This window comes from Oncorhynchus gorbuscha, linkage group LG14 (assembly GCF_021184085.1).
Source record: "Oncorhynchus gorbuscha isolate QuinsamMale2020 ecotype Even-year linkage group LG14, OgorEven_v1.0, whole genome shotgun sequence".
NCBI classification, from domain to species: Eukaryota; Metazoa; Chordata; class Actinopteri; order Salmoniformes; family Salmonidae; genus Oncorhynchus; species Oncorhynchus gorbuscha.
The window spans coordinates 73,934,437-74,006,525 of record NC_060186.1 but is presented as its reverse complement, the minus strand read 5'-3'; the positions used below and the strand labels follow the sequence as shown (position 1 = coordinate 74,006,525).

The 72,089-nt window shown below is 44.6% G+C and overlaps 2 protein-coding genes across 2 annotated transcripts in view; both read right to left on the bottom strand.

Moving 5' to 3' along the window:
* LOC123995393 (serine palmitoyltransferase 2-like) overlaps positions 1-4,732 on the bottom strand; it is a 47,978-nt gene extending 43,246 nt beyond the window's left edge. Inside the window, exon 1 of the mRNA XM_046298966.1 lies at positions 4,486-4,732. Coding sequence (XP_046154922.1) covers positions 4,486-4,644 — 159 coding nt within the window. The 5' untranslated portion in view covers positions 4,645-4,732. The remainder of the gene's footprint in view (positions 1-4,485) is intronic.
* A 17,022-nt stretch (positions 4,733-21,754) lies between these two features.
* LOC123995392 (SNW domain-containing protein 1) lies at positions 21,755-38,941 on the bottom strand. Its single transcript, XM_046298965.1, has 13 exons — positions 38,786-38,941; positions 38,166-38,319; positions 37,693-37,854; positions 37,155-37,357; positions 35,755-35,859; positions 35,311-35,380; positions 31,816-31,881; positions 31,570-31,686; positions 31,218-31,362; positions 29,408-29,510; positions 28,803-28,920; positions 26,060-26,223; positions 21,755-22,681 (listed from the first exon to the last, which is right to left on the bottom strand). The coding sequence occupies exons 1-13, from the start codon at positions 38,797-38,799 to the stop codon at positions 22,489-22,491; spliced, it is 1,614 nt and encodes a 537-aa protein (XP_046154921.1). The 5' UTR covers positions 38,800-38,941; the 3' UTR covers positions 21,755-22,488.
* Between the last annotated feature and the right edge of the window lie 33,148 nt (positions 38,942-72,089).

Below are 72,089 nucleotides of genomic sequence, written 5' to 3'. Positions count from 1 at the left end.
AGCTGTGAGGGGAACGGCACCTCAGTACCTCCAGGCTCTGATCAGGCCCTACACCCAAATAAGGGCACTGCGTTCATCCACCTCTGGCCTGCTCGCCTCCCTACCACTGAGGAAGTACAGTTCCCGCTCAGCTCAGTCAAAACTGTTCGCTGCTCTGGCTCCCCAATGGTGGAACAAACTCCCTCACGACGCCAGGACAGCGGAGTCAATCACCACCTTCCGGAGACACCTGAAACCCCACCTCTTTAAGGAATACCTAGGATAGGATAAAGTAATCCTTCTCACCCCCTCCCCCCTTAAAATATTTAGATGCACTATTGTAAAGTGGTTGTTCCACTGGATGTCATAAGGTGAATGCACCAATTTGTAAGTCGCTCTGGATAAGAGCGTCTGCTAAATGACTTAAATGTTAAATGTAAATAATTAGCAAATAAATTCATTAAAAATCCTACAAGGTGATTTTCTGGATTTTTTTCTCATTTTGTCTGTCATAGTTGAAGTGTACCTATGATGACAATTACAGGCCTCTCATCTTTTTAAGTGGGCGAACTTGCACAATTGGTGGCTGACTAAATACTTTTTTGCCCCACTGTATGTTATTACCATGTTGTTTGGTTTCTATACAACCCTTTCATATCTACATTGCCCGAGGGGTAAAGGAAAAATGGTTCAATTTAGAATTCCGCAGTAGCCTCGTGTGTCCAACCACCCCAAACTCCCAACATATCAAAGCCCAGCTGTCAGCGTCCCTTTTCCTCATCCTCTCTCCTTCTGTCCTCAGAGACATTCAACCCTCCCAAGGACACTTCCTATAGCCAGCAGCCATTATCCCCAGGGGGAGGCTTGTGTTGGGTCATGTGTGTGTTGCCTGGGAGACAAAGTACTCCTCTGCAGTTGTGTTGACCAACCAACTGCCCAGCCTCCCCGTTCTGACATGTACTCTGCATGGTAGTGTCAGTGTCAGAAGAACTTCTACAACACACAAACTACATGTTCACGTGTTTAAATGTTTAGTCTTTTAGGTTATGGTGTTAGACCCCAGTAAGACCATCTGTCATCATTGGCTTTGGCTAATTGGGGGGGGGGTCCTAAAAAATCTAATCGTCATGTTATGCAAACTGGAAACCACATATCCTGAGGCCGCATGTATTGTGGCTGAGGATTTGAACAAAGAAAATTTGAGAAAAAGGCTTCCGAAGTTCTCACACAGACTGTAGTACTCGCACTGCTAAAATACTCGACCACTGCTACTCCAACTTCCGGGATGCTTACAAGGCCCTCCCCCACCCCCCTTTCGGCAAATATGACCATGACTTAATTTTGCTCCTCCCTTCCTAAAAGCAGAAACTCAAACAGGAAGTACCTGTGCTAAGAACTGTTCACCACGGATATGACCAATCGGAATCCACGCTTCAAGTTTGTTTTGATCACGCGGACTGGGAAATTATCCTGGTAGCTTCAGCAAATAACATCGACGTATATACTGATACGGTAACTGAGTTTATCAGGAAGTGTATAGGAGATGTGGTACCCACTGTGACTATTAAAACCTGCCATAACCAGAAACCGTGGCTAGATGGCAGCATTTGTGCAAAACTGAAAGCACGAACCACCGCATTTAACCATGGCAAGGTGACTGGGAATATGGCCAAATACAAACAGTGTAGTTATTCCCTCCGTAAGGCAATCAAACAGGCAAAAGGTCAGTACAGAAATGAAGAGGAGACGCAATTCAACGGCTCAGACACAAGACGTATGTTCCACCTTCACTCCTCAACACTGGGGTTCCAAAGGCTTGATCACCAACAATGACAAGACAGCCTACAGCAAGGAGGTGAGGGATCTGGGAGTGTGGTGCCAGGAAATCAACAAAACAAAGGAGATGATTGTGGACTTCAGGAAACAGCAGAGGGAGCACCCCCCTATCCACATCAACAGGACCGCAGTGGAGAAGGTGGAAAGCTTCAAGTTCCTTGGCATACACATCACTGACAAACTGAAATGGTCCACCCACACAGACAGTGTGGTGAAGAAGAAGCAACAAGCTCAAATCTCAGGAGGCTGAAGAAAATGTGGCTTGTCACCTAAGACCCTCAAACTCTTACAGATGCACAATTGAGAGCATCCTGTCGGGCTGTATCACCGCCTGGTATGGCAACTGCACCACCCGAAACCGCAGGGCTCTCCAGAGGGTGGTGTGGTCTGCCCAACACATCACCGGGGGAAAACTACCTGCCCTCCAGGACAATAACAGCACCCGATGTCACAGGAAGGCCAAAAAGATCATCAAGGACAACAACCACCCGAGCCACTGCCTGTTCACCCCGCTATCATCCAGAAGGCGAGGTTAGTACAGGTGCATCAAAGCAGGGACCGAGATTGAAAAACAGCTTCTATCTCAAGGCCATCAGACTGTTAAATAGCCATCACTAGCACATTAGAGGCTGCTGCCTAGATACATATACTTGGAATCACTGGCCACTTCAATTTATGAAACACTAGTCACTTTAATAATGTTCACATATCTTACATTACTCATCTCATATGTAAATACTGTATTCTATTCTACTGAATCTTAGGCTATACCGTTCTGACATTGCTCATCCATATATTTATATATTCATCATTCCTTTACTTAGATTTGTGTGTATTGAGTATATGTGCAATTGTTAGATATGATTCATTAGAAATTACTGCACTGTCGGAGCTAGAAACACAAGCATTTCACTAAACCCGCAATAACATCTGCTAAACATACGACCAATAAAATGTTATTTGATCATTTAAAACCCGGATAGGAGTTTGGAGTTTATAAGAGTGACTTTATGTCGTAAATGATTCCTTTAAAAGTGTGTTTTGGGAAAACAATGGTGAAAATGAGTCTAGCATGTGGCTGATTGTTAATTAGTTAGTAAACTAAATAACCTACACAGTGAAAGCATAACAGCCTATGATTATGCTGTCTAACACCCATAGCCTATTCTTCAGTCTAATCGAGGGGTCCAGGATGACTACAGGACAGAAATAACACACTTCACAGAATGGTGCAAAGAAAACAGACGCATTCTTAATGTAAAAAAAACAAGGAAATGACAAACTTCAGAACCAATAGAAGATGACACCGGGCCAATCCACACAGCCTCAGAACCAATAGAAGATGACACCGGGCCAATCCACACAGCCTCAGAACCAATAGAAGATGACACCGGGCCAATCCACACAGACTCAGAACCAATAGAAGATGACACCGGGCCAATCCACACAGCCTCAGAACCAATAGAAGATGACACCGGGCCAATCCACACAGCCTCAGAACCAATAGAAGATGACACCGGGCCAATCCACACAGCCTCAGAACCAATAGAAGATGACACCGGGCCAATCCACACATACTCAGAACCAATAGAAGATGACACCGGGCCAATCCACACAGCCTCAGAACCAATAGAAGATGACACCGGGCCAATCCACACAGCCTCAGAACCAATAGAAGATGACACCGGGCCAATCCACACAGCCTCAGAACCAATAGAAGATGACACCGGGCCAATCCACACATACTCAGAACCAATAGAAGATGACACCGGGCCAATCCACACAGACTCAGAACCAATAGAATCAATGGGGCAATACAAATACTGTGGAAATATAAAATCGACTCAAAACTCTCGGATTGCAAACACAGAACAGACATACAAAAATGGACAACGACTGTATTTCATGAGGAGATCAAATAAATCCCCGGTCATTAAAATAATATCAGCCATATTCTAAACATACATTGTTCCGTGTTCTCACTGTCTGTTTCCAAGCCTGGTACAATCAGCTATCCATCTAAAAACAAAAACTACACAAAATAGTAACGCTGTCAAGCGGAATCAGTGGAGTTAAACTCAAGAACATAGAAGCGCTGTTCTTGGAGTTGTGAGGGCAGGAGCGAGACCTAACTGACACACCCACTCAACCAGGAGTACCTGCTAACATCACCCCGTCGACACAGAGTCCATCTTTACAGAACCACCCGAGCCCAGAAACCATTCAACCCCACCAGTATATGTCAATTGAATAAATAACAGATCCCTCCCCCATACGACCTGTGAAGTGTAACCACATGTGTTGCCGATGTAGTTGTTTGTAACTTATATATAATTGATGTACCTATGTGGTGATGCTTTGCTGTGTTGAGATGCAAGCCACATTTTCACAAAACGGACACGATAAATAATGATTATAATTCAGCACATAATTCAACACATTCTGAGGCTTAATCACTTCGTCACAAAGCATCCACCCTATCAAACTTGTTACAATGACTCAACTTCAATACTAGTTTTTTTTTAAAGCGACAGATCAACATAGTTGGAATAAGTCGCTACATTTTAATGGGCTGTGTTTATTCAATCTATATTTTAGGCGGATATCCTAATGGTCATTCCCTCTTCTCATCGAGCGGTAGTAGCAGTAGTGTTGACGGGTGGGCCTCACCTCACTCGGGCGCCGATTCTTCTGTTGCGGTTGTTGGAACAAGCAATTATTCTTCACGAATCCGTTCCTTCTCGATGATGTCTTACCGTTGGATGTCCGGTGGAAAACATCTCCATTTGTCAGTTTATTCGCCGAGCTCTTGGTCATACTTGGTGGCATTTATTCGCCTGAATATCCAGGTTTGTATAGTTACGTGCCCGGGACCTCTCTTCTCTTCTCTCTGTGTCTGGAGAAACTGCAAATACCCAATATGAGATTACCGGAAATACACGCCCCTGTTAACTTTCAGCGACCAATGAGGAGTTTATGACGTAATGTAAAACTGAATAAATACGGGACTAGCCATGTAAATTACCATCGAAAGAGCCTGTAGTAACCTTTTGAATGGGTTTACGATTTTTTTTACAGTGAAGTATCACCTCACTTGTGAGTAAAGGACTTTGGTCATGTGCCATGGCCTACAGGAAAACAGTCTAAAGAGACGATTTTCCTTACACCCACCCACTGAGCCAGATGTCCCTGAATAGCATGTTTGTGAAAATAGTATTTTTGTGACTAACGCCACCTGTTTAATGTTTACAGTTAATCGATTTACAATCCTCCAAGATGACAGAATATGTTTCCTCACCCATTCAGTCTACAAGATACCTAGTCTCAACCAATTAATTGTATCCCAAATAGCACCCCATTCCCTATGTAGGGCATTACTTTTGACCAGGACCCATAGGGCTCTGATGAAAAGTAGGTCACTATATAGGGACTAGGGTGCCATTTGGGACGTAATGTCAATTGCACATGACACCTTTTTTTGGTGAGTTACCCGAGTCATAGCCTACTGTTGAACACAAACATAGCAACATACTGCCACACAGCAACATACTGCCACACCGCAAAATACTGCCACATAGCAACATACTGCCACACAGCAAAATACTGCCACACAGCAACATACTGCCACACAGCAACATACTGCCACACCGCAACATACTGCCACACAGCAAAATACTGCCACACAGCAACATACTGCCACACAGCAACATACTGCCACACAGCAACATACTGCCACACCGCAACATACTGCCACACAGCAAAATACTGCCACACAGCAACATACTGCCACACAGCAACATACTGCCACACAGCAAAATACTGCCACACCGCAACATACTGCCACACAGCAAAATACTGCCACACAGCAACATACTGCCACACAGCAACATACTGCCACACAGCAACATACTGCCACACAGCAACATACTGCCACACAGCAACATACTGCCACACAGCAAAATACTGCCACACAGCAACATACTGCCACACAGCAAAATACTGCCACACAGCAACATACTGCCACACAGCAACATACTGCCACACAGCAAAATACTGCCACACAGCAACATACTGCCACACAGCAAAATACTGCCACACAGCAACATACTGCCGCAATGACTGGCACAGGGCCTGCAACAGTAACCCGATCCTTATCTGCTCCTCTTTCAGTGGGCCTTTCTTCAGCTATACAATATCCCGCTCGGTAAAGCTTTAAAACCTTTTTAAACAGCTATAATTTGTTGTTTAAAATTGTATGATAGTCATTCATAAACACTTCATAATATAGGTAACCTTAATAATAAAAGGTAACCTTATCGCATAATGCTATTTCATTTATCTACCAGTCATTTCCTCTTGTACCTCCCAGTACAGGAAGTGGAAGATAACGAACGTAGTAGTCATAGCCTGTGCTTTGGTTGGCAGCTGAAACATTCCTGAAGTAGAAGGACATAACACTCCTGATCTTGGAGTCAATGCCACGGAGAGAACATAAAACAATAGCCCTTGTTATCCTGAGGTCAAGTGCCCCCCCCCCCCCCCCGCAAAAATAACAACAACAAACAAGTGTATTTATATATTTATATTTGAAATAGAGCGCTGGAGGCGCTGCATGGTCAATCTGACATCTGCATTGGCCGTTCAGCGTTTATGGTGATATGTCCTCTGTAGAAGAAAGGGCATGAATTCTTATTTCGCTTCGCCGAGCAGTGCAGAGCTGTTGTCAGCGGCGTCATACTTGAGTAAAAATAAAGGTACCTTAATAGAAAATGGACAATTTACCTGTCCTGCTAACAATTCAAAATGTAACAAGTACTTTTGGGTGTCTGGGAAAATGTATAGAATTAAAAGTACATTATTTTCTTTAGGAATGAAAGTGAAGTAAAATAAAAAGTAAAACAAATATATAAAAAGTAAAGTACAGATACCTCCCAAAAACGACTTAAGTTGTACTTTAAAGTATTTTATTTACTGTGAGTACGATACACCACTGGCTGTTGTGAAGGAAGTTGTCAAGAAAGTGAGTTTGTGTGTATACAGGACCTCCCGCCCTTACCTACCGGTCAACCAATCAAGTCAATGCGGAGGTATACGGAGCCATCCAATTTGTAAGTCGCTCTGGATAAGAGCGTCTGCTAAATGACTTAAATGTAAATGTAAATCTACATTGTTACAAAATTTGAGAGGTGCACGGGGGAAGCCGTACAGAGGTCAATCTGGCCTCTGCTAGCCTCCCGAGGCTTCCATCCATATGATGTGACGCATATCTCCCTCACTAGCTTTAAGCACCAACTGTCAGAGCACTACACATATACACACTACACATATACACACTGTCAGAGCACTACACATATACACACTACACATATACACACTGTCAGAGCACTTTACAGATTACTGCACCTGTACATAGCCCACCTATAATTTACACCTATATACACACTACACATATACACACTACACATATACACACACACTACACATATACACACACACTACACATATACACACTACACATATACACACTACACATATACACACTACACATATACACACACACTACACATATACACACTACACATTTACACACACACTACACATATACACACTACACATATACACACTACACATATACACACACACTACACATATACACACTACACATATACACACTACACATATACACACTACACATATACACACACTACACATATACACACTACACATATACACACTACACATATACACACTACACATATACACACTACACATATACACACACACTACACATATACACACACACTACACATATACACAACACATATACACACACACTACACATATACACACTACACATATACACACACACTACACATATACACACTACACATATACACACTACACATATACACACTACACATATACACACTACACATATACACACTACACATATACACACTATACATATACACACTACACATATACACACACACTACACATATACACACTACACATATACACACTACACATATACACACACACTACACATATACACACTACACATATACACACTACACATATACACACTACACATGTACACACTACACATATACACACTACATATATACACACATACTACACATATACACACTACACATATACACACTACATATATACACACATACTACACATATACACACTACACATATACACACTACATATATACACACATACTACACATATACACACTACACATATACACACTACACATGTACACACTACACATATACACACTACACATGTACACACTACACATATACACACTACACATATACACACACACAACACATATACACACTACACATATACACACTACACATGTACACACTACACATATACACATATAAACACTACACATGTACACACTACACATATACACACTACACATATACACACTACACATATACACACTACACATATACACACTACACATGTACACACTACACATATACACACTACATATATACACACATACTACACATATACACACTACACATATACACACTACATATATACACACATACTACACATATACACACTACACATATACACACTACACATGTACACACTACACATGTACACACTACACATATACACACTACACATATACACACACACTACACATATACACACTACACATATACACACACACAACACATAGACACACTACACATATACACACTACACATGTACACACTACACATATACACACTACACATATACACACACACTACACATATACACACTACACATATACACACACACAACACATAGACACACTACACATATACACACTACACATGTACACACTACACATATACACACTACACACTACACATGTACACACTACACATATACACACTACACATGTACACACTACACATATACACACTTCACATATACACACTACACATATACACACACACTACACATATACACACTACACATATACACACACACAACACATATACACACTACACATATACACACTACACATGTACACACTACACATATACACACTACACATATACACACTAAACATGTACACACTACACATATACACACTACACATATACACACTACACATATACACACACACTACACATTTACAGACTACACATATACACACACACTACACATATACACACTACACATATACACACACACACTACACATATACACACTACACATATACACACTACACACTACACATATACACACACACTACACATATACACACACACTACACATATACACACACTACACATATACACACACACTACACATATACACACACACTACACATGTACACACACACTACACATATACACACACACTACACATATACACACACTACACATATACACACACACTACACATATACACACACTACACATATACACTCTACACACTACACATGTACACACTACACACTACACATATACACACTACACACTACACATATACACACACACTACACATATACACACTACACATATACATACACACTACACATATACACACTACACATATACACACACACTACACATATACACACTACACATATACACACTACACATATACACACTACACATATACACACTACACATATACACACTACACATATACACACACACTACACATATACACATATACACACACACTACACATATACACACACACTACACATATACACACACACTACACATATACACACACACTACACATATACACACACTACCCAATTGTGCAAGTTCTCCCACTTAAAAAGATGAGAGAGGCCTGTAATTTTCATCATAGGTACACTTCCACTATGACAGACAAAATTAGGGGGGGAAAATCCAGAAAATCACATTGTAGGATTTTTTATGAATTTATTTGCAAATTATGGTGGAAAATAAGTGTTTGGTCACCTACAAACAAGCAAGATTTCTGGCTCTCACAGACCTGTAACTTCTTCTTTAAGAGGCTCCTCTGTCCTCCACTCGTTACCTGTATTAATGGCTCCTGTTTGAACTTATCAGTATAAAAGAAACAGAAACAAACAAAACATTTGTCTTTTTATAATTTTTTGCGACAAAACTAGTGCGCTAGGCCTTTACCAGTCCTGTTTTAGCGGGCCCACATAGCCTTCTGTACAGTGGGTAAAACAACTTTTCAGCACCACCGCCTGCCCAACCCCCAAACTACTTCCCGCAGCTATGCTGTCTCCTGCCCTTCATCTACATTGATTGAAGCGGATTTCACAGGTGACATCAATAAGGGATCAGAACTTTCACCTGGTCAGTCTATGTCAATGGAAAGAGAAAGTGTTCTTAATGTTTTGTACACTCAGTGTAGAGCGACATGCAGTATTATTAAACGTTATAAACAAACACTTGCTTTCTTGGCACAGGATACTCTCTCAAGTGGACTATGAGGTTAGCCAGAGGCTAAATAGAACACAACACTAACCTGTGGGGGCAATAGAACTAGTAACTGGGTTTGGAGAATATCAATTCATACGGGGTTTGATTGAACAGGGTTGTGTATAGGTGTTTCACTACTCCTCTCACCCTCCTAGATGGCGCTGTGGGACCATAGAAACAGCAGAGAAGATCATATCACCAAACATTAAGCTCTTTGGTTCAATACCGCTGTTGGTTATACAGTATACCTCAATGTACAACAGCAATGTTCTGACCTAACTCAATGTGAACTCTGAGATCAAGACATTTATATCCTGACAACATCAAACCAATTGATTCTCTGTCCAATCGATTTTCAACGGGAGACTTCTGTACCCTATTCAAGGTTATATACCTTCACGGTGTTACAATGAATTATGTCCACTAGCTCTGCCAACGTGCATAGAGATTGTTAAGACGAATAATAGGCGTCTCAAAATGGTACTACTATTAACCAGAGCCCTATGAGCTGGCTCTGTATAAAGAAGGAGTGTACTATAAAGGGAATAGGGTGCCATTTTGGGCAACAGCCTGAGATCTATTCTTAATAGCAGATATGAGACTGTACAGCTTTAATAGGATCTAGGACAGGGTTAAGTGGGAGAAGGCAAGGGATCTAATGGATGACACACTGTATGTCACAAGGTTGTTTCACCAAATAGATTTAGACCTGACCTGATTGGTTATTGAATCAAATCTGATTGAATGGATATTTTGTTCCTGAACAATATTATCTTCTCCGGGCAGATTATTTATTGGAAGACAAAAATGACATATGAAATCACAACACATATCGTTCAATTACTTGTTACTTTTTTTTCCATAGAGGTATGCATTTGCTGTAAGAGTTTTTGTGATCAGATGTACTGCAGACACAGCCAAAACAACCAATACTGTAACAGCATAGATTGATTTTGCCTGTGGTAAAACCCTTTCATGTATCTGTTATCTCTATCCAATTGAATACAGAGATAAATAGATACAGGTAGCCAATGTCGTTGTTGCAGACGAGCCACTTAGGTAAGAACACCTGCCTAATATTGAGTTGTTCCGACACCCCTTATTGAGTTGTATCGACACCCCTTCTTGAGTTGTACCAACACCCCTTCTTGAGTTGTACCAACACCCCTTATTGAGTTGTACCGACACCCCTTATTGAGTTGTATCTACACCCCTTATTGAGTTGTACCTACACCCCTTATTGAGTTGTATCGACACCCCTTCTTGAGTTGTACCAACACCCCTTATTGAGTTGTACCGACACCCCTTATTGAGTTGTATCTACACCCCTTATTGAGTTGTACCTACACCCCTTATTGAGTAGTACCCCTTATTGAGTTGTACCGACACCCCTTATTGAGTTGTATCTACACCCCTTATTGAGTTGTACCTACACCCCTTATTGAGTTGTATCGACACCCCTTCTTGAGTTGTACCAACACCCCTTATTGAGTTGTACCGACACCCCTTATTGAGTTGTATCTACACCCCTTATTGAGTTGTACCTACACCCCTTATTGAGTAGTACTGACACCCCTTATTGAGTAGTATCTACACCCCTTATTGAGTAGTACCGACACCCCTTATTGAGTAGTACCGACACCCCTTTTTGAGTAGTACCGACACCACTTATTGAGTAGTATCGACACCCCTTTTTTCCCTCAATTCATCGGGGCATTGGCTCTACAAGGTGTCGAAAGCATTGCACAGGGATGCTGGCCCATGTTGACTCCAAAAGTTTCCACGGACGTGTCAAGTTGGCTGGATGTAAAAGTATAAATAATTTCAAATTCCTTATTTGAAACAAAGCAGATGGCACCATTGTCTTGTTTTTAAAATGTACCGACAGTCAGGGGAGCACTCCGACCCAAAGACATTATTCACAAAATATGTATTTGTGTTGAGTCCTCCAGACCAGAGGCAGTATGGATGTATTTGTGTTGAGTCCTCCAGACCAGAGGCAGTATGGATGTATTTGTGTTGAGTCCTCCAGACCAGAGGCAGTATGGATGTATTTGTGTTGAGTCCTCCAGACCAGAGGCAGTATTGATGTATTTGTGTTAAGTCCTCCAGACCCGAGGCAGTATGGATGTATTTGTGTTGAGTCCTCCAGACCAGAGGCAGTATGGATGTATTTGTGTTGAGTCCTCCAGACCCGAGGCAGTATGGATGTATTTGTGTTAAGTTCTCCAGACCCGAGGCAGTATGAATGTATTTGTGTTGAGTCCTCCAGACCAGAGGCAGTATGGATGTATTTGTGTTGAGTCCTCCAGACCAGAGGCAGTATGGATGTATTTGTGTTGAGTCCTCCAGACCAGAGGCAGTATGGATGTATTTGTGTTGAGTCCTCCAGACCAGAGGCAGTATGGATGTATTTGTGTTGAGTCCTCCAGACCAGAGGCAGTATGGATGTATTTGTGTTGAGTCCTCCAGACCAGAGGCAGTATGGATGTATTTGTGTTGAGTCCTCCAGACCAGAGGCAGTATGGATGTATTTGTGTTGAGTCCTCCAGACCAGAGGCAGTATGGATGTATTTGTGTTGAGTCCTCCAGACCAGAGGCAGTATGGATGTATTTGTGTTGAGTCCTCCAGACCAGAGGCAGTATGGATGTATTTGTGTTGAGTCCTCCAGACCAGAGGCAGTATGGATGACCACGTGTTCTTTTGATAATTGCGTGAACTTCACCATTTTCCTGTCATGCTAAGCATTTAAAATGTAATGAGTACTTTGGGTTGTCAGGGAAAATGTATGGAGTAAAAAGTACAATATTTTCTTCCTGAATGTAGTGAAGTAAAAGTTATCAAAAATATAAATAGTAAAGTACAGATGCCCCCAAAAACTACATAAGTAGTACTTGAAAGTATTTTTACATTCCAATGATAAAACTGGAGGGGGACAAAAATGCTATTTCATGTCCCCCGTCTCCTGATCCTAAGTAACACCAATCACCCTGATGGCCAAGGTGGCTCCCAATACGTTATAGTTTTAGAAGGTTGAGGTAAAAAAAAATCCAGAAGTCTCAGATCTTGGACAGAGGGCGACCTATTATTTAGATCTAGCACAATATGACATCACAATATGTGCGTGGTAAATGGTATAACGAAGACAGGACACTGACGAGTCGTAACCTATTATGATTGACCTCTCTGTGTGAACGTGTGTGTGAGAGAAAGTAAAAGAAAACAGAGGGAGGGAAAGCAAAAGGGAGAAAGAGCAGCGAGTGGAACATGGAAGAAATTATCAACCTTAGACATCACCACCAGAACAGCAACAGCAACAGGAAACTACTATGAACCATTTGGCCCCACAATAAGACACTTGGTCTTTTATTAAATTAAGAGTTAGTCCCAGCTGTCACTCAATCACACATCACAACACATTCCAGAGCTGTCAGTGTGCTAAACATTGAATTCCAGGAAGCCATGCCTCTCTCAGCAACTGTGTGTGTGTGTGTGTGTGTGTGTGTGTGTGTGTGTGTGTGTGTGTGTGTGTGTGTGTGTGTGTGTGTGTGTGTGTGTGTGTGTGTGTGTGTGTGTGTGTGTGTGTGTGTGTGTGTGTGTGTGTGTGTGTGTGTGTGTGTGTGTGTGTGTGTGTGTGTGTGTGTGTGTGACTGCTAGGCGGGGGCCGGTCTCTGACTGACACAACCATTAGAGAGTTTTTACGCCTGTCTAAACCTTCTCCTTATAATGGATTATACTCTGAGCTCTCTGTCATACTTGGGAAGGGGAGCCACGGCTGAGGAGAGGGAAAGAACAGGAGAACAGCTCTCCGGGATTCAGAGGCTAGCCTCAGTGCAACAGACGTGGTTTGGGAACCATACTTGGGAAGGGGAGCCATGGCTGAGGAGAGAGGAGAGGGAAAGAACAGGAGAACAGCTCTCCGGGATTCAGAGGCTAGCCTCAGTGCAACAGACGTGGTTTGGGAACCATACTTGCGTGATGAGTAAACTTGTCTTGCATAATGATTAGGCTTTTCCTCAGTGGAAAAACACAGTGGGCAGCTGCTGAGGAGAGGAGACTACTGTGTGTGTCTGCAGCTCTCCAGGATTCAGAGGCTAGCCTCAGCTACACACCCACTGACGGACTGCTCGGTCATCCAATGAGTATTCTCACGAGCCATAGACAAATCTCAAGCTATATGAATGTTGGTCTGGAATGACTACCAAATGAGTGTCAAGCCAAGAACCCCAGACTCCACCAGTCTGTTGTGATGAAGAAACGATGCGAGACAGGTAACCTGGAATAGTGAAAGGGTGAGGAATATTAGATTGGCATGATGGGGAGAATCTCAATTGCATGTTCCTCGTGTCCTCTCTCCTTGCCTCCTTCTCAAACCCCATTGGAGGAGAAGGTCAGAGGGGCCGTAATCTCTGGCTTTCTCATACACTGGGGTTTGAGGAGGCGGCAAGGAGAGAAAACAACGAGGAACATGCAATTGAGATTCTCACAGAGTATTTTGAACAGATGCCTAAATTAGGCTGCGTCACTCACATCAGAATCAAAATACTCAGACTGACTCATAAGAGTAGGCAGTTCTATAAAAAGAAAGAGTGACTCAGCATGACCTTATAAGTTCAGCACAACCTTATAAGCAGTGGAACAACAAGCCATCAGTCTGCTGGGATCTTTGTCCAGAACTTTCAACAGGTAGAAAAGGGGCACAGAGTACACCCATTCATCACTGAGACTCATTGCTTTGTCTTTCCTGACAGGGAAGGAAAATATCACAAAAACACATAGATAATAACAAATAACTAGAAAAACGCCCCATGAATTGAAAAGTGTGAAAGATAGATTTTCTGTACAACACAATATTGTTCCTGTCTGGGGGTTGTTCCATTCTGTAACGGAGATAAACACCTATCAATCGTGTTCCGTCTGCACGCTGAAGATTCCATTATGGAAGGACAAAATAGTGTTTAGCTGTTTGTGTTCAAAGCCACACAAAAGCTGGCCAAAGAACCAATTTCCTTTTCTTAAGAAACTCATTCATCTTCCACTGTTCCGCATTCACAGCCAGAACAACAGACTAGTGAAGAGCCATTATCAAGCTGTCCGAGAAAATTAAATACACCTCACGGTCTCAACAATAATGGTCAAAGCTCAACAGAGAACTGAAAGTATGTAGTAAACACACTACATACTACACACTACAGACTACACACTACAGATTACATGCCACACACTACACTGTGTAGCTCAGTTGGTAGAGCATGGCGCTTGTAACGCCAGGGTAGTGGGTTCAATCCCCGGGACCACCCATACGTAGAATGTATGCACAAGTCGCTTTGGATAAAAGCGTCGGCTAAATGGCATATATTATTATATTATATTATTATTATTATATTACATACTACTGACTAGACACTACACACTACATACCACACACTACACCCTAGACACTACAGATTACACACTGCATACTACACACTAGACACTACAGATTACACACTACAGATTACACACTACACACGACAGATTACACACTACACACGACAGATTACACACTAGACACTACAGATTACACACTACACACTATTTACTAAACACTACACACTACAGATTACACACTACACCCTACAGATTACACCCTACAGATTACACACTACAGATTACACACTACACACTATTTACTAAACACTACACACTACAGATTACACCCTACAGATTACACCCTACAGATTACACACTACACACGACAGATTACACCCTACAGATTACACACTACACACTACAGATTACACACTACACACTACAGATTACACCCTGCAGATTACACACTACAGATTACACACTACACACTATTTACTAAACACTACACACTACAGATTACACACTACATATTACACACTACATACTATACTACAGATTACACACTACATACAACACACTACAGACTACATAGTACACAATAGACACTACAGATAACACACTACATAGTACACACTACAGACTACATACTAGACACTACAGACTACACACTACAGACTAGACACTACAGAGTACACATAACAGATTACACAATAGACTACAGACTACAGAGACAACACTCTGAATGACTAAAAGATGCAGTCTTGCATCAGACCAGTAACAACAGATATTGATTAGTCATACTGTGGATTGATTCTCTCACGTCACTGCTCGTCTGACACCATTACAGCGAGTCTCCACCGTGGTCTGAAAAGCATCTCCTGCTGAGATGCTATTGGATTACAATCACCGGCTTCACTCCTCTCCACACGATTAAGGTCAATGCAAAATAAAACTGCATTTTCCTATGGAGCGAGTCAAGCTTTATTGTTCTCCAGCGCCCGAGGGGCTGTGTGGACAAGCTAATACACACACACGCACACACACACACGCGCACACACACGCGCACACACACGCGCACACACACGCGCACACCCACGCGCAAACACACACGCACACCCACGCGCACACACACGCGCACACCCACGCTCAAACACCCACGCGCACACCCACGCGCAAACACACACGCGCACACACACACCCACGGGCACACCCACGCGCACACCCACGCGCACACCCACGCGCAAACACACACGCACACACCCACGCGCAAACACACACGCGCACACCCACGCGCACACCCACGCGCACACACACGCGCACACCCACGCGCAAACACACACGCGCACACCCACACCCACGCGCAAACACACACACACACACACACACACGCACACGCACACACTCACACAGTTTGCTTGCAAGGCTTCATGGGTTTGACAGGGAGTGTGTGTGTGTATGTGCTTCCCATTTAGCCTGACCTCTCACTGTGGGAGGGAAATTAATTCTGATGGCAACATAACAGCTGTGACTAGAGACAGGCGGTGAAGCCTTGAAGAGGCACAGTGTGGAGTGAAAACTGTCTATCAGAGAATCGGCATGGGGCCCATAATAAAGTGACTCCAGAAAAGAATAGTCTACCACTGAGGCAAGGCCAGTATACCTGGCATCCTGTCACTATTACCTCTATCAGGTGTTTCACTCTGTCGGAGCAGGAGCTCTAGGGGCCAGATTGAAGTGTTTGTTTCTCGCTCTGTCGGAGCAGGAACTCCAGGGGCCCGATTGAAGTGTTTGTTTCTCTGTCGGAGTAGGAACTCCAGGGGCAAGATTGAAGTGTTTGTTTCTCTGTCGGAGTAGGAGCTCTAGGGGCCCGGTTGAAGTGTTTGTTTCTCTGTCGGAGTAGGAACTCCAGGGGCAAGATTGAAGTGTTTGTTTCTCTGTCGGAGTAGGAGCTCTAGGGGCAAGATTGAAGTGTTTGTTTCTCTCTCTGTCGGAGTAGGAACTCCAGGGGCAAGATTGAAGTGTTTGTTTCTCTGTCGGAGTAGGAACTCCAGGGGCAAGATTGAAGTGTTTGTTTCTCTCTCTGTCGGAGTAGGAACTCCAGGGGCAAGATTGAAGTGTTTGTTTCTCTGTCGGAGTAGGAGCTCTAGGGGCCCGATTGAAGTGTTGTTTCTCTCTCTGTCGGAGTAGGAACTCCAGGGGCCCGATTGAAGTGTTTGTTTCTCTCTCTGTCGGAGTAGGAACTCTAGGGGCCAGATTGAAGTGATGGAAGTTGAACTATGTGTGTTTTGTTCCTAAGAGATTGACATTGCAGGTAGAAAACAAAAAGTGAAGCCTACCAAGGTTATAAACCTTGAGGTACATGTCCTTACAAATAACAACTGTCTTGAGGTACATGGCCCTACAAACAACAACTGTCTTGGGGTATATGGCCCTACAAATAACAACTGTCTTGGGGTATATGTCCTTACAAATAACAACTGTCTTGAGGTACATGGCCCTACAAACAACAACTGTCTTGGGGTATATGACCCTACAAATAACAACTGTCTTGAGGTACATGTCCTTACAAATAACAACTGTCTTGAGGTACATGGCCCTACAAATAACAACTGTTATAACAACAATTTCAGTAGCACGTCTTAGAGTGATGGACTGTGCCATTCCCACGGCCTCCACAACGTATCCGTCCACTCAGACAGGAGCCAATCAGACAGGTGTCTTTCACACCTGCTACTGCTCAACTAAAGAAATCTCGGTCGACCAACAGCCTATCGACCAAACAATCAACTAATTAGGGTCAGCCCTAAACTATGTTGAATCATCACATACACTGCTGCCGGTGTATTATTTGAACTGAAGCCTTGTCACTTTACCTCTACCTATATGTACATACAGTGGCTTGCAAAATTATTCACCCCCTTAATAAAATAGGAAAAATGCTGCCTTACAACCTGGAATTAAAATGTGTTTGTTGGGTATTGTTTCATTTGATTTACACAACATGTCTACCACTTTGACGATGCAAAACATTTTGTATAGCTAGCTATTCACCCCCCCAAAGTCAATAATGTGTAGAGACACCTTTTGCCGCAATTGCAGCTGCAAGTCTCTTGGGGTATGTCTCTATGAACTTGGCACATCTAGCCACTGGGATTTTCGGCCATTCTTCAAGGAAAAACTGCTCCAGCTCCTTCAAGTTGGATGGGTTCTGCTGGTGCACAGTAATCTTTAAATCATACTACATATTCTCAATTGGATTGAGGTCTGGGATTTGACTAGGCCATTCCAAGACATTTAAATGTTTCCCCTTAAACCACTCGAGTGTTGCTTTAGCAGTATGCTTAGGGTCATTGTTCTGCGGAATGGTGAACCTCGGTCCCAGTCTCAAATCTCTGGAAGACTGAAACAGGTTTCCCCCAAGAATTTCCCTGTATTTAGCGCCATCCATCATTCCTTCAATTCTGACAAGTTTCCCAGTCCCTGCCGATGAAAAACATCCCCACAGCATGATGCTGCCACCACCATGCTTCACTGTGGGGATGGTATTCTCAGGGTGATGTGAGGTGTTGGGTTTGCACCAGATATAGCGTTTCCCTTGATGGCCAAAACGCTCAGTTTTACTCTCATCTGACCAGAGTACCTCCCACATGCCTTTTGGTGAACACTGGACACTCTTCTGTAATTCCCAGCTCTGTGTCGTGTACGACTAAAGTGGTTCTATGGATAGATACTCCAATCTCCGCTGTGGAGCTTTGCAGCTCCCTCAGGGTTATCTTTGGTCTCTTTGTTGCCTCTGATTAATATCCTCCTTGCATGAGTTTTGGTGGGCAGCCCTCTCTTGGCAGGTTTGTTGTGGTCCCATGTTCTTTCCATTTTTTAATAAAGGATTTAATGGTGCTCCATGGGATGTTCAAAGCTTCTGATATTTTTTTAGAACCAAACCCTGACAAAGTTGAAGTTGGAAGTTTAGATAAACTTAGGTTGGATTCATTAAAACTAGTTTTTCAACCACCACAAATTTCTTGTTTAACAAGCTATAGTTTTGGCAATTCGGTTAGGACATTTACTTTGTGCGTAGACACAAGTCATTTTCCCAATAATTGTTTACAGACAGGTTATTTCACTTATAACGCACTGTATTTCAATTCCAGTGGGTCAGAAGTTTACATAGACTAAGTTGACTGTGCCTTGAAACAGCTTGGGAAATTCCAGAAAATTATGACATGGCTTTAGAAGCTTCTGATAGGCTAATTGACATCATTTGAGTCAATTGGAGGTCTATTCAGTGCCTCTTTGCTTGACATCATGGGAAAATCAAAAGAAACCAAGACCTAAGAAAAAAAATTGTAGCCCTCCACAAGTCTGGTTCATTCCAAACGCCTGAAGGTACCACGTTCATCTGTACAAACAATAGTATGGAATAACGCAGCCGTCATACCGCTCAGGAAGGAGACGTGTTCTGTCTCCTAGAGATGAATGTACCTTGGTGCGAAAAGTGCAAATAAATCCCAGAACAACAGAAAAGGACCTTGTGAAGATGCTGGAGGAAACAGGCACAAAAGTATCAATATCCACAGTAAAGCGTGTCCTATTTCTTCATAACCTGAAAGGCCGCTCAGCAAGGAAGAAGCCATTACTCTTAAAACCACCATAAAAAAGCCAGACTATGGTTTGCAACTGCACATGGGGACAAAGATCGCTCTTTTTGGAGAAATGTCCTCTGGTCTGAAACAAAAATAGAACTGTTTGGCCATAATGACCATCGTTATGTTTGGGGGAAAAAGGGGGAGGCTTGCAAGCCTGAGAACACCATCCTAACATTGAAGCACAGGGGTGGCAGCATCATGTTGTGGCGGTGCTTTGCTGCAGGAGGGACTGGTGCACTTTACAAAATAGATGCAACAAGAGGAAGGAAAATTACGTGGATATATTGAAGCAACATCAAGACATCGGTCTGTTAGTTAAAGCTTGGTAACAAATGGGTCTTCCAAATGGACAATGACCCCAAGCACTCTTCCAAATGTGGTAAAAATGGCTTAACGTCAACAAAGTCAAGGTATTGGAGTGGCCATCACAAAGCCCTGACCTCAATCCCATAGAAAATTTGTGGGCAGAACTGAAAAAGTGTGTGCGAGCAAGGAGGCCTACAAACCTGACTCAGATACAACAGCTCTGTCAGGAGGAATGGGACAAAATGTACCCAACTTATTGTGGGAACCTTGTGGAAGGCTACCTGAAACATTTGACCAAAGTTAAACAATTTAAAAGCAATGCTACCAAATACTAATTGAGTGTATGTAAACTTCTGACCCACTGGGTATGTGAAAAGAATGTGAATTAAAGCTGAAATAATTCTCTATTATTCTGACATTTCCCATTCTTAAAACAAAAGTGATGACCCTAACTGACCTAAGACAGGGAATTTTTACTAGGTTTTAATGTCAGGAATTGTGAAAAACTGAGTTTAAATGCACTTGGCTAAGGTGTATGTAAACATCCGATTTCAACTGTATGTACTTCACAACTTCGTCCCAGACCTGTTTCAAGAGCTCCTTGGTCTTCATGATGCCCCTTGCTTTGTGGTGTTGTAGACTCTGGGGCTTTTCAGAACAGGTGTATATTGAGATCATGTGACACTTAAAGTCCACCTGTGTTCAATCTAACTAATTATGTGACTTCTGAAGGTAAGTAGTGGCACCAGGTCTTATTTAGGGGCTTCATAACAAAGGGGGTGAATACATTTGCACGCACCACTTCTCCATTTTTAAAATTTAAACAAGTAATTTTTTTCATTTTACTTCACCAATTTGGACTATTTTGTGTATGTCCATTACATGAAATCCAAATAAAAATCTGTTTAAATTAAGTTGTAATGCAACTAAACAGGAAAAATGACAAGGGGGATGAATGCTTTTGAAGGCACTGTATCTACCTCCATTACCTCGTACCTCTGCACATTGACTCAGTACTGGTACCCTGTGTATTAATTCATTGTGTTATTAAATCTTTAAAATATTTCTCTCTACATTGTTGAGAAGGGTCTGAAAGTAAGCATTTCACTCTTAGTCTACACCTGTGGTTTTACAAAGCATGTGACAAATAAAATGGGATAGCACTGTAGAATCACACTGGTTTTATGTTTATTAGCACAAACCTAAAAATAAAAAAAATATGAGACACGTTCAATCCACTAGTTGAAGTGTATTCAGTGTTAAGAGTAGGGTTACACTATCCCAGACGTAACAGAGTTTGTCATTATTATCAAGATACAATAGACTAGATCACTTAAGATCGGAATTCAAACTCAAATCACGGGAATGCTGCTGGATCAAAGATAATTTAACAAAACAAGTCATAATAACATTGCTTAATACAACTAGGGGGCTTTACTTTAAAAACATTTTACAGGCGAGACTCTGTTCCATGTAAAGATTAAGGGATGGTGTAAAGAAAATAGAAAAAAAAGGTCATCATCAACATAGATGTGAAGAACAATCCCTGCTAGTTCCTTGGGGTTTCAGCCAAACAACAGACGAGACAAATGGATGTCTGTACTGTCCAGCCAAGGCCCTGACCCCCCCCCCCCCCAAAACCCTGGGTCGTATTCAGTGGGCACAAAAGCAGAACACTGTGTCAAAGTTTAAAACAAAGGAAAATTAACTAAAACAACGCTAAAATGGCAACTCCTACTTTTCAAATGTTTTTGGGAGATTTTGTGCCAAATGAACGCTACCCCACTATCAGACTTGTCGTCTCAGGTGGAAACTTGTTTCAAAAACAGCCGCAGCCATTTTTGTGCCTACTGAACGCTACCCTCCCATCCCACCAGACTGGGTCTCTTGCTCCGTCCTCTCACTCCTTCCTGCGTTTCTTGTCGTGGTCGTAGTCCTTGGAGCCTCTGCTGGTGGAGGGTCTCTTGGAGCCGCCGTGTTGCTTCGCCTCCTCTAAAAACTTGTCCAGACCGAACGGATCCTCCTCAAACTGGACAGGGCCGTCACGACGAGGACCGTGGTCCGTACCAGAGAACTCACGGTCCGGAACAAACCTGGAAGGGGAGGAATCAGTTGCATTAGTGCTGGGCAAAACAAATGTGCTCCCGTCAAGAAGGATTATAAATTCCTTTAGTTCCCTACAACCCTGGGGTGTAGACGGGAGGGGACAGAGGTAAAGGAAGTTGAATCATTTGGAAATAGTGTTCACTCAAAAACATTCCTCAAACATGGTTGGTTGTTGAATTCTGGTAAGTACAGGGGACAGACTTGGTATGACCCATATGAAGTGCAGTGCTGAGTAAATAAATGCATTAAACAATTCATCCTTTGAAGTGTTTTCCATTTAACTTTCAAAGGTCTAATGTCTCCATATTTCAAACATAATAAGGGCAGGTTGAATTTACCACTGATAGACTGTTCCATAGGGTTTATCAACCTATAGCTCGTATCACATTCCACCATCGGTCCCTGTTAAAGTGACCTGTTATCTGTAGCCCAGTAAAGAAACCAATCACATAAAGCAGCCAGTGAAACTAAGGTAGACTGTCTGAGGAGACGCTGTGGACATCAGGGTAGGGATTCTGCAGATGAAGTACAGACACTCTGCTCTGGTATACACACTTTACGGTCGACCTCTGGTAAGAACTGCACACTCCACTTAGGGAAAGATCACTATAGTACCTACAGACTGGAGCGTTCTGGCAGTGTGTTTATCTATCAGCAGTGGACTGTGTCTCTCCCAGAGAAGAAGCAGCACCTTCCGACACGTTTTGCTCTTCATTGTAACCAGAGGGCCGAGAGAAATACTATGCAGCCAGTCTCTCTCGGCTTGGAGTTGAGAAGAGACTGACTGCATCACTTATTTTAATAAGAAACATTGTGTTGGAAATTCCAAATGGTTTGCATTAGTCAACAGCGCTGACACACACACCCCACCAGACATGCCACCACCAGTCCCCAGGTCCAGAACAAATGAAAGGAAACAGTGTTACACAGAGCCATGAGTCCATCTTATGTAGCGCAAATGAACAGCAAACCTGGTTTCAAATAAAACAAATAAAGCAACACCCCACGGCACAATTCCTCTCCCCCACGTGACCTACTGGTTGTGTGTCTGTACTGACATGTGGCCTACTGGTTGTGTGTCTGTACTGACGTGTGGCCTACTGGTTGTGTGTCTGTACTGACGTGTGACCTACTGGTTGTGTGTCTGTACTGACATGTGACCTACTGGTTGTGTGTCTGTACTGACATGTGGCCTGACCTACTGGTTGTGTGTCTGTACTGACATGTGACCTACTGGTTGTGTGTCTGTACTGACATGTGGCCTGACATGAGGCCTACTGGTTGTGTGTCTGTACTGACATGTGACCTACTGGTTGTGTGTCTGTACTGACATGTGGCCCTACTGGTTGTGTGTCTGTACTGACATGTGACCTACTGGTTGTGTGTCTGTACTGACATGTGACCTGACATGTGGCCTACTGGTTGTGTGTCTGTACTGACATGTGACCTACTGGTTGTGTGTCTGTACTGACCTACTGTGTGACCTGTGACTGGTTGTGTGTCTGTACTGACATGTGACCCTACTGGTTGTGTGTCTGTACTGACATGTGACCTACTGGTTGTGTGTCTGTACTGACATGTGACCTACTGGTTGTGTGTCTGTACTGACATGTGACCTGACTGGTTGTGTGTCTGTACTGACATGTGACCTACTGGTTGTGTGTCCGTACTGACATGTGACCTACTGGTTGTGTGTCTGTACTGACATGTGACCTACTGGTTGTGTGTCTGTACTGACATGTGGCCTACTGGTTGTGTGTCTGTACTGACATGTGACCTACTGGTTGTGTGTCTGTACTGACATGTGACCTACTGGTTGTGTGTCTGTACTGACATGTGACCTACTGGTTGTGTGTCTGTACTGACATGTGACCTACTGGTTGTGTGTCTGTACTGACATGTGGTTGTGTGTCCTACTGGTTGTGTGTCTGTACTGACATGTGGCCTACTGGTTGTGTGTCTGTACCTGACTGGTGTGGCCTACTGGTTGTGTGTGTGTCTGTACTGACATGTGGCCTACTGGTTGTGTGTCTGTACTGTGACTGGTTGTGTGTGTCTGTACTGACATGTGACCTACTGGTTGTGTGTCTGTACTGACATGTGACCTACTGGTTGTGTGTCTGTACTGACATGTGGCCTACTGGTTGTGTGTCTGTACTGACATGTGGCCTACTGGTTGTGTGTCTGTACTGACATGTGGCCTACTGGTTGTGTGTCTGTACTGACATGTGGCCTACTGGTTGTGTGTCTGTACTGACATGTGGCCTACTGGTTGTGTGTCTGTACTGACATGTGGCCTACTGGTTGTGTGTCTGTACTGACATGTGGCCTACTGGTTGTGTGTCTGTACTGACATGTGGCCTACTGGTTGTGTGTCTGTACTGACATGTGACCTACTGGTTGTGTGTCTGTACTGACATGTGGCCTACTGGTTGTGTGTCTGTACTGACATGTGGCCTACTGGTTGTGTGTCTGTACTGACATGTGGCCTACTGGTTGTGTGTCTGTACTGACATGTGACCTACTGGTTGTGTGTCTGTACTGACATGTGGCCTACTGGTTGTGTGTCTGTACTGACATGTGGCCTGACATGTGGCCTACTGGTTGTGTGTCTGTACTGACATGTGGCCTACTGGTTGTGTGTCTGTACTGACATGTGGCCTACTGGTTGTGTGTCTGTACTGACATGTGACCTGTACTGGTTGGTGTCCGTACTGACATGTGGCCTACTGGTTGTGTGTCCGTACTGACATGTGGCCTACTGGTTGTGTGTCCGTACTGACATGTGACCTGACATGTGGCCTACTGGTTGTGTGTCTGTACTGACATGTGACCTGACATGTATGTGGAACTGAAAGATGCACAAACACACTACATGTTCATGTTTTTAATTGCATGTAATTGTATTTAGTCTAATGTCTGTTAGGTTGTGGTGTTGGTCTCCAGTAACACTAGCTGTCACCAATGTGTCGGCTAAAGTGGATCCTAATAAAAACCTAAATGTTAACCTTAACGTTACCTCATCAATTCAGGTCATTTGCTGCGATATGGATTTTTGTCCATATCGCCCAGCTAGATGCCCCAGTCATTACAAGACATGTCCTTGTACATATGTGTGTATATATATGGCGGCAGGGTAGCCTAGTGGTTAGAGCGTTGGACTAGTAACCGGAAGGCTGCAAGTTCAAATCCCCAAGCTGACAAGGTACAAATTTTGTTGTTCTGCCCCTGAACAGGCAGTTAACCCACTGTTCCTAGGCCGTCATTATTGAAAATAAGAATGTCCTTAACTGACTTGCCTAGTTAAATAAATATAAATATAACAGTATATCATAAATACAGGGTAATAAGATGGCCTTGCGTACTTGCTGCTCTGCATGAGTGTGTCCAGGTCGTCCCCATACATGTCCTTGTCAGAGCTCTTGGTGGGCCTGTAGATGTTCTGGGCCATATCGCTGCCTCTCCTGAACGGCTGGTCGTACACGTTGTACATCTCATCCTCCCCACCTGCAAAACCACTGTCCATACCCTGGGGGGGGGGGGTCAAAAATAAAGCTTGTAAGAATTTCTGTGCAAAATGTCCAAACTAAATGAGTTTGACCGGCTGTAAGGAAATAAAAACCAGTGAAAACAACCCAACTTGTTTATGATAAAATTTCAGTTCTGCTTGGATCCATATTTTAAGTGGTTTAAATACTAAATCAGCTTTTATGATGTTGATAAAGATAAACTTTTACAGACGGTCCCTATCTGCACATTGACTTTCAGCATTCTTGAGAAAAAAGTGAATCATATTTCTCCATCCTGTTCCCCAGTCAAAATGTAGCCCACATTTGTTATATCATTTTACTGCATTAAATTCTTAATTCAGCAGGAGTTGATGTTGAGGCTATGTGAGAGTTTACAGACTACAGTCAGTGTCCAGATTTCACTTTGCCTTCAACCCATCTGAACAGTAGGCAACAGTTCTCTTGATGTGTCATAGGCCTGTTTGAAGTGCCCATCTGGTGACTGTCTAATCATCACACATAACCTAGTTATACTAACCTAGCCATAACCTAACCTAGCCATAACATAACCTAGTTATAACCTGCCATAACCTGTTATAACCTGTTATAACCTGCCATAACCTGTTATAACCTAGCCATAACCTAATAACCTAGTTATAACCTAGTTATAACCTAGTTATAACCTAGTTATAACCTAGCCATAACCTAACCTAGTTATAACCTAGCCATAACCTAACCTAGTTATAACCTAGCCATAACCTAACCTAGTTATAACCTAGCCATAACCTAACCTAGTTATAACCTAGCCATAACCTAACCTAGCCATAACCTAACCTAGCCATAACCTAACCTAGCCATAACCTAACCTAGCCATAACCTAACCTAGCCATAACCTAACCTAGCCATAACCTAACCTAGCCATAACCTAACCTAGCCATAACCTAACCTAGCCATAACCTAACCTAGCCATAACCTAACCTAGCCATAACCTAACCTAGCCATAACCTAACCTAGTAATAACCTAGCCATAACCTAACCTAGCCATAACCTAGCCATAACCCAACCTAGTTATAACCTAGCCATAACCTAACCTAGCCATAACCTAACCTAACCTAGCCCCAACCTAGCCATAACCTAGCCATAACCTAGCCATAACCTAACCTAGCCATAACCCAACCTAGCCATAACCTAACCTAGCCATAACCCAACCTAGCCATAACCTAACCTAGCCATAACCCAACCTAGCCATAACCCAACCTAGCCATAACCTAACCTAGCCATAACCCAACCTAGTTATAACCTAGCCATAACCCAACCTAGCCATAACCCAACCTAGCCATAACCCAACCTAGCCATAACCCAACCTAGCCATAACCCAACCTAGCCATAACCCAACCTAGCCATAACCCAACCTAGCCATAACCCAACCTAGCCATAACCCAACCTAGCCATAACCCAACCTAGCCATAACCCAACCTAGCCATAACCCAACCTAGCCATAACCCAACCTAGCCAACCTAATAACCCAACCTAGCCATAACCCAACCTAGCCATAACCCAACCTAGCCATAACCCAACCTAGCCATAACCCCTAGCCATAACCTAGCCATAACCCAACCTAGCCATAACCCAACCTAGCCATAACCCAACCTAGCCATAACCCAACCTAGCCATAACCCAACCTAGCCATAACCCAACCTAGCCATAACCCAACCTAGCCATAACCCAACCTAGCCATAACCCAACCTAGCCATAACCTAGCCATAACCCAACCTAGCCATAACCCAACCTAGCCATAACCTAACCTAGCCTAGCCATAACCTAGCCTAGCCATAACCTAGCCATAACATAACCTAGCCATAACATAACCTAGCCATAACATAACCTAGCCATAACTAGCCATAACTAGCCATAACTAGCCATAACTAGCCATAACATAACCTAGCCATAACTAGCCATAACATAACCTAGCCATAACTAGCCATAACATAACCTAGCCATAACTAGCCATAACATAACCTAGCCATAACCTAGCCATAACCTAGCCATAACCTAGCCATAACTAGCCATAACATAACCTAGCCATAACTAGCCATAACATAACCTAGCCATAACTAGCCATAACATAACCTAGCCATAACTAGCCATAACATAACCTAGCCATAACTACTTTCCTGCACCTCTCTTCTCTTTATTTTCAACTCTCTTTTTCAGTTTCCTCTTATTGAATAAAATTCAAATATTGTTTTTTTCCCCCCTGTGGTTCGACAAAAGCTTTTTCTGCCCGTTCCCAAAAGCATTTGTGCGTATTTGGCACAAGTCCCGTTAGGCCCTAAAGCCTAGGATTACACACTAACGCCAGACAGACTAAAATAATGAAAGAAAAACCTCAATGTCCCCAATAGATATAAATTGCACAAGAATTATAGATGAATGAATTGGTTATGGTATTGTTTTGTCTTCATCCTACCTTCCTTCCTTCAGCCATACAATATTTCATGACCCTAACCCCACCCGCCTGTGGATATAACCGTGGGGACGGCAGGTTATGGGTCAACCTGCGCATAACTAGTGTGTGTGTGTGTGCGCTCCATCTCACCTTGCTCTGGTTAAACAGTCTCTGGTCATACTGAGCCTCGTTGGAGGCTCTAGGGTTGGGCTGGCCCAGAGCGATCAGCTCACTGACATCTCTGTCCTGGTCTCTCTGCAGCTTCGACCTGACGATGGAAACACACCAGACAGACAGTTGAGGAAGAAGGAGACAGACAACAGGAGACATTAATTTAAAAGTACTACAACGGAAGGTAGCCTGCGAGCTAAAAACCTAGCGCACCCAACCTCTGTAGCTCTGTGTGGAATTCGTCTCTGCTCCAAACCAGACACACTATAACACCAGGGCACATTACGGTCCCATAACTTCATCATCCCCAATCTCTACAAATCTGCAGATAATCACGTCCAGCAGAAGCGACGGCAAGGTTAAGTACTCTCTGTTGGTGCCCCACCCCCCGTTGTCTCCCCGCAGTCGTAGCAGACAGACGAGGGGTCAGGGCTGGGTGCTGCTGTGGTGAGCTGCATTCATTCAACGTTTCTTACACACCATGAATGATTCCGCTGTGTGTGTAGAGTCAGTGTGTGTAAGTATGTGTGTGTATGTAATGGCGTGTGTATGTATGTGTGTTGCGTTGTTAAAAATGATTGTACCTCTTATCAGGGGCAGCCCTGGAGATGTTCCTGTCGTGCTGTCTCTCTTTCCTCCTGTCATGACGGATCTCGTCACGCTCTCTGGCCTCACCGTCCTCTCCACCTGCCACAGGAGAGACGGAGGGAGGAGAGAGAAATACAGAGGGAGAAGAAACAGGGAATGGAGAGAGGGAGAAGAAACAGGGAATGGAGAGAGGGAGAAGAAACAGGGAATGGAGAGAGGGAGAAGAAACAGGGAATGGAGAGAGGGAGAAGAAACAGGGAATGGAGAGAGGGAGAAGAAACAGGGAATGGAGAGAGGGAGAAGAAACAGGGAATGGAGAGAGGGAGAAGAAACAGGGAATGGAGAGAGGGAGAAGAAACAGGGAATGGAGAAGAAACAGGGAATGGAGAGAAGAAACAGGGAATGGAGAGAGGGAGAAGAAACAGGGAATGGAGAGAGGGAGAAGAAACAGGGAATGGAGAGAGGGAGAAGAAACAGGGAATGGGAGAGGGAGAAGAAACAGGGAATGGAGAGAGGGAGAAGAAACAGGGAATGGAGAGAGGGAGAAGAAACAGGGAATGGAGAGAGGGAGAAGAAACAGGGAATGGAGAGAGGGAGAAGAAACAGGGAATGGAGAGAGGGAGAAGAAACAGGGAATGGAGACAGTGCAGGGGAGAAGAAACAGGGAATGGGAGTGCAGGGGGAGAAGAAACAGGGAATGAGAGAGTGGGACAGTGCAGGGGAGAAGAAACAGGGAATGAGAGAGGGAGAAGAAACAGGGAATGAGAGAGGGGACAGTGCAGGGGAGAAAAACAGGGAATGAGAGAGGGAGAGAAGAGAAAAACAGGGAATGAGAGAGGGAGAAGAAAAACAGGGAATGGAGAGACAGTGCAGGGGAGAAGAAACAGGGAATGGAGAGACAGTGGGGGAGAAGAAACAGGGAATGGAGAGTGGGACAGTGGGGGGAGAAGAAACAGGGAATGAGAGAGTGGGACAGTGCAGGGGGAGAAGAAACAGGGAATGAGAGAGTGGGACAGTGCAGGGGGAGAAGAAACAGGGAATGAGAGAGTGGGACAGTGCAGGGGGAGAAGAAACAGGGAATGAGAGAGTGGGACAGTGCAGGGGGAGAAGAAACAGGGAATGAGAGAGTGGGACAGTGCAGGGGAGAAGAAACAGGGAATGAGAGTGGGACAGTGCAGGGGGAGAAGAAACAGGGAATGAGAGAGTGGGACAGTGCAGGGGGAGAAGAAACAGGGAATGAGAGAGTGGGACAGTGCAGGGGGAGAAGAAACAGGGAATGAGAGAGTGGGACAGTGCAGGGGAGAAGAAACAGGGAATGAGAGAGTGGGACAGTGCAGGGGGAGAGAAGAAACAGGGAATGAGAGAGTGGGACAGTGCAGGGGAGAATGAGGAGACAGTGCAGGGGGAAACAGGGAATGAGAGAGTGGGACAGTGCAGGGGGAGAGAGGGAGAAGAAACAGGGAATGAAGAGAGTGGGACAGTGCAGGGGGAGAGAGGGAGCAAGGGGGTTACCAGGAGGCTGACTCATAAACGACAGCTGAGTCTAGTCCTCCCTCTGCATCACAGAGCTACTTGGTCAAGACTCAGAAAGTGTTTCTAAATGCTGCATTTGGTTAAACAGCGACCGTATATTTCATTTAATGTACTTATTAGGGATTTGTGACCATGATAACCAAAACGTTGATACTTTGCAACTCTTCACATTGGCAGTCCTTGTACAGGAAAACACAAAATCATAAACCGATGATCTGATCCTAGATCTGTGGTTAGGGTAGAATTAAAGCAAGAAGAGGGTGGTGAACTGACCTTTGTCCCCTCCGTGACCTTTGATCCCTGCCCTGCGGTCTCGGGCCATCTGAGCCAGCTCTCGGAGCTTCTCCTCCTTCTTCTCCTTCTCTTTCTGGGCCATCTTCTTCTCCACCTGGGCTCTCATCTCCACAGCCTCTCTGGCCTAAACACAACAACAAAGAGAGAACACACAATAGGATGTTCATGGCGACAGAATCACTCGGAAATCCATATCACACAGAACTGTAGATGGATTTGAAATGGACAAAAAGATAAGACCATTCACAACCAAAACATTATTTCAGAGAGGCTCTGAGAAGTTGCTACGGCACAGGATGAACACCAGGATCCAAACCCACAGACTGTTTACCTTTCGGTCAGCAATGTAGAGCGCCTCGGCCAGTTTGGCAAAGTTCTCGTTGATGTGAACGGTCTGCAGTCCTCTACCGTCCGCAGCCAGACGCTTGTCCAGTGGGATGGTGTAACCCTAAGGAGACCAATCACAGAACACAGGAGATGGGCTTCCAGCGTTATCGCTCAGGGCCCCAAACAAAGATACATGTCTCATGAATTCACCAGTGCCTCCAGAGGGAGGGAGCAGAGGTAGAGTCAGTACCTTTGCGTTCTTCCAGTTTGAAATACAGGGGGGAATCTTCCACTCCTGTTGCTCCTTGACAGTCATCTGAAAGGACAGAGAGAAAACACGTCACGTCTTTGTCCAACATTTACACAGCTAGAGAGAGAAGGTTCCAGATGAACCCATTTATTTACAGCTAGAGAGAGAAGGTTCCAGAGGAACCCATTTATTTACACAGCTAGAGAGAGAAGGTTCCAGATGAACCCATTTATTTACAGGAACCCATTTATTTACACAGATGAACTAGAGGGAGAAGGTTCCAGATGAACCCATTTATTTACACAGCTAGAGGGAGAAGGTTCCAGATGAACCCATTTATTTACACAGCTAGAGGGAGAAGGTTCCAGATGAACCCATTTATTTACACAGCTAGAGGGAGAAGGTTCCAGATGAACCCATTTATTTACACAGCTAGAGGGAGAAGGTTCTAGAGGGAGAAGGTTCCAGATGAACCCATTTATTTACACAGCTAGAGGAGAAGGTTCCAGATGAACCCATTTATTTACACAGCTAGAGGGAGAAGGTTCCAGATGAACCCATTTATTTACACAGCTAGAGAGAGAAGGTTCCAGATGAACCCATTTATTTACACAGCTAGAGGGAGGAGGTTCCAGATGAACCCATTTATTTACACAGCTAGAGGGAGAAGGTTCCAGATGAACCCATTTATTTACACAGCTAGAGGGAGAAGGTTCCAGATGAACCCATTTATTTACACAGCTAGAGAGAGAAGGTTCCAGATGAACCCATTTATTTACACAGCTAGAGGGAGGAGGTTCCAGATGAACCCATTTACACAGCTAGAGGGAGAAGGTTCCAGATGAACCCATTTATTTACACAGCTAGAGGGAGAAGGTTCCAGATGAACCCATTTACACAGCTAGAGGGAGGAGGTTCCAGAGGAACCCATTTACACAGCTAGAGGGAGGAGGTTCCAGAGGAACCCATTTACACAGCTAGAGGGAGGAGGTTCCAGAGGAACCCATTTACACAGCTAGAGGGAGGAGGTTCCAGAGGAACCCATTTACACAGCTAGAGGGAGGAGGTTCCAGATGAACCCATTTACACAGCTAGAGAGAGAAGATTCCAGATGAACCCATTTACACAGCTAGAGAGAGAAGGTTCCAGATGAACCCATTTACACAGCTAGAGGGAGGAGGTTCCAGATGAACCCATTTACACAGCTAGAGAGAGAAGATTCCAGATGAACCCATTTACACAGCGAGAGGGAGAAGGTTCCAGATGAACCCATTTACACAGCGAGAGGGAGAAAGTCACAGTGATGTATTCAACTGACCCGATGCTTTTAAAACAGAATTAAAGTGCTCAGAACAGAACGGTACTAACTTTGCCTAAACCTTGAGATGCATGTATCTGTCTGAACCCCTATGGTCTGAACGAGGGACAATATTTTCATTAATTTTTAAACAAACATTTCAACTGCCCCTTTTCTCTCTCATTCAACTTATTTTTATGATCTTCATAAAATGACGTGAATTCACAATTCAGATACGGTGCATCGTACAATCGCAGTTCAATGTACCGAAGGCATGGTTACCAACCAGCTAGACAGCACCCACCTTACCACTCTCCCCCCACCCACTCAGTAACGATGGTATTAATGCTGTCCACCACCCACTCAGTAACGATGGTATTACTGCTGTCCACCACCCACTCAGTAACGATGGTATTAATGCTGTCCACCACCCACTCAGTAACGATGGTATTACTGCTGTCCACCACCCACTCAGTAACGATGGTATTACTGCTGTCCACCACCCACTCAGTAACGATGGTATTAATGCTGTCCACCACCCACTCAGTAACGATGGTATTAATGCTGTCCACCACCCACTCAGTAACGATGGTATTAATGCTGTCCACCACCCACTCAGTAACGATGGTATTAATGCTGTCCACCACCCACTCAGTAACGATGGTATTAATGGTATTAATGCTGTCCACCACCCACTCAGTAACGATGGTATTAATGCTGTCCACCACCCACTCAGTAACGATGGTATTAATGCTGTCCACCACCCACTCAGTAACGATGGTATTAATGTTGTCCACCACCCACTCAGTAACGATGGTATTAATGTTGTCCACCACCCACTCAGTAACGATGGTATTAATGTTGTCCACCACCCACTCAGTAACGATGGTATTAATGTTGTCCACCACCCACTCAGTAACGATGGTATTAATGTTGTCCACCACCCACTCAGTAACGATGGTATTAATGTTGTCCACCACCCACTCAGTAACGATGGTATTAATGTTGTCCACCACCCACTCAATCTGTTGTTAACGCCACGTATGTTGGTTGAGAGTTAGCGCTTTGTACATGCAGAGCAGTCATGGTTTTTCAACATCTTGTGGTCTGGCTCTTAGTATACCATCAGGGTATTGAAGCCTACATCCTCAACCACTGACAATGCCTGCATATCAACTGCAGTCATTTCTGTAATCAGTGCTGTGATTCTCACTCCGTCCCTCATCGCCCTGCTGCCAACAACGGGTTGGGTCTCACTCTGCCTCCCGTTCAGCACCTGTTCTGCCAGCAACGGGTTGGGTCTCACTCTGCCTCCCGTTCAGCACCTGTCAGCACCTCTGCCAGCCTCCCGTTCAGCACCTGTTCTGCCAGCAACGGGTTGGGTATCACTCTGCCTCCTTCCCAGCACCTGTTCTGCCAACAACGGGTTGGGTCTCACTCTGCCTCCCTCCCAGCACCTGTTCTGCCAGCAACGGGTTGGGTCTCACTCTGCCTCCCGTTCAGCCAGCAACGGGTTGGGTCTCACGCTGCCTCCCGTTCAGCACCTGTTCTGCCAACAACGGGTTGGGTCTCACTCTGCCTCCCGTTCAGCACCTGTTCTGCCAACAACGGGTTGGGTCTCACGCTGCCTCCCGTTCTGTCAGCAACGGGTTGGGTCTCACTCTGCCTCCCGTTCTGTCAGCAACGGGTTGGGTCTCACTCTGCCTCCCGTTCTGTCAGCAACGGGTTGGGTCTCACTCTGCCTCCCGTTCTGTCAGCAACGGGTTGGGTCTCACTCTGCCTCCCTTCCAGCACCTGTTCTGCCACTGTAGCTCAACTCCACTTGGCAAAGTTTACATCTGATCACCTTCTCAAAGTATTGCCATACAGGTCTTCGCTTCTTTGTCTCACCATCTGCCATTTCTACACCTGTTAACGACGATGACGTGTGGGGCGCTTTAGAGCCGTGGCAAATCATTTGAAAGATGCACATTGCCTACCTGTAGTATTTTTATATATTATATATTTATATATTTGTTACATTTAAATGTTGTCCTGGTCATTATAAAGGCACCTGTTAGTGACAGTTTGGTGATAACTGCACTAGGATTTTAATCTAAATAAATAAAAAAGGTTTTCAGTTAGGGATTATTTTCCGAAACGTTAACGATTCCAAATTCGTTCAAACGTCACACCCCTTGTCTGAACCCCAACAGTACCTTTCTGCTGGGAGAGTGCATGACTGGTGCAGGAGGGGAGGGAGGACCACGAGGAATCTTCTTGTTGATCCTGAAACAATCAAACATGTCATTTTAGTTAACACAATAAGGGGGTGGGCATCTAGTCTGCATCTGTTTTGTTTAAGGCTATGCATGACTCGAGTTACGCCAGCAAGATAATACTGAAAAGCATTTTATTTAACCTTTATTTAACCAGGCAAGTCAGGTAAGAAAAAAACATTATTTTCAATGACGGCCTAGGAACAGTGGGATAACTGCCTGTTCAGGGGCAGAACAACAGATCTGTACCTTGTCAGGTCGGGGGTTTGAACTTGCAACCGTCGGTTACTAGTCCAATGCTCTAACCACTAGGCTACCCTGCCGCATGTCAGTTAACGAGTTTAGCAATAATTTAGTTAGTGACCTTTATGTAAATGTACTTACTTGAAGCGTGGGGGCTCCATGGGGTCCTTCTGCATCTCCACCATACGGATGACCCTCTGTTTGGCCCCGGAGTTGAAGGCCACACCCTGCTGGGAAGGAGTGTACCTGGTGGAATAACACACAAGGTATCAGCATCTACAGGCCCCTTTCAATAAACCACACAAACACTTTGAATAAATGATAGGTTTCACGGGGACTGTCCTGTACACATGTAGGTTTCACGGGGACTGTCCTGTACACATGTAGGTTTCACGGGGACTGTCCTGTACACATGTAGGTTTCACGGGGACTGTCCTGTACACATGTAGGCCTAGGCTACATGTTGCATGGAAGTACGCAAATGTTCAGACCACAATGATGATTTCTAAATTGCTTCTGAAAAATGTTGTATTATACTCTTTTATAGTATTATAGTCTTCTTTGGGGCAGAAATACATACACTTTGTGGCCAGTTTATTAGGTACAGTTTTAGTGGGCAGTTTATTACCCCCCCCCAATCACAAAAATGGTTAGCTCTATATCCATTATCTTAGATACGGCCCAGCATCCTGGGCTTTTCATTAACGACAGTGTGCAGGGTTTATAGAGAACAGTGCAAAAAAAAAAAAAAACATCCAGTCAGCAGCTTGTTAGCTTGCCTGTGGCTCAAAAACAGCTTGTTGATGAGAGGTCGAAGGAGAATGGCCACAAACAGACAAACAACGGCGCAATACAACAGTAGAGCGCAGAACTGCATTTCGGAAAGCACAACTCATCGGTACTTGTAACAGATGGACTATTGCAGCAGACGCCCACACCGGGTTCCACTCCGATCAGTTAAAAACAAGAAGAAGAGGCTCCAGTGGGCACGTGATCACCAACACTGGACAACTGAGGAGTGGAAAAACATTGCCTGGTTCGACGAAGCCCGTTCCAGTTGCGTCATGCGGATGGCAGTCAGGATTTGAATAAGCGGCACGAGTCCATGGCCCCATCCTGCTTGGTGTCAACGGTACATGCCGGGGAATTTAATTTTTTATTGTTATTTTTTACCTTTATTTAACTAGGCAAGTCAGTTAAGAACAAATTCTTATTTTCAATGATGACCTAGGAACAGTGGGTTAACTGCCTTGTTCAGGGGCAGAACGGCAGATTTTTACCTTGTCAGCTCGGAAATTCGATCTTGCAAGTCTAACGCTCTAACGACTAGGCTACCTGCCGCCCCATGGCGTGGCGGTGTAATGGCGTGGGGAATGTTTTCCTGGCACACGTTAGGTCCCTTGATCCCAATAGAGCAACGTTGGAACACCACTCCTTGTAGAATCCATTGACTGGAGAATTCAGGTAGTCCTGGAGGCAATACTAGACGTGCATACCTAATCAAAAATGGTCACTAATAGTGCATCAGAGAACAACCATACCTGATGTACTGTGCAGGGGCCTGTTTGTCTGCTGCCCTCACAGGCATGGCTGCAGCAATCTTCTGTGAGACCTGCTTCATCAGAGCATCGCGGGTCTTCTCTGTCAGCTCTTTGACAGCCTCCTCGTCGGGCTTCTGCAGCTCAGGAGCATCATCGTTCAGCACTTCCTTAGGAAGCAGGTCTGTGTACTTACTGAAGATCACCTGCACAGGGAAAACAGAGGAGACAGCGGAACATACATGAACTGAACTCTACACTGGTTCTCTATGGGGGCATTTATTCAAATGGCGGCCCCTTGTTTTTTTTATTTCACCTTTATTTAAGCAGGCAGGCCAGTTGAAAACAAGTTGTCATTTACAACTGCGACCTGGTCAAGATAAACGCATAGCAGCGTGACAAAAACAAACTAATTTTAACACATGATCTGGGCAAGACACAGCTTTATTTACTCGGTAACTATAGGACAACAACAATGGAGGCTCACAGCATAAATCCAAATAAAAATGGACCTTACTGTGATATTTAATCATATTCTTACCTTGTCCTTGCCCTGTCCCTGTCTGGCGATGGCATCGTATTTGATCTTGCCCTCAGCATCCACCTGAACTGCCAGGGCATTGGATGTCTTTTTCTTCCGGCCCATCTCCAGAGGGAACTGGGCCACGTGAATCTCAGGGAAGGCACCGCCATCTCCAAAGTCCTACAACACAAAACAAGGCAGAGTCAAACAAACAGAGACTAAGGGGAAGAGACTGTGTGGAGATATACCTCCATCTCCAAAGTCCTACAACGCAGGGGAGCCAAACACAAACCGAGGAAAAGTCTCACATTACCTCTTTTTTTCTGGACCGAGTACTATCTAACACAGCACCAACAATAGCAAACTCTTGTAAGGCTTTGACCGTCCCTTCCACTTTACATGGAGTCCCTTTTAATAAGACGACTCATAGCTAACACATAATCGCAGCCTCATTGAATTCATTAAACTAGGTATGGCGTAAATATCAGTACCTCCAGAGAGCGTGGCACCCAGCTCTTCCTGTAGCCGTAGGGAGGGGGTTCTCTGCGGGAGGAGACCAGGGCGGTGGAGTGGGACCTCTGTGCCCGGGCTCTCTCCTCTGACTCCAACTGGTCCTGAGACAGCTGGGTCGGCGCAGGTAGAAAGCTGCAGGCAGACAAACAAAGTTGTCAATATTCTTTCGCTATTAAATTGTATGTACGCAATTCAGGTATCTCGACTGTAAACAAGGCTAGCTAGTTATCTAACGTTCGCGTACGATGCATGTACTAGTTTGAAAGTTTAAACACAACACATGGTTGCGTTCGCAACTAGTAACGCCAATGTACATTTTCTAATAAACCTGGCCCGGATAAACCAAATACCTAGCTAGCTAATCCCCACGACAAGAAACCACCAGAGAGCAGTTAGCTAAAGTTAGCTTGCTAGCTAGCCAACTAGGCCAGGAGTTAGCCTAGCTAACTATATGCTAACGACCAAAACATCGATTTCATAAAAAGAATATGGGGGTAAGACGTAAGTAACTTTACATAATGTCTTAACATGCCATTTTATTATTTAAATGTGTTGTACATTCAGTAAAATATAAATAAGGCCTTGCCACACGACTCACCTCGTAAGCGACATTTTTTTTCTCTCCCCTTGCTCGCACAGACTGACGTCATACGTAGGTAACGCCACAATGTTCAGGATCTCGCGATATTAGATTGCAGCTACATGTATAACTTATTCTCTAGCATATGAGGTGATCGGTCCAGAGGCTTCCCGCATATTTCACTTTATTACGGTATATATAAAAATATAAAAAAATACGTAGAAAAAAAGAATGGCGAGTAAAAGACTATGATTTTTTTGACATTCTTACATGTTAGTCATTTAGCAGACCTACTTATCTAGAGTGACAAAAAGCCAATTTATGCTTGATTAGACCGTGTAGTAGGGTTGTGAATCAATTGTGGAGCCTCCGGAGTCTTGCGGTGGGTACTGCATCACGGTGTACTTCCCAAAGTTTGTAACCATCTGGAGGTCACCGTATATCTCCGTGTAGCTCCGCATTAACCAACCACAATTAATTGACTGGTTGATTGTTTGGTCATTAAGCAGTTGGTCGACCTAGATTGTTTTAGTTGACTGGTTGATTGTTTGGTCATTAAGCAGTTGGTCGACCTAGATTGTTTTAGTTGAGCAGTAACAAATATACAGCTCTGGAAAAAATGAAGAGACCACGGCAACATTATCGGTTTCTCTGGTTTTACTATTTATAGGTATGTGTTTGGCTAAAATTAAATGTTTTCTTTTATTCTATAAACTACTAACATTTCTCACAAATTCCAAATAAAAATATTGTCATTTAGAGCATTTATTTGCAGAAAATGACAATTGGTCAAAATAACAAAAATAAATGGTGTTGTCAGACCTCGAATAATGTCAAGAAAATAAGTTACTATTCATTTTCAAACAACACAGTACTAATGTTTTAACTTAGGAAGAGTTCAGAAATCAATATTTGGTGGAATAACCCTGATTTACAATCACAGCTTTCATGTGTCTTGGCAGGCTCTCCACCAGTCTTTCACATTGATGTTGGGGGACTTTATGTCACTCCTGGCACAAACATTCAAGCAGCTCAGCATTGTTTGATGTCTTGTGACCATACATCTTCCTCTTGATCACATTCCAGAGGTTTTCAATGGAGTTCAGGTTTGGAGATTGGGCTGGCCATGACAGAGTCTTGATCTGGAGGTCCTCCATCCACACCTTGATTGACCTGGCTGTGTGGCATGGAGCATTGTCCTGCTGGACATACCAATTCTCAGAGTTGGGGGACATTGTCAGAGCAGAAGGAAGCAAGTTTAATTCCAGGACAACCTTCTACGTGGCTTGATTCATGTGTCCTTCACAAATACAAATCTTCCGGATTCCAGGCTTGCTGAATCACCCCCAGATCATCACCAATCCTCCACCAAATATCACTGTGGGTGCGAGACACTGTGGCTTGTAGGCCTCTCCAGGTCTCGCACCCACTGTGAAATTTGGTGGAGGATCGGTGATGATCTGGGGGTGCTTCAGCTTTGTACACTGCCTCAAAAGTGTCAAAAACATGCCATTGAAATGGCAGAAATCATCGATGACCAAAAAAAAATGCTGCCTTGTCTCATTCACCTTCTTGTCACTCATCCTCAGATTTCTCCAAACCCTGTCAGCTCACATCCATCGCAGCATTACCCCATCAGATCAGACGGGATAACTTCATTAGGTCTCCGCTCACCAACAGGAAGACACAATAAAGAACAAAATAGCAGTAGTGCCTCTTCGAAACAGTTGACCTGCATGCTTTTTCTAATACTCCTGGGACCCACTGAATGGAAATCCATCTTTGAGACTTTCTCCTATAGGATACAGTATGTACTGCATTTAAACAAAACAGTGGGTACACTTCTACGCAGACAACACCATTCTGTATACTTCTGGCCCTTCTTTGGACACTGTTAACTAACCTCCAGACGAGCTTCAATGTCATTCAACACTCCTTCCGTGGCCTCCAACTGCTCTTAAATGCAAGCAAAACTAAATGCATGCTCTTCAACCGATCGCTGCCTAAACCCACCCACCAGTCTAGCATCACTACTCTGGACGGTTCTGACTTAGTTAGACTGTAAACTCTCCTTCCAGACTCACATTATGCATCTCCAATCCAAAATTAAATCTAGAATCGGCTTCCTATTTCACAAAAAGCGTCCTTCACCCATGCTGCCAAACATACCCTCGTAAAACTGACTATCCTACCGATCCTTGACTTCGGCAATGTCATTTACAAAATAGCTTCCAACACTCTACTCAATAAATTGGATGTAGTCTATCACAGTGCCATCCATTTTGTCACCAAAGCCCCATATACTACCCACCACTGCGACCTGTATGCACTCATTGGCTGGCCCTCACTTCATATTCGTCGCCATACCCACTGGCTCCAGGTCATTTATAAGACTTTGCTAGGTAAAGCCCCACCTTATCTCAGCTCACTGGTCACCATGGCAGCACCCACCTGTAGCACGCGTTCCAGCAGGTACATTTCACTGGTCACCCCTAAAGCCAACTCCTCCTTTGGCCGCCTTTCCTTCCAGCGCTCTGCTGCCAATGACTGGAACGAATTGCAAAAATCACTGAAGTTTATACTGTATCTCCCTCACTAACTTTAGGCATCAGCTGACAGAGCAGCTTATCGATTGCACCTGTACATAGCCCATCTGTAAATAGCCAACACAACCACCTCATCCTCATATTGTTATTTATTTTTTGCTCCTTTGCACCTCAGTATCTCTACTTCCACATTGATCTTCTGCTCATCTATCACTCCAGTTTTTAATTGCTAAATTGTCATTATTTCGCTGCTATGGCCTATTTATTGCCTTACCTCCCTAATCTTACTACATTTGCACACACTGTATATATACACTTTTCTCTGGTGTTATTGACTGTACGTTTGTTTATTCCATGTGTAACTCTGTGCTGTTTGTGTTGCACTGCTTTACTATATCTTGGTCAGGTCGCAGTTGTACATGAGAACGTGTTCTCAACTGGCCTACCTGGTTAAATAAAGGTGAAACAAAACAAATAAATAAATAAATAAACATAAGCCAATGTTTCATCATTGTAGCCTAATTATTGTAATTTCGATCAATGATGTCTAAATCAAAATGACATGTAGTCATTTGTCAAACTGTTTCCGCCACATGATTCTAACAAGCCTAATTTCAATGTTTAAGAAGCTAAGTGCCCTTTCTTCACCACTCAGCACAGTAAACATTTCCCCACTCAGTCAGCAGTAGTAACCTCTATAGCAATGTGGGCAATGAAAAGGTCACCAGGGCTCGTTCCATTTCCACAGAGTTCCTTCCTCTTCCTCTCTCTGATTGTTGCTGTTCCGGTAAAGGACGTTTTTGAAAAGGTGTCAAACTAAGGTTATGTAACTGTGACCACAGGTTGAGGCTGCCATGGTGTGTGTGTGTGTCTGTTTGTGTGTGTTGCCTGCCCCCGAAGGGTGTAAAAAATCCTATTTTCTGTCTTCTTGGTGCTCAGCTGGTACCCTACCCACTGTTCTCTCTCACCTCTCACCATCCCTCTTCTTGGTGCTCAGCTGGTACCCTAAAAATCCTATTTTCTGGTCCCTGTTCTTCTTGGTCCCTCTTCTTGGTGCTCAGCTGGTACCCTACCCACTGTTCTCTCTCACCTCTCACCATCCCTCTTCTTGGTGCTCAGCTGGTACCCTACCCACTGTTCTCTCTCACCTCTCACCATCCCTCTTCTCTCTCCTGCCACAGACTCCCTGGGTTGTTTCTGCACCATCCCTCTTCTTGGTGCTCAGTGAGTGCCACAAACTCCCTGGGTTGTTTCTGCGAGTGAGTGCTGGTTGGCTAGGCTGTAGTAGAGCGGTAAGGTAGTGCTGAACACTGATTGGTTGTGCTCCTCCACAAGGAGTTAGCAGGGGGCGAAGTGAGGCATGTTAACCTGAAGGGACAGAAGACATTGTCCTTCAGCAAAACTGCCCTGAGGGATCCCTCCAGCCATACCAATGTCAGTTTCTGACTCTGTTTAAGTCATCAAGACTCATACTGCACTGTAGAACTTTTCCCTGCATTATACTTTAAAAACATTTATTTTACCTTTATTTAACTAAGTCAGTTAAGAACAAATTGTTATTTTCAATGACGGCAGGACAACAGATTTGTACCTTGTCGGCTCGGGGGTTTGAACTTGCAACCTTCCGGCTACTAATCCAACGCTCTAACCACCCATACTGGCACCACAGTTGCAGTGGGGTAAAGTACTTCAGTAAAAATACTTTAAAGTACTACTGTAAGGTCCTATTAAGTCGTTTTTTGGGGGGGTACCTGTACTGTACTTTACTATTTATGTCTATATTACTCGTTACATTATGAATGCTTAGCAGGACAGGGAAATGGTCAAATTCACAGACTTATCAAGAGAACGTCCCTGCTCATCCCTTCTGCCTCTGGTCTGGAGGACTCACTAAACAGAGAACGTCCCTGCTCATCCCTTCTGCCTCTGGTCTGGAGGACTCACTAAACAGAGAACGTCCCTGCTCATCCCTTCTGCCTCTGGTCTGGAGGACTCACTAAACAGAGAACGTCCCTGCTCATCCCTTCTGCCTCTGGTCTGGAGGACTCACTAAACAGAGAACGTCCCTGCTCATCCCTTCTGCCTCTGATTTGGTGGACTCACTCAACACAAATGCTTCATTTATAAATGATGTCTGAATGTTAAAGTGTTTCCCTGTCTGTCCTTAACCAATTTACAACAGGAATATCACCTGAGGTTATTTGACCAAACGTGTAAAGGGATTCAATGACATTCCCCAGATATAGACTATGTTCAGTGTGGTGTGTGGCACAAAAATGCCCACCCTGTAGTCTCCTGAACTTATCTTGTGATTTAGGGTTGGTGTCAGAGCACTTCCATCCTCTCTAGCACAGTCAGATAGTATCTCCAGTATAGGGTTGCACAATTCTGGTCACTTACCCAAAATTCTCAGGCTCTTCAAAAATCCTGTTCGGAGGATTCATTATTTGTTTTCTCTGTCATGGTTCCAGGAATTCTCAAACCTGGGAATTCTGGGAAAACTACTAGATTTTTGCAAACGACTCAAAGGTTACGTCTAACAGGGCAGATAAGCAGGCAGTCCAGGACACATGCTACCGTTCTACTGCTGTGCTGCTGAGTCCCGGGTCGCAAGCTGACACAGAGGTGCCACCTCCACCCGCCACCCAGGTCACCCTCCCAACAGGAAAAGTATGAGAATCAGACAGAGGAAAACAACACGTTCTAGGGACTTTCATCCTTTAACAATGGAAGGAAGGGAAAGAGATAGGGATGGAGGGAGAAGGGGAGAGAGATAGGGATGGAGGGAGAAGGGGAGAGAGGTAGGGATGGAGGGAGAAGGGGAGAGAGGTAGGGATGGAGGGAGAAGGGGAGAGAGGTAGGGATGGAGGGAGAAGGGGAGAGAGATAGGGATGGAGGGAGAAGGGGAGAGAGGGAGGACGGGAGAGAGATAGGGATGGAGGGAGAAGGGGAGAGAGATAGGGATGGAGAAGGGGAGAGGGAGGAAGGGAGAGAGATAGGGATGGAGGGAGAAGGGGAGAGATAGGGATGGAGGGAGAAGGGGAGAGATAGGGATGGAGGGAGAAGGGGAGAGAGATAGGGATGGAGGGAGAAGGGAGAGAGATAGGGATGGAGGGAGAAGGGGAGAGAGATAGGGATGGAGGGGGAGAAGGGAGGAGAGAGAGATAGGGATGGAGGGAGAAGGGGAGAGAGATAGGGATGGAGGGAGAAGGGGATGGAGGGAGGACGGGAGAGAGATAGGGATGGAGGGAGAAGGGGAGAGAGATAGGGATGGAGGGAGAAGGGGAGAGAGATAGGGATGGAGGGAGAAGGGGAGAGAGATAGGGATGGAGGGAGAAGGGGAGAGAGATAGGGATGGAGGGAGAAGGGGAGAGAGATGGAGGGAGGAGGGAGAAGATAGGGATGGAGGGAGATAGGGATGGAGGGAGGAAGGGAGAGAGATAGGGATGGAGGGAGAAGGGGAGAGAGATAGGGATGGAGGGAGAAGGGGAGAGATAGGGATGGAGGGAGAAGGGGAGAGAGATAGGGATGGAGGGAGAAGGGGAGAGAGATAGGGATGGAGGGAGAAGGGGATGGAGGGATGGAGGGAGAGGGGAGAGATAGGGATGGAGGGAGAAGGGGAGAGAGATAGGGATGGAGGGAGAAGGGGAGAGAGATAGGGATGGAGGGAGAAGATAGGGATGGAGGGAGAAGGGATGGAGGGAGAAGGGGAGAGAGATAGGGATGGAGGGAGAAGGGGAGAGATAGGGATGGAGGGAGAAGGGGAGAGAGGTAGGGATGGAGGGAGAAGGGGAGAGAGATAGGAGGGAGAGAGGGAGGGAGAGGAGAGAGATCCATCCCTACCTCTCTCCCCTTCTCCCTCCCCTATCTCTCTCCCTTCTCCCTCCATCCCCATCTCTCTCCCCTTCTCCCCATCCCTATAGGGATGGAGGGAGAAGGGGAGAGAATCAGGGATGGAAACAGTGTAACTATTCTCTCAGGGCAATCAAACAAGCTAAGCGTCAGTACAGAGACAAAGTGGAGTCGCAATTCAATGGGATGGAGGGTCTACAGTCAATCACGGACTACAAAAAGAAAAACCAGGGATCACGAGCCTTGCTCCCAGACAAACTAAACAACTGTTTTGCTCGCTTTGAGGACAATACAGTGCCATGGAGGGAGAAAACCTGGGTCTCTCCTTCAGAGAGTAAAACATTTAAACGGGATGGAGGCTGCAGGCCCAGAAGGCTGCATCCTCAGAGCATGCGCAGACCAGCTGGCTGGTGTGTTCACAGACATATTCAATCAATCCTTATCCCAGTGTGCTGTTCCCACATTCAAGAGTGCGACCATTGTTCCTGTTCCCAAGAAAGCTAAGGTAACTGAGCTAAATGACTACCGCCCTGTAGCCACCACTTCTGTCATCATAAAGTGCTTTGAGAGACTAGTCAAGGACCATATCAATTCCACCCTACCTGACAGCCTAGACCGACTCCAATTTGCTTAGATAGGTCCACAGATGGACACTGCACACTGCCCTAACCCATCTGGACAAGAGGAATAACTATGTAAGAATGATGTTCATCCATTACAGCTAAGCATTTAACACCATAGTACCCTCCAAGCTCGTCATTAAGCTTGAGACCCTGGGACTCGACTCCACCCTGTACAAATGGGTCCTGGACTTCCTGAGAGGTGGTGAGGGTAGGTAACAACATCTACACCCCGATCCTCAACACTGGAGCGTTCTCAGGTACTCCCTGTTCATCCACGACTGCGTGAGGGTTTGCAGGACAGTGGTAGGCTTGACTACCAACAATGACGAGACGGGGGCTGCTCCTTTCCTCCACTACATGGACACTACATTCCTCCACTACATGGGCACTCCTTTCCTCCACTACATGGACACTCCTTTCCTCCACTACACGGACACTCCTTTCCTCCACTACATGGACACTCCTTTCCTCCACTACATGGACACACTACATGGACACTCCTTTCCTCCACTACACGGACACTCCTTTCCTCCACTACATGGACACTCCTTTCCTCCACTACACGGACACTCCTTTCCTGCACTACGTGGACACTCCTTTCCTCCGCTACATGGACACTCCTTTCCTCCGCTACATGGACACTCCTTTCCTCCGATACATGGACACTCCTTTCCTCCGCTACATGGACACACTACATGGACACTCCTTTCCTGCACTACGTGGACACTCCTTTCCTCCGCTACATGGACACTCCTTTCCTCTGCTACATGGACACTCCTTTCCTCCGCTACATGGACACTCCTTTCCTCCACTACATGGACACTCCTATCCTCCACTACATGGACACTCCTATCCTCCACTACATGAACACTCCTATCCTCCACTACATGGACACTCCTTTCCTCCACTACATGGACACTCCTTTCCTCCACTACATGGACACTCCTTTCCGCTACATGGACACTCCTTTCCGCTACATGGACACTCCTTTCCGCTACATGGACACTCCTTTCCACTACATGGGCACTCCTTTCCTCCGCTACATGGACACTCCTTTCCTCCACTACATGAGACACTCCATCCTCCACTACATGGACACTCCTCCTCCACTCTCCCATTCCTTTCCTCCACTACATGGACACTCCTATCCTCCACTCATGGACACTCCTTTTTCCCTCCATCCCCACTATGGACACTCCTTTCCTCCACTACATGGACACTCCTTTCCTCCATCCCCTATACATGGACACTCCTTTCCTCCACTCATGGACACTCCTTTCCTCCATCATGGACACTCCTTTCCTCCACTCATGGACTTTCCTCCACTACATCCTTTCCTCCACTACCACTCCTTTCCTCCACTACATGGACACTCCTTTCCTCCCTACATGGACACTCCTTTCCTCCACTCCATCCACTATGGACACTCCTTTCCTCCACTACATGGACACTCCTTTCCTCCACTACATGGACACTCCTTTCCTCCGCTACATGGACACTCCTTTCCTCCACTACATGGACACTCCTTTCCTCCACTACATGGACACTCCTTTCCTCCACTACATGGACACTCCTTTCCTCCACTACATGGACACTCCTTTCCTCCACTACATGGACACTCCTTTCCTCCACATGGACACTCCTTTCCTCCACTACATGGACACTCCTTTCCTCCGCTCCACTCCTTTCCTCCGCTACATGGACACTCCTTTCCTCCACTACATGGACACTCCTTTCCTCCACACACTACATGGACACTCCTCCACTACATGGACACTCCACTACATGGACACTCCTTTCCTCCACTTCCTTTCCTCCACTACATGGACACTCCTTTCCTCCACTACATGGACACTCCTTTCCTCCACTACATGGACACTCCTTTCCTCCACTACATGGACACTCCTTTCCTCTACATGGACACTCCTTTCCTCCGCTACATGGACACTCCTTTCCTCCACTACATGGACACACTACATGGACACTCCTTTCCTCCACTACATGGACACTCCTTTCCTCCACTACATGGACACTCCTTTCCTCCACTACATGGACACTCCTATCCTCCACTACATGGACACTCCTTTCCTCCACTACATGGACACTCCTTTCCTCCACTACATGGACACTCCTTTCCTCCACTACATGGACACTCCTTTCCTCCACTACATGGACACTCCTTTCCTCCACATGGACACTCCTTTCCTCCACTACATGGACACTCCTCCTCCACTACATGGACACTCCTTTCCTCCACTACATGGACACGGACACTCCTTTCCTCCACTACATGGACACTCCTTTCCTCCACTACATGGACACTCCTTTCCTCCACTACATGGACACTCCTTTCCTCCACTACATGGACACTCCTTTCCTCCACTACATGGACACTCCTTTCCTCCACTACATGGACACTCCTATCCTCCACTACATGGACACTCCTTTCCTCCATTACATGGACACTCTTTTCCTCCACTACATGGACACTCCTTTCCTCCACTACATGGACACTCCTTTCCTCCACTCCTTTCCTCCGCTACATGGACACTCCTTTCCTCCACTACATGGACACTCCTTTCCTCCACATACATGGACACTCCTTTCCTCCACTCATGGACACTACATGGACACTCCTTTCCTCCACTACATGGACACTCCTTTCCTCCACTACATGGACACTCCTTTCCTCCACTACATGGACACTCTACATGGACACTCCTTTCCTCCGCTACATGGACACTCCTTTCCTCCACTACATGGACACTACATGGACACTCCTTTCCTCCGCTACATGGACACTCCTTTCCTCCACTACATGGACACTCCTTTCCTCCACTACATGGACACTCCTTTCCTCCACTACATGGACACTCCTTTCCACTACATGGACACACTACATGGACACTCCTTTCCTCCACTACATGGACACTCCTTTCCTCCACTACATGGACACTCCTAACCTCCACTACATGGACACTCCTATCCTCCACTACATGGACACTCCTATCCTCCACTACATGGACACTCCTATCCTCCACTACATGGACACTCCTTTCCTCCACTACATGGACACTCCTTTCCTCCACTACATGGACACTCCTTTCCGCTACTCCTTTCCACTACATGGACACTCCTTTCCACTACATGGACACTCCTTTCCTCCACTACATGGACTCCTTTCCTCCACTACATGGACACTCCTTTCCTCCACTACATGGACACTCCTTTCCTCATGGACACTACATGGACACTCCTTTCCTCATGGACACTACATGGACACTCCTTTCCACTGGGGACACTCCTTTCCTCCACTACATGGACACTCCTTTCCTCCACTACATGGACACTCCTTTCCTCCACTACATGGACACTCCTTTCCTCCTACATGGACATGGGACACTCCTTTCCTCCACTACATGGACACTCCTTTCCTCCCATGGACTACATGGACACTCCTTTCCTCCACTACACTCCTTTCCTCCACTACATGGACACTACATGGACACTCCTTTCCTCCACTACATGGACACTCCTTTCCTCCACTACATGGACACTCCTTTCTTCCACTACATGGACACTCCTTTCCTCCACTACATGGACACTCCTTTCCTCCACTACATGGACACTACATTCCTCTAATCCACTATGGTTGAATTGAATGATTCACTTAGTCACACATTTACATAATCAAAGTATCTCATTAACACACAGTCATTTGCATAATAGAGGGTCATACATTTTCACACTCTGTGAACAATGTTAGATGGTAAATGTGATTATGTGAATCTGGGTATCATCATCTGGGCTTTTTTCACCTAAAACACCTCACTTTCCTGAAGAAATGGATACACAGAAACCCTGACATCTCTGAAGCCTCCATCACTTAACGGGGTGGGTGGGTTGGTCGCAATATGAGGAGTGTGTGTGTGTCTCCTTAGAGGTAAACTGTATTTATTTTACCTTTATTTATCTAGGCAAGTCAGTTAAGAACAAATTCTTATTTTCAATGACGTCCTAGGAACAGTGGGTTAACTGCCTGTTCAGGGGCAGAACGACAGATTTGTACCTTGTCAGCTCAGGGATTTGAACTTGCAACCTTTTGGTTACTAGTCCAACTCTCTAACCACTCGGCTACCCTGCCGCCCCAGTATATGACCAAAGGTACAGTGCATTTGGAAAGTATTCAGACCCCTTGACTTTTCCCACATTTTGTTAGGTTACAGCCTTATTCTACAGTTAATTTAATTGTTTCTTTACTCAGTACTTTGTTGAAGCACGTTTGACATCGATTACAGCCTTGAGTCTTCTTGGGTGTGATGCTGTAAGTCGCTTTGGATAAAAGCGTCTGCTAAATGGCATATATTATTATCATATTATGTTATAAGCTTGGCACACCTGTATTTGGGAAGATTCTTCCATTCTTCTCTGCATATCCTGTCAAACTCTGTCAGGTTGGATGGGGAGCATTGCTGCACAGCTATTTTCTGGTCCCTCCAGGGAAGTCTGGGCCCTGGCTGGGCCACTCAAGGACATTTAGAGTCTTGTAGCTAAGCCACATGTTATTATGATATTGACTGTAAACACTTGGTGGCCCATAGCAACACCCCAAAAGAAAAGGCTTTAGATGTGCCAAGTGAACCTGCAACCACAACACTTCAATAACACTTAACATAAGATCTTCTCTAAGCATTACAGGGATATGGCTCTGAATATATACAGTAACTTCTCCCCCAAAAGCATTTCTGTCTCTTCTATAGATGTTATATCCTTGTATTGCTACTGCTGTATCATCAAAGGAATTATCTAAGTGACTCTCAGAAATAGATAATATATGAATGTTATCTGATGTTAGCAAGTTATTGATTTAATGAACCTTATTTCTAAGGCTACATATATTAATATGGGCTATTTTTTTGGTTGAGGTCAGGGCTCTGTGCAGGCCAATCAAGTTCTTCTACACCGACCTCAACAAACCACTTCTGTATGGACCTCTTTGTGCACAGGGGCATTGTCATGCTGAAACAGGAAAGGAAAGGGCCTTCCTCAAACTGTTGCCACAAAGTTGGTAGCACAGAATCATCTAGAATGTAATTGTATGCTGTAGTGTTAAGATTTCCCTTCACTAAGGGGCTTAGCCCTAACCATGAAAAACAGCCCCAGACCATTATTCCTCCTCCACCAAACTTTGCAGTTGTCACTATGCATTGGGGTAGGTAGCATTCTCCTGGCATCCGCCAAATCCAGATTCGTCCGTCGGACTGCCAGTTGGTGAAACGTGATTCATCACTACAGAGAACGCGTTACCACTGTTCCAGAGTTCAATGGTGGTGAGATTTACACCACTCCAGCTGACGTTTGACATTGAGCATGGTGATCTTAGGCATGTGTGTGGCTGCTTGGCAATGGAACCATTTCATGAAGCTTCCGACAAACAGTTCTTGTGCTGACTTTGCTTCCTTTGGCAGTTTGGAACTCGGTAGTAAGTGTTGCAACAGAGGACAGCACTAGTTGACGTTTCCACTTCACAACAAGAGCATTTACAGTTGACCGGGGCAGCTCTTGCAGGGCAGAAATTTGACCAACTGACTTTTTGGAAAGCACTTCAGTAAGGCCATTCTACTGCCAATGTTTGTCTATGGAGATTGCAGTGCTGTGTTCTCGATTTTATACACCTGTCAGCAACAGGTGTGGCTGAAATAGCCGAATCCACTAATTTAAAGGGGGGGGGGTGGCACATACTTTTGTATATAGACTGTATCAAGTGATACAGTCCCCATCAGCCTGAAATCCAAACCCTAGGTTACCAAGGGAGAGCAATTTGAGAAATTGAGAGCAAAAACTTGACCCATTGGCTCCTCAAAACCTATTGGAGGAGGTCTGAGGCGAGGAACCGTGGATCGTTAGGTACTGTTGGTGGGCACTTCACCTTCCTCAGAATCAGTGAATATCTCGAGGTTCAGGTAGATTTAGTATGGTGTCGTAGCGTTAAATGTCGTAGCGTAAAAATCATTCAATGTGAAGACAGTTAATTTATGACATCAATTCTCTGTCTGTAATTTAATTATGCGATTAAACTAATCATGTAACTTTAATTAACTAGGAAGTCGTGGCACCATGGGAAAATGTTTAAAGAGAGTTTATTTCCCAAATATAACTCTTCAGATATTTTCATATCTTATCGATTACAGTCACATATTAATGTATCACCTCATCAGTCATATTCTGAATGTCGCAAACCCTTGGATATCTGCACGAACCAGAGCATAGATCATGAATCAGTGATAAACTAATAAGCTTCATTATTTATTTACTAAATAACTTAAATCAATCACCGAATTACATACACACACAATAGGTCATACATTGGTTACTGACACGATAGAAACATCTTTAGTGGGCTAAGCCGATATGACGGCTTTGTAGACAAAGGAAATGGGTGGGGTCAGTTCAAGAGCGGGAAACTCAGAATGGATTCACTGCATACATACAGTTGAATACCTCATCATAAATATGGACATTTAGCACCCTAACAACCACTCATTTGGATTTTATAAACGTGATGTACATATTTACGAGTGTACGTTTTGGTTGTCCCTCTCTGTGATCGTCGGTCCATCTGCTGGATAACAGTTCATCAGAGAGTCTCTGATTGCGTTCCCCAGAAGTCCCAAGGTCTTTCGTGGTTGTAGTTGTTATAATGGATACTTCAGAGTACCATCCGGAAATGTTCTTAGATCGGCTGCGTTTACCAGACTAAAGTATTTAAACATCTGCAGCCTGAATAATTGTTCTTTAGTTTGTAGATTTCTTAGCCATTTCAATGTGGGGACCTCATCCGTTTTTGACTCTTGTAGAGTTGCCAACCATTTCAACATGTAGCTACCGCTTCATCAATCAATCAATGAAATGTATTTATAAAGCCCTTTTTTACATCAGCCGATGTCACAAAGTGCTGTACAGAAACCCAGCCTAAAATCCCAAACAGCAAGCAATGCAGGTGTAGAAGCACGGTGGCTAGGAAAAACTCCCTAAAAAGGTCAGAACCTAGGAAGAAACCTAGAGAGGATCCAGACTGAGGGGTGGCCAGTCCTCTTCTGGCTGTGCCGGGTGGAGATTATAACAGAACATGGCCAAGATGTTCAAATGTTCATAGATGACCAAGGTCAAATAATAATAATCACAGTGGTTGAAGAGGGTGCAACAGGACAGCACCTCAGGAGTAAATGTCAGTTTGCTCTTCAAAGCCAATCATTCAGTGTTAGAAACAGCAGGTGCGGTAGAGAGAGATATATATGGCTAAGAGAGTCCAAAACAGCAGGTTCGGGACAAGGTAGCACGTCCAGTGATCAGGTCAGGGTTCCATAACAGCAGGCAGAACAGTTGAAACTGGAGCAGCAGCATGACCAGGTGGACTGGGGACAGCAAGGAGTCATCAGGCTAGCTAATCCTGACGCATGGTCCTAGGGCTCAGGCCCTCCAAAAGAAGAGAGAGAGAAAATAGAGAAAGAGAATTAGAGGGAGCATACTTAAATTAAGACAGGACACCGGATGAGACAGGAGAAATACTTAATATTTGAAAGACTGAACCTAGTCCCCCGACACAAACTATTGCATAAATACTGGAGGCTGAGACAGCTTCATGTTTTCTGATTTAATGTACATTTTGTTGGAAGTGGCTTTTATACTAGAGTAGAAAAGGGGGTGTTCCATGACGCCTGATGTAATGTCTGGGTTCACGGGGGCGTGGCCACTGACTAGTTAAAACGCATCTAAACAAGTATCTAAACAAGTATCTCGTTTAAAAGGCAAACATCACATTACATCTTCTCACAAATAGTTTCATATTCAATCATATATTTTACACAACCATCAGATGCAAACCCCATAATTGAGAAGTGTACAGTAATATGTGTTTCATGTCCTTCATGAGGTCACCAATTGAGACAAACTCGACATGACTGTCCCTTAAGTGTCCACGGACCATTCCCACATTCTCAAAATATAAATATTGTTTAATTCTCAAATTTGGGGGAATTCTCCAATTAGGAGTTTTATCAGGAAGAATGTCTTTATACAGTGTACAGTGACTTGCGAAACTATTCACCCCCTTGGCATTTTTCCAATTTTGTTGCCTTACAACCTGGAATTAAAATAGATTTCTTTGGGGTTTGTATTATTTGATTTACACAACATGCCTACCACTTTGACGATGCAAAATATTTTTTCTTGCGAAAGAAACAAGAAATAAGACAAAAAAACTGAAAACTTGCATAACATGCATAACTATTCACCCCCCCCCAAAGTAGACCCACCTTTTGCAGTAATTACAGCTGCAAGTCTCTTGGGGTATGTTTCTATAAGCTTGGCACATCTAGCCCAGCTTCTTCAAGTTAGATGGGTTCCGCTAGTGTACAGCAATCTTTAAGTCATACTACAGATTCTCAATTAGATTGAGGTCTGGGATTTGACTAGGCCATTCCAAGACATTTAAATGCCCCCCCTTAGACCACTTGAGTGTTGCTTTAGCAGTACTCTTAGGATCATTGTCCTGCTGGAAGGTGAACCTCTGTCCCAGTCTCAAATCCCTGGAAGACTGAAACAGGTTTCCCCCAAGAATATCCCTGTATTTAGCGCCATCCATCATTCCTTCAATTCTGACAAGTTTCCCAGTCCCTGCCAATGAAAAACATCCCCACAGCATGATGCTGCCACCACCATGCTTCACTGTGTGGATGATATTCTCGGGGTGATGAGAGGTGTGTGGTTTGCGCCAGACATGGCGTTTTCCTTGATGGCCAAAAAGCTCCTTTTCAGTCTCACCTGAACAGAGTACCTTCTTCCATATGTTTGGGGAGTCTCCCACATGCCGTTTGGCGAACACCAAACATGTTTGCGTGTTTATTTCTTTAAGGAATTTATTTTCTGTCCACTCTTCCATAAGGCCCAGCTCAGTGGAGTGTACGGCTTAAAGTGGTCCTATGGACAGATACTCCAATCTCCGCTATGGAGCTTTGCAGCTCCTTCAGGGTTATCTTTATTCTCTTTGATTCTTCTCTGACTAATGTCCTCCTTGCCTGGCCTGTGAGTTTTGGTGGGCGGCCCTCGCTTGGCAGGTTTGTTGTGGTGCCTAATTCTTTCAATTTTTAAAAATAATGGATTTAATGGTGCTCCGTGAGATGTTCAAAGTTTCTGATACTTTTTTATAACCCAACCCTGATCTGTATTTCTCCACAATTGTGTCCCTGACCTGTTTGGAGAGCTCCTCGGTCTTCATGGTGCCGCTTGCTTGGTGGTGCCCCTTGCTTAGTGGTGTTGCAGACTCTGGGGACTTTCAGAACAAGTGTATATATACTGAGATCAAGTGACACTTAGATTGCACACAGGTGGACTTTATTTAACTAATTATGTGACTTCTGAAGGTAATTGGTTGCACCAGATCTTATTTAGGGGCTTCATAACAAAGGGGGTGAATACATATGCACACACCATTTTTCAAAATTTTTATATATATTTTTTAAACAAGTCCTTTTTCATTTCACTTCAGCCAATTTGGACTATTTTGTGTATGTTCATTACATGAAATCCAAATCAAAATCCATTTAAATTACAGATTGTAATGCAACAAAATAGGAAAAAAGCCAAGGGGTATGAATGCTTTTGCGAGGCACTGTAGGCTCTCTCCCAAAAATACTCCATGGCAGCGACGAGAGAGTTTCTACCAGGAATTTATGACCATTGTAAAACCTGTGGTGGGAGAAAGAGTGAGAGAGGTGGGGAGCCACGACATACACCCAAAAGGGCCACCTCATGACAACAGAGTCCCAATTTAAAATACATGTATAACCCATAGACATTGGTAAAAGTTAAACAAAGTATGGCACTGGAGTTTGAGGAAGGATTCATATGTGCTGAGTTGTTTAAGTCATAGGATGAGTTGGTGACTTACTGGTTCAAACTCGAGGTTCTCTGCCTCGTTGCTGTAGAGGTCCAGGGCGATGAAGTAGAAACCTGACTCCGTCTGGCCAACCGTGTTCTCTTTACACACAATGACCTGTCTCCTGAGGAGAAGCCTTAATCCACCTGGTCAAACGTGTTGTCTTTACACACAATGACCTGTCTCCTGAGGAGAAGCCTTAATCCACCTGGTCAAATGTGTTCTCTTTACACACAATGACCTGTCTCCTGAGGAGAAGCTTTAATCCACCTGGTCAAACGTGTTCTCTTTTCACACAATGACCTGTCTCCTGAGGAGAAGCCTTAATCCACCTGGTCAAATGTGTTCTCTTTACACACAATGACCTGTCTCCTGAGGAGAAGCCTTAATCCACCTGGTCAAACGTGTTCTCTTTACACACAATGACCTGTCTCCTGAGGAGAAGCCTTAATCCACCTGGTCAAACGTGTTCTCTTTACACACAATGACCTGTCTCCTGAGGAGAAGCCTTAATCCACCTGGTCAAACGTGTTCTCTTTACACACAATGACCTGTCTCCTGAGGAGAAGCCTTAATCCACCTGGTCAAACGTGTTCTCTTTACTCACGATGTCACAGACCGAGTTCAGTTGGAGTTCAAATGTTTTAACATATTGATGTTGCGTTCAAGGTAACAGTCCATTTTATTTTTTTATTGTTATTTTTTAACCTTTATTTAACTAGGCAAGTCAGTTAAGAACAAATTCTCATTTTCAATGACGGCCTAGGAACAGTGGGTTAACTGCCTGTTCAGGGGCAGAACGACAGATTTGTACCTTGTCAGTTTGGGGGTTTGAACTTGCAACCTTCCGGTTACTAGTCCAACGCTCTAACCACTAGGCTACCCTGTAGCTGTATTAAAATAGGCAACTATGGTTAAACAATTATCCAAATAAGTGATAAGATGTGTGACTGGACTGAGCCAAGCTGTAGGGCAATTCCACGGCAATAGGTTTGTTTGACATACATTTGAAAGCAAAAACATCTGAGTCTCAACGTCACTCCTTTATAGTGTAATTGCCCTGTACAAATCCATTCCACTTGTCAGTCAGCATGGCTCAGTATAGAACGGCATGCTGTCAGTCCATGAACAACCCACCTTGTGGAGAGCTTTCTTCCTGTAGGTTCACTTATACCTTACCTACACTACTCATATTGTTTAGCAATGACTATCACATACTGTACATTCAGTATAGAACCATCTTTCTAACCAATAGTAATAGCTTTGGCTTTGGTTAATCTTGGAACCCCCATCCCGAATCCGGGATAATTGTCATCAACTACGCTAAATAGCATAGCGCAAAGGTCAAATAATCTTACTAAAAAATATTCGTATTCATGAAATCACAAGTGAAATATAGCGAAACACAGCTTAGCCTTTTGTTAATCACCCTGTCGTCTCATATTTTGAAATTATGCTTTACAGCGAAAACAATACAAGCGTTTGTGGAAATTATTCGATATACTAACAAAACATTATGTACATCTAGCGGCATGTAACTTGGTCACGAAAATCAGAAAAGCAATCAAATTAATCGTTTACCTTTGATGAGCTTCAGATGTTTTCACTCACGAGACTCCCAGTTAGACAGCAAATGTTCCTTTTGTTCCATAAAGATATTTTTTATATCCAAATACCTCCATTAGTTTGATGCGTTATGCCTAGGAATCCACCGGAAATACGACAACGCAGACAAAAATTCCAAATTATATCCATAATATCAACAGAAACATGGCAAACGTTTTTTATAATCAATCCTCAAGTTGTTTTTCAAATATCTATTCGATAATATATCAACCGGGACAGTTGGCTTTTAACTAGGACTGGGAGGAAAAATGGCTACCTCTCTGTTTTGCTCGAAAATCACACTGAGAGCCAACAACAGACCACTTACGCAATGTGGACATTTACGCTTATTCTTCAAAATAAAGGCCTGAAACTACGGCTAAAGGCTGTAAACACCTTAGGGAAGGGAACACCTTCAAGAGGTTAAAATGCATGGCTAAACGTTTGTTAGCTAGTTAATGTTAGGTAGTTAGCTTCATAGCTAGCTGTTGTTCAACTAGCTTGCCTCATCAATAGCCTGCTTAAATAAAATAAGACTAAATAACTGCCTACTTCAATTTCAATATTGAATTCATAGTTGATTAGCTAGCTAGTTGGTTAGCTAGTTTCTCCACTGAAAAACTATTGAACTTACTACTTTATTTTTGTCAGCCATCGTTCACCTTTCACCGTTTTCTTTTTCATCTCAATGGTAAAAATTCTGGTTAGAGAGCAGTAAAGAGGTGATTGGTCCAAAAAACCTGACCAATTGTGTTTCAGTGGACTGCTACATGTTAATTGACTTGAATTGATAAAATGACAGTAAACAGTTAACAGAGCAAAACAGATTTTGGAGCGCTGGAAAATTGGTGTGAGAGAGTATTTCTTCAGGCGAACCAAAATCTCTGCTCTCAAATTAATTGACTGCGGGCAGAAATGCAGTTCTGCTGGCTGAAAGTCACACTAGCAAGCTCTCAAGTTTAATTTGAACACAACACGCTGGCCTGCACCTGTCCTCTGCTCGCTCGACCACAGTTCTTCTCTCTTAACTCAAGTGTTTGCTCATGCAATGATGTTTCTCGTGCCTGTTTGACTTTTGAATCGGAATTGACACCATACCCATACTACTACGCCAAAACTTTGAGGCACCATCTGGTGATTGTGCTGCCCTCCCTCCCTCCCTCCCTCCCTCCCTCCCTCCCTCCCTCCCTCCCTCCCTCCCTCCCTCCCTCCCTCCCTCCCTCCCTCCCTCCCTCCCTCCCTCCCTCCCTCCCTCCCTCCCTCCCTCCCTCCCTCCCTCCCTCCCTCCCTCCCTCCCTCTATGCTTCATAAGCACTACAAAGATGCTTCACAAATCATCTATAACCGTATATCATGCTCTATAAAGGTTCATAATGGGACACAACCATTTTCTCCTTTATAGAGCATGACATACTGTTAGAGATGATTTGTGACCCATTTATGTAGTCCTTGTGAAGTCTATATGAATGCTTTATGAAGCCTCCATAAGATGCACTTCAAATAAAGTGGGACCGATAATTCATATATAGGTGTGTCATATTTCTGCTGTTGGGAAGAGAATAGGATGTTATTCAGAAAAACATGTTGGTAGAACACGGCTATGTATGTTTGTTTACATGGAAGTCAGTGATTTTTGTTTACTCTAGGTTAATGAGGCAATACAAAGGTGATGTGACTAAAATGTTACTAGTTGACTAAAATGGCCCATTGTTTTATGGCATTTTGACAATAACAAGACTAAATTAATATTAAAATGATAAAAATGTGAATTTTGTCAAAATGACCAAGACTTGACTAAATCAATACAGCAGCTCTGTCTGTCTGTCTGTCTGTCTGTCTGTCTGTCTGTCTGTCTGTCTGTCTGTCTGTCTGTCTGTCTGTCTGTCTGTCTGTCTGTCTGTCTGTCTGTCTGTCTGTCTGTCTGTCTGTCTGTCTGTCTGTCTGTCTGTCTGTCTGTCTGTCTGTCTGTCTGTCTGTCTGTCTGTCTGTCTGTCTGTGTCCTTCACTTTGGAGAGGAAATCACTCTGCGTGCCCGGCCGATAATTCAACCATGATTCTGCAAGTTTAGATAGCTGGCTAGACTAATTTAACAGTCTAAAAGAAATGGTAGCTGACATGGAATAATTGAATGACTGTCAGTGACATAACAAGTGAAAAACTGCTGATGCAAAAATAAATTGAAATTGCATTTATTCTACTATTCTAACTCTGAACAGTAAGTTGAGAGCCCGGCTGAGTTCCTGAAAATGTTTCCAATATAAAATACTACTAATAAATGGATACAGGGCCCCCTAGTGGTGGCTTATGTCACTTAGTGGCTAGGGCCGGCCCTGGAGTCCATAGCATGAACTGGGGTTATCAGAACACCATCTCTCTCTCTCTGTGTGAAATCCAATGCGTGTTTATGTGAATGCAAGCAGTGCAGCGATCTGAGTAAATGCAGATGAGGGGAGGAAAAGGAAGGTTGTCGATGTTTGCTGAGAGCATTGTAATTAGCCATCTCATTTACCTCCTAATATGCTCTCCTTGGAGTGACGAAACAAATTCCGCGTTGATTAGGAAATTGAGTGGAAACCGGCCCTTTTTTGTTCTTGAGGCCCCCACACCGGGTAAATTCTTCTCTCAAGACCCCCATTCTGAAACAGACAATGATCATTTTCCAAAAGAAACAAATAGTTAGACAGGCCCACTTTGCTAAAAATAGACCAGCCCATCTGGCATTTGCCCAAATGCCAGATGACCAGTCTGCCCCTGAACTGAATCACTGTCGGAAACACCTCCACCTTCCGCCTAAACAAAATCTAGACTAAATCTCCAGCCCAGTAGGAGTTAAAACTGTGTTCTGACAGGAGAGAGCACTCATCTCCTGTCCTATCATTTCCTCTCCTCTCCTCTCCTCTCCTCTCCTCTCCTCTCCTCTCCTCTCCTCTCCTCTCCTCTCCTCTCCTCTCCTCTCCTCTCCTCTCCTCTCCTCTCCTCTCCTCTCCTCTCCTCTCCTCTCCTCTCCTTTTCTCCTCCCATCTCTTCTCCTCTCCTCTCCTTTTCTCCTCCCCTCCCTTCTCCTCTCCTCTCCTTTTTCTCCTCCCCTCCCTTCTCTCCTATCCTTTTCTCCTCCCCTCCCTTCTCCTCTCCCATCCTTTTCTCCCTCCCTCTCTCCCTTCTCCTCTCCTATCCTTTTCCCCTCCCCTCCCTTCTCCTCTCCTCTCCTTTTCTTCTCCCCTCTCCTTTTCTCCTCCCCTCCCTTCTCCTCTCCTCTCATTTTCTCCTCCCCTCCCTTCTCCTCTCCTCTCCTTTTCTCCTTCCCTCCATCCCTCCCTTCTCTTCTCCTCTCCTCTCTTTTTCTCCTCCCCTCCCTTCTCCTCTCCTATCCTTTTCTCCCTCCCTCCCTCCCTCCCTCCCTCCCTCCCTCCCTCCCTCCCTCCCTCCCTCCCTCCCTCCCTCCCTCCCTCCCTCCCTCCCTCCCTCCCTCCCTCGCTCCCTCCCTCCCTCCCTCCCTCCCTCCCTCCCTTCTCCTCTCCTTTTCCCCTCCCCTCCCTTCTCCTCTCCTCTCCTTTCTCCTCCCCTCCCTTCTCCTCTCCTATCCTTTTCTCCCCCTCTCTTCTCCTCTCCTATCCTTTTCTCCTCCCCTCCCTTCTCCTCTCCTATCCTTTTCTCCCTCCCCCTCCCTCCCTCCCTCCCTCCCTCCCTCCCTCCCTCCCTCCCTCCCTCCCTCCCTCCCTCCCTCCTATCCTTTTCCCCTCCCCCTCTCCTTTTCTCCTCCCCTCCCTTCTCCTCTCCTCTCCTTTTCTCCTCCCCTCCCTTCTCCTCTCCTCTCCTTTTCTCCTCCCCTCCCTTCTCCTCTCCTCTCATTTTCTCCTCCCCTCCCTTCTCCTCTCCTCTCCTTTTCTCCTCCCCTCCCTTCTCCTCTCCTCTCCTTTTCTCCTCCCCTCCTTTCTCCTCTCCTCTCCTTTTCTCCTTCCCTCCATCCCTCCCTTCTCTTCTCCTCTCCTCTCCTTTTCTCCTCCCCTCCCTTCTCCTCTCCTTTTCTCCTCCCCTCCCTTCTCCTCTCCTTTTCTTCTCCCCTCCCTTCTCCTATCCTTCTCTCCTTCCCTCCATCCATCCCTCCCTTCTCCTCTCCTATCCTTTTCCCCTCTCCTCTCCTCTCCTCTCCTCCTCCTCTCCTCTCCTCTCTCTCTCCTCTCCTCTCCTCTCCTCTCCTCTCCTCTCCTCTCCTCTCCTCTCCTCTCCTCTCCTCTCCTCTCCTCTCCCTCCTCTCCCTCCCTCCCTCCCTCCCTCCCTCCCTCCCTCCCTCCCTTCTCCTATCCTTTTCTCCCTCCCTCCCACGCACAACACCCCGCACTCCCTCCTCACCCCTCCTCTATCACTCCCATGGCGCCCAATTTTCATAACGGGCACTGCCATTGGTTCACCTGGGGACACCTCTGGTTTCCACAGCTACCAGATGAGCTGTCAGACTGACCGAAGCGAGGGCGGCTTCCTCCGTAACCACTTTTGACAGGTGAGGAAGGGAGAGCAGAGTAGGAGGAGAGGAGGGGAGAGCAGAGTAGGATGGAGGGAAGGAGAGGAGAGGAGGGGAGAGCAGAGTAGGAGGGAGGGGAGGTGAGGAGGGGAGAGCAGAGTAGGAGGGAGGGGAGGAGAGGAGGGGAGAGCAGAGTAGGAGGGAGGGGAGGGGAGGTGAGGAGGGGAGAGCAGAGTAGGAGGGAGGGGAGGAGAGAAGGGGAGAGCAGAGTAGGAAGGAGGGGAGGAGATGAGGGCCACAGCTGCGACCGTATCGGCTCAGGATTGGTTGTTTAGGAGGATTCGTGTTGTTATTTGTTTCCGAGGACAAAGATGTCACAGCTGTGCTTTTTCGTGTTTGTATACCTGACAGCATCCATTACTGTAGTAGTCCTACCTTGTATTTTAGAATAGCAGGTTATGTATTCACAAAGATATTTGGGTTTTAGACAATGAGCTTTGTGTTTACCTTACATTTCACAGTAACATTACACCTGGAGAGTGATCGCAGAGCAGAACAGCGCTGGGGAATATGATGGTAATCTACCCTGAGTGGACAAAACATTAGGAACTCCTGGTTTTTAGATGACAAAGACTGACCAGGTGAATCCAGGTGAAAGCTATGATTCCGTTTTGATGTCACTGGTTAAATCCACTTCAATCAGTGTAGATTAGTGGTTCCCAAATTTGTTATAGTCCCGTACCCCTTCAAACATTCAACCTCCAGCTGTACCCCCTCTAGCACCAGGGTCAGAGCACTCTCAAATGTTGTTGTTGCCATTATTGTAAGCCTGCCACACACACACACACACACACACACACACACACACACACACACACACACACACACACACACACACACACACACACACACACACACACACACACACACACACACACACACACACACACACACACACACACACACACACACTATACGATACATTTATTAATTAAACATAAGAATGAGTTTTTGTCAAGAATGAGTGACGAAGAGCTCTTATTAGGACCAGGGCACAAATAATAATATAATAATAATCAATCATTTTGCTCTTTATTTAACCACCTTATATTTAAAACCTTATTTGTTAATTGAAAATTGTGAATAACTCACCATCAATCAATCAAATGTCTTTATAAAGCACTTTTTACATCAGTCGATGTCACAAAGTGCTGTACAGAAACCCAGACGGATGTTAATTATTTGGGGAGGCTACCTGTATTTGACATTGTGTTATATCTCTGAACACTAGATGGTTTAATTACATTTTTGGCAGTGAAAAGAGGCTACTCAGGCGAGAATAATCTCACCACAGGTTAATGAGAAGGTTGTGCTTGAAAGGATGCACATAACTCTGCAATGTTGGGTTGTATTGGAGAGAGTCTCAGTATTAAATCATTTTCCACACACAGTCTGTGCCTGTATTTAGTTTTCATGCTCGTGAGGGCCGAGAATCCACTCTCACAATAGGTACATGGTTGCAAAGGGCTTCAGTGTCTTAACAGTGCGATTTGCCAAGGCAGGATACTCTGAGCGCAGACCGATCCAGGAATCTGGCAGTGGCTTCTGATTAAATTCAATTTACAGAACCGTTTGTTACAATTTCGATGAGCCTGTCTTGTTCAGATATCAGTAAGTGGGCTGGAGGCAGGGCACCAAAGGGAAAACGAATCCAGTTGTTAGTGTCGTCCATTTCGGCAAAGTACCTGCGTAATTGAGCACCCAACTCACTCAGGTGCTTCGCTATATCACATTTGACTTTGTCCCTAAGCTTAAGTTCAGTTACACACAAAAAACCCTACAATGATGGAAAGACCTGTGTGTTGTCCTTGTTAATGCAGACAGAGAAGAGCTCCAACTTCTTAATTATAGCCTCAATTTTGTCCAAAAACTTATCTCAGTGGATGCTGTAGTGTACCCAAGTGGTGTCGGGAGCAACTGCTCACATGCGCGTTACCACTCCACTATGTCTCGCTACCATGGCGTTTGCGCCATCAGAACAGATATCTACATGAGCAGCAGCTATGTTTGGCTACATATGGACCATTAGTGGAATTCCCTCTAGAGAGTAACGGTTAATGAGATTGGATATTAATTATGTGATGAGGCTACCGGTATTTTACATTGTGTTGTTATTTCGCTGAACACTAGATGGTTTCATTTCATTTTCGGAGGTGAAAAGAGGCTACTCAAGGAAATAATCTCACCCAAATGAATGGCCCCGTTGGAAAATATAAATGGACTGTTTGAAAAATGGAAGAAAAGCAAACAACCTTACATTTTTTGGGGGAAATATATAAAAATAAAACATTTTTTGTATTTTTATTTGGTGTTCCCCCGACTGCACTGAGCGTACACCTGGGGGAATGTGTACTCCCGACTGCACTGAGCATACACCTGGGGGAATGTGTACTCCCGACTGCACTGAGCATACCCCTGGGGGAATGTGTACTCCCGACTGCACTGAGCGTACCCCTGGGGGAATGTGTACTCCCGACTGCACTGAGCATACCCCTGGGGGAATGTGTACTCCCAACTGCACTGAGCATACACCTGGGGGAATGTGTACTCCCAACTGCACTGAGCATACACCTGGGGGAATGTGTACCCCCAACTGCACTAAGCGTACCCCTGGGGGTATGTGTACCCCCGACTGCACTGAGCATACCCCTGGGGGTATGTGTACCCCCAACTGCACTGAGCGTACCCCTGGGGGAATGTGTACCCCCGACTGCACTGAGCATACCCCTGGGGGAATGTGTACCCCCGACTGCACTGAGCGTACCCCTGGGGGAATGTGTACCCCCGACTGCACTGAGCGTACCCCTGGGGGAATGTGTACCCCCAACTGCACTGAGCGTACCCCTGGGGGAATGTGTACCCCCAACTGCACTGAGCGTACCCCTGGGGGAATGTGTACCCCCAACTGCACTGAGCGTACCCCTGGGGGTATGTGTACCACAGTTTGTAAATAACTGGTGTAGGTGAAGGGGAGGAGACAGGATTGATACAATTGAGACATGGATTGTGTATGTGTACCATTCAGAGGGTGAATGGGCAAGACAAAATATTTATGTGCCTTTGAACGGGGTATGGTAGTGGGTGCCAGGCTCATCGGTTTGTGTCAAGAACTGCAAGGCTGCTGGGTTTTTCAGGCTCAACAGCTTCCTGTGTGTATCAAGAATGGTCCACCACCCTAAGGACATCCAGCCAACTTGACACAACTGTGTGAGTCAACTTGGGCCAGCATTCCTGTAGAAAGCTTTCGACACCTTATAGAGTCTGTGCCCCAACTAATGTAGGCTTTTCTGAGGAGAAATGCAAGGGTGGAGGGTGCGGGGGGGTGCAATGCAACATTAGTAAGGTGTTCTTAATGTATTGTACACTTAGTGAACATCGCAGTGTCACTCTGGGATTGGGAGAAAGCGAGAAGTGAGCAAATTAAACTGCTACTACTCTCTCCCGCATGGTTTAGTCTGGCTTCTCTGGGAATTAGGACGCCTGTATGAAAAGGGCACTAATATAGATTTGAGAGGAAGGAATCCCCATGTGAAGATATCTCAGTGTATCCATCCCAAATGGCACCCTATTCCCTACGTTGCCTGGTCAAAAGTAGTGCACTATATAGGAGATAGGGTGCCATTTGGGATGCGATCTGGGCCTTGGCGGCAACCAGGGATCACGGGGCACATATTTCATCACTCAGACTGAATGGGAAATTAGCGTTGCATGGCAGGAAAATACTGAGCGTGAAATTAGCTACAGCTCCCTCTCCTCTCCTCTGCCAGGATCTCTCTCTCCCCTTACGTCAGAACGTTCCTTGGATGGGAGTGCTGTATTTATACTGTGTGTGTGCGTGCGTGCGTGTGTGCGTGCGTGCGTCGGTGCTGTATTCACGCTGTGTGTGTGCAGTAATCACACTGTATGTAGTTTTAAAAATCGGCAAATGAATTAAACAGAACAAATGTATATCATTAGATCTGTGGAATGAGAGGTCAGTACCAGGGCCACTGTACACTGGGCTACTGTACACAGGGCTACTGTACACTGGGCTACTGTACACCAGGTCTACTGTACAGCAGGGCCACTGTACAGCAGGGCCACTGTACACCGGGCTACTGTACACCTGGGACACTGTATACTGGGACACTGTATACTTGGCTACCGTATACTGGGCTACTGTACACCGGGCTACTGTACACCTGGGCTACTGTACACCTGGGCTACTGTACACCTGGGCTACTGTACACCTGGGCTACTGTACACTGGGCCACTGTACACCAGGGCTACTGTACACTGGGCCACTGTACACCAGGGCTACTGTACACTGGGCCACTGTACACCAGGGCTACTGTACACCAGGGCTACTGTATACTGGGACACTGTACACTGGGCCACTGTACACCAGGGCTACTGTACACTGGGCTACTGTACACTGGGCCACTGTACACTGGGCCACTGTACACCAGGGCTACTGTACACTGGGCCACTGTACACCAGGGCTACTGTACACTGGGCCACTGTACACCAGGGCTACTGTACACTGGGCCTCTGTACACCAGGGCTACTGTACACTGGGCCACTGTACACCAGGGTTGAACATGCATCTCTGGTCCTAACCCCAGGAACTTCATCCTGTACACACAGTCGATCTGGAGACAGTAGTGTTGTTTTCACCTTGTCTACTGGACAGTAGTGTTGTTTTCACCTTGTCTACTGGACAGTAGTGTTGTTTTCACCTTGTCTACTGGACAGTAGTGTTGTTTTCACCAGGTCTACTGGACAGTAGTGTTGTTTTCACCAGGTCTACTGGACAGTAGTGTTGTTTTCATCTTGTCTACTGGACAGTGGTGTTGTTTTCACCTTGTCTACTGGACAGTAGTGTTGTTTTCACCAGGTCTACTGGACAGTAGTGTTGTTTTCACCAGGTCTACTGGACAGTAGTGTTGTTTTCACCTTGTCTACTGGACAGTAGTGTTGTTTTCACCAGGTCTACTGGACAGTAGTGTTGTTTTCCCCAGGTCTACTGGACAGTAGTGTTGTTTTCATCTTGTCTACTGGACAGTGGTGTTGTTTTCACCTTGTCTACTGGACAGTAGTGTTGTTTTCACCTTGTCTACTGGACAGTAGTGTTGTTTTCACCAGGTCTACTGGACAGTAGTGTTGTTTTCACTTGTCTACTGGTCTACTGGACAGTAGTGTTGTTTTCACCTTGTCTACTGGACAGTAGTGTTGTTTTCACCAGGTCTACTGGACAGTAGTGTTGTTTTCACCAGGTCTACTGGACAGTAGTGTTGTTTTCACCAGGTCTACTGGACAGTAGTGTTGTTTTCACCTTGTCTACTGGACAGTAGTGTTGTTTTCACCAGGTCTACTGGACAGTAGTGTTGTTTTCACCTTGTCTACTGGACAGTAGTGTTGTTTTCACCTTGTCTACTGGACAGTAGTGTTGTTTTCACCAGGTCTACTGGACAGTAGTGTTGTTTTCACCAGGTCTACTGGACAGTAGTGTTGTTTTCACCTTGTCTACTGGACAGTAGTGTTGTTTTCACCAGGTCTACTGGACAGTAGTGTTGTTTTCACCTTGTCTACTGGACAGTAGTGTTGTTTTCACCTTGTCTACTGGACTGTAGTGTTGTTTTCACCTTGTCTACTGGACAGTAGTGTTGTTGTATGAATAGCAGCTACCAAAGAGTCAATCATCTTGTGCAATGTTACTTCCTACCCCATCCTACATCCTACCTCATCTTACATCCTTCATCCTACCTCATCCTACCCCTGGTAAAGATCTATGTAAAAAAAGTCCACAGGGGGTAATTCATTTTATCCCTTCTAACAACAGCGATCTGCCCCACTCATTGTTTAACTCTTAAACCTGCATTGCTACTGGTGTTATCCCTAAGATTGGGAAAGCGACACCATCACTCCAAGTCACATACCGCCCCAACAGATCCACAGATGAGACAATCTATTTTGCACTCCACACTGCTCTTTCCCACCTGGACAAAAGCAACACCTAAGTGAGAATGCTGTTCATTGACTACAGCTCAGTGTTCAACACCATAGAGCCATCGAAGCTCATCACTAAGCTAAGGACCCTGGGACTGAACACCAGCCTTGTTAATGTTATTTTACTGTGTTACTATTTGCCCCTTACTTTAGCACATTTTTCTTACTTACTTTTTTAAGCTCTGCATTGCTGGTTAAGGTTAAGTATTTCACGTGAAGGTGTACCTACACCTGTGATACTCGGCACATGTCACAAATAACATTTTAATTGATTCTATTTGATTCTACTAAATTAATGCACAATGTAAGGAATTGCATGAGAGCACTCATTGCATGAGAGCACATGGGTTATCATATCAGGGGTTATCATATGAGGGGTTATCATATCAGGGGTTATCATATGAGGGGTTATCATATGAGGGGTTATCATATCAGGGGTTATCATATGAGGGGTTATCATATCAGGGGTTATCATATGAGGGGTTATCATATGAGGGTTATCATATGAGGGGTTATCATATGAGGGGTTATCATATCAGGGGTTATCATATGAGGGGTTATCATATCAGGGGTTATCATATCAGGGGTTATCATATGAGGGGTTATCATATCAGGGGTTATCATATGAGGGGTTATCATATGAGGGGTTATCATATCAGGGGTTATCATATGAGGGGTTATCATATCAGGGGTTATCATATGAGGGGTTATCATATCAGGGGTTATCATGTCAGCCAGGCTCTGCCAAGAACTCTGCTTCAGAAAATGAAAAGCCAACTCCTCTGGAGCACTGTAGAGCCCTCTTGCCCTGGAGCAGCCTAGGATTAGCTCACAATGTGCAGTGTGTACTGTCTGTATGCAGACTCCATCAGTTCTCTACCACATTACCGTAGACCTTACATCTGACCCGGGGTGCAACTTTCACGAAGTTCAGTTAAAAACAAACTGTTACGTACAATGACGGCCCACACCGGGCCAATTGTGCGTGCCCTATGGGACTTCCAATCACAGCCAGTTGTGTCTGTAGTGATGCCTCTAGCACTGAGATGCAGTGCCTTAGACCAATGCACCACATGGGAGCTGCTTGGAATGTGACAAAACATTAGGAAAATGTGTGCTTTAGGACCATGCAGGCGCCTCCGAGTGCCCGGGGTAGGCAGTTTGGAGTGTTAATCTGACAGTATAGCAGTAGTCTATGTTACTGTACTGTAGTAGTCTACGTGCTAGTGTATAGCAGTAGTCTATATGTTACTGTATAGTAGTAGTCCACATGTTACTGTATAGTAGTAGTGTATGTTACTGTATAGTAGTAGTCTACATGTTACTGTATACTAGTAGTCTATGTTACTGTATAGTAGTAGTCTACAATACTGTATAGTAGTAGTCTACGTTACTGTATAGTAGTAGTCTACATGAAACTGTAAAGTAGTAGTCTACATGTTACTGTATAGTAGTAGTGTATGTTACTGTACTGTAGTAGTCTACATGTTACTGTATAGCAGTAGTCTACATGTTACTGTATAGTAGTAGTGTATGTTACTGTATAGTAGTAGTCTACATGTTACTGTATAGTAGTCTACATGTTACTGTATAGTAGTAGTCTATCTTACTATATAGTAGTAGTCTACAACATACTGTATAGTAGTAGTCTACAACATACTGTATAGTAGTAGTCTACATGAAACTGTAAAGTAGTAGTCTACATGTTACTGTATAGTAGTAGTCTACATGAAACTGTAAAGTAGTAGTCTACATGAAACTGTAAAGTAGTAGTCTACATGAAACTGTAAAGTAGTAGTCTACATGTTACTGTATAGTAGTAGTCTACATGTTACTGTATAGTAGTAGTGTATGTTACTGTATAGTAGTAGTGTATGTTACTGTATAGTAGTAGTCTACATGTTACTGTATAGTAGTAGTCTACATGTTACTGTATAGTAGTAGTGTATGTTACTGTATAGTAGTAGTGTATGTTACTGTATAGTAGTAGTCTACATGTTACTGTATAGTAGTAGTCTACGTTACTGTATAGTAGTAGTCTACATGTTACTGTATAGTAGTAGTCTACGTTACTGTATAGTAGTAGTCTACAATACTGTATAGTAGTAGTCTACGTTACTGTATAGTAGTAGTCTACATGAAACTGTAAAGTAGTAGTCTACATGTTACTGTATAGTAGTAGTGTATGTTACTGTATAGTAGTAGTCTACATGTTACTGTATAGTAGTCTACATGTTACTGTATAGTAGTAGTCTATCTTACTATATAGTAGTAGTCTACATGTTACTGTATAGTAGTAGTCTACATGTTACTGTATAGTAGTAGTCTACATGAAACTGTAAAGTAGTAGTCTACATGAAACTGTAAAGTAGTAGTCTACATGTTACTGTATAGTAGTAGTCTATCTTACTATATAGTAGTAGTCTACATGTTACTGTATAGTAGTAGTCTACGTTACTGTATAGTAGTAGTCTATCTTACTATATAGTAGTAGTCTACATGTTACTGTATAGTAGTAGTCTACATGTTACTGTATAGTAGTAGTCTACATGTTACTGTATAGTAGTAGTCTGTTAGTAGTAGTCTACATGTTACTATAGTATGTCTATCTTACTATATAGTAGTAGTCTACATGTTACTGTATAGTAGTAGTCTACATGTTACTGTATAGTAGTAGTCTATGTTAAACTGTAAAGTAGTAGTCTACATGTTACTGTATAGTAGTAGTCTACATGTTACTGTATAGTAGTCTACATGTTACTGTATAGTAGTAGTCTATCTTACTATATAGTAGTAGTCTACATGTTACTGTATAGTAGTAGTCTACATCATACTGTATAGTAGTAGTCTACATGTTACTGTAAGTAGTAGTCTACATGAAACTGTAAAGTAGTAGTCTACATGTTACTGTATAGTAGTAGTCTACATGTTACTGTATAGTAGTAGTGTATGTTACTGTATAGTAGTAGTGTATGTTACTGTATAGTAGTAGTCTACATGAAACTGTAAAGTAGTAGTCTACATGAAACTGTAAAGTAGTAGTCTACATGTTACTGTATAGTAGTAGTCTACATGTTACTGTATAGTAGTCTACATGTTACTGTATAGTAGTAGTCTATGTTACTGTATAGTAGTAGTCTACAACATACTGTATAGCAGTAGTCTACATGTTACTGTATAGCAGTAGTCTACGTTACTGTATAGTAGAGAGAGATAGAGAGATAGTCTACGTTATTGTATAGTAGAGAGAGATAGAGAGAGAGAGAGAGAGAGAGAGAGAGAGAGAGAGAGAGAGAGAGAGAGAGAGAGAGAGAGAGACTGGAGAGATAGAGAGAGACTGAGAGCCTGGAGAGATAGAGAGAGAGAGAGCCTGGAGAGACTGAGAGCTGGAGAGACTGAGAGCCTGGAGAGAGAGAGCCTGGAGAGAGAGAGAGAGAGAGAGAGAGAGAGAGAGAGATAGAGAGAGACTGAGAGCCTGGAGAGATAGAGAGAGAGAGAGACTGGAGAGACTGAGAGCCTGGAGAGAGAGAGAGAGAGAGAGAGAGAGAGAGACTGGAGAGACTGGAGAGAGAGAGATCTGGAGAGACTGAGAGACTGGAGAGAGAGAGAGCCTGGAGAGAGAGAGAGAGAGAGAGAGAGAGAGAGAGAGAGAGAGAGAGAGAGAGAGAGAGAGAGAGAGAGAGAGACTGGAGAGATAGAGAGAGAGAGAGCCTGGAGAGACTGAGAGCCTGGAGAGAGAGAGAGAGAGACTGGAGAGACTGGAGAGACTGGAGAGAGAGAGATCTGGAGAGACTGAGAGCCTGGAGAGGAGAGACTGAGAGAGAGATGGAGAGATAGAGAGAGAGAGAGAGACTGAGAGCCTGGAGAGAGAGAGAGAGAGAGAGAGAGAGAGAGAGAGAGAGAGAGAGAGAGAGAGAGAGAGATCTGGAGAGAGAGAGAGAGAGAGAGAGAGAGAGAGAGAGAGAGAGAGACTGGAGAGATAGAGAGACTGGAGAGATAGAGATAGATCTGGAGAGACCTGGAGAGACTGAGAGCCTGGAGAGAGAGAGAGAGAGAGAGAGAGAGAGAGAGAGAGAGAGAGAGAGAGAGAGAGAGAGAGAGAGAGAGAGAGAGAGAGAGAGAGAGAGAGAGAGAGAGAGATCTGGAGAGATAGAGATCTGGAGAGATAGAGATCTGGAGAGACTGAGAGCCTGGAGAGACTGAGAGCCTGGAGAGAGAGAGAGAGAGAGAGAGATAGAGATATATATATTCA

Excerpts from the sequence above, each read along its gene's own strand:
- LOC123995392 (XM_046298965.1), bottom strand. Across the intron at positions 31,882-35,310 it reads TGCACTCTCCCAGCAGAAAG|ATGACTGTCAAGGAGCAACA; the intron begins GTACTGTTGGGG and ends CTGTCCTTTCAG. Across the intron at positions 31,363-31,569 it reads TCTACATTGCTGACCGAAAG|GCCAGAGAGGCTGTGGAGAT; the intron begins GTAAACAGTCTG and ends TGTTGTGTTTAG.